This window comes from Neofelis nebulosa, assembly GCF_028018385.1.
Source record: "Neofelis nebulosa isolate mNeoNeb1 chromosome Y unlocalized genomic scaffold, mNeoNeb1.pri SUPER_Y_unloc_1, whole genome shotgun sequence".
In the NCBI taxonomy this organism is placed as follows: domain Eukaryota; kingdom Metazoa; phylum Chordata; class Mammalia; order Carnivora; family Felidae; genus Neofelis; species Neofelis nebulosa.
The window spans coordinates 1,086,464-1,158,289 of record NW_026691917.1 but is presented as its reverse complement, the minus strand read 5'-3'; the positions used below and the strand labels follow the sequence as shown (position 1 = coordinate 1,158,289).

At 47.1% G+C, this 71,826-nt stretch overlaps 1 protein-coding gene and 1 long non-coding RNA gene across 2 annotated transcripts; one reads left to right on the top strand and one right to left on the bottom strand.

Moving 5' to 3' along the window:
* Positions 1-12,183: 12,183 nt before the first annotated feature.
* Positions 12,184-36,326, bottom strand: LOC131503560 (uncharacterized). The gene is made up of 3 exons (XR_009257461.1): positions 36,179-36,326; positions 17,106-17,229; positions 12,184-12,294 (listed from the first exon to the last, which is right to left on the bottom strand). It is a non-coding gene; the product is annotated as an uncharacterized LOC131503560 (long non-coding RNA).
* A 4,030-nt stretch (positions 36,327-40,356) lies between these two features.
* LOC131503579 (testis-specific Y-encoded protein 3-like) lies at positions 40,357-43,302 on the top strand. The gene is made up of 7 exons (XM_058715035.1): positions 40,357-40,426; positions 40,736-41,211; positions 41,904-41,981; positions 42,126-42,237; positions 42,330-42,475; positions 42,569-42,653; positions 43,176-43,302. The coding sequence occupies exons 1-7, from the start codon at positions 40,357-40,359 to the stop codon at positions 43,202-43,204; spliced, it is 996 nt and encodes a 331-aa protein (XP_058571018.1). The 3' UTR covers positions 43,205-43,302.
* The last annotated feature ends 28,524 nt before the right edge of the window (positions 43,303-71,826 follow it).

Genomic DNA, 71,826 nt, shown 5'->3' with positions numbered 1-71,826 from the left:
CACTGACTGAGCCAGCCAGGTTCCCCCAGACATTTTATTTTTTTATATTTTATATTTTATATTATTATTTTATTTTATTTTATTTTATTTTATTTTATTTTATTTTATTTTATTTTATTATTTTTTTTGAACCCTATTACTACTTTTTCATTAGGCCTTTGTTCAAAGTTGCTCCCCACTGACAACTGAGAACTACAGGATGATACTAAGGCAGGCACTTCCCCAGGAGATGTGGGAATCCTCTGAAGGGTCATTTATTTATTTATATATTTTTTTCAGTATATGAAATTTATTGTCAAATTGGTTTCCATACAACACCCAGTGCTCATCCCAAAAGGTGCCCTCCTCAATACCCATCACCCACCCTCTCCTCCCTCCCACCCCCATCAACCCTCAGTTTGTTCTCAGTTTTTAAGAGTCTCTTATGCTTTGGCTCTCTCCCACTCTAACCTCTTTTTTTTTCCTTCCCCTCCCCCATGGGTTTCTGTTACCCACAGACTTATTTTAAATTAACTTATTTTTTGTGGAATCCCAGTGTTCACAGATTTTTAAAAATTGAGATAAAGTCCACATATCATACAATTCACCCCATGGAAGTATACAACTCAGTATTTTTTAGTATATTCACAGAGTTGTACAACTATCTATGCATCTAATTCCAGAACATCCTCACCACCCCCAGAAGAAACTCCATACCTACCACAGCAGCCATTCTCGTTGCCCCCCGATCCCAAATTCCTGGCAACACGAATGTACTTTGTGTCTCTGTAGATTCTGCCGACGTATGCGATCTCACAAACGGCTTTGATTTTTTACTGTACTGTGAAACATGTCTAAATATAAAACATTTCACTTTCTTTGTTTTCATAGCTCCTAGGCTATAAAACACAAAACAAATTTGCACGTTTGATGAGAGCAAGACTACAAAGCAAATGTTTAATCTGATGCTGGGGGGAGTTTTCTGGGAACAAACTGTTTCTCCCGTGGCCCCACCTGATACTCAGCACTACTTCTTTTCAGTTCAGCTACCAGTTTTCCGGATGTCACAGAGGCCTCGTTTCACCCGTCGCTTTTCTTTTGACTGACAGGACAAAGAGCTCTGGGGGCCAGGCACCTTGATGTCTTTTGCCGATCTAGAAGGATAGCTTAATGGATGAATGTGGACAGGTTTTTTCCTCCCAGCCAGGGTCAGTTATGTGAGTGCCACTGACAATGAGACACTCCCTCATGTACAGGGTGCGGTTACGCACATCACCCGAATTATCCTTTTATGAATTGAAGAATTAGTATGGAAACAATGACAGAAAAGTAAACGCACACAGAGAACATGCTGATTCCCAAGAACATGCTCCAAATGCTGTTTGAGAAAACCTGAAGTAGATCTATTTTTTTCAATAACTTTTTTGGTTTGTTTTTCAATGTTTATTTATTTTTGAGAGAGAGAGAGAGAGAGAGAGAGAGCGAGCACAAGTAGGGGGCAGGGGGGAGGGGGGAGGGAGGCAGAGAGAAAGGGAGACACAGAACCCAAAGCTCTGAGCTGTCGGCACAGAGCCTGATGCGGGGCTGGAACCCACGAACTACGAGATCATGACCTGAGCCAAAGTCGGACGCTCAACCCACTGAGCCACCCAGGCGCCCCTGAAGGAGATCTATTTTTCAGGCAACCATTCTGTTACTACCCGTGCTTGTCTTCCTCCCTCGCCTTCCTTTCCTCTGAATTCTGGTGCGGGTGGCAAGGATTTCCGTATTGGGAGTGGGAGGAAAAAGGGCTACTGTGGTGGGGCTGGGGGCACAGACGTCAAACACGCCCCCGGCTCTGTGTGCTCTTCCGTGAAGTCCTGGGCAATGTGTAGTTTTAACACATACTTAGAAATATTGGGACGCAATCTCAATCGCTTAAGAGAAATAGGTGACTTTCCTTTAATTTCAGGTGTGTGGGCCTTCAGCAAATTCAGGGGTTAAGCCAATTGGAGACTGGGTGCGAGAACCTGACAACTGAGCCTGTGGGAAGTGAGTGCCCAGAGCCGAGTCCCCATCTCACCCGCATCTGGCGACAACTGCGTATTGGTAAGACATACCCTTGCCCCACGTGGTGGATCACGTCAAGTTATCTCATAAGTTAAAGAAAGTAAGCCTATGTCAGGAGTGACTGCTTAGTGGGTAGGTGGTTTTCTTTCGGGGTGACAAAAATATTCTGGGATTAGATAATGGTGATGGTTGCATAACATCAATGTAGTAAATGTCACTGAATGGCACACATTCAAATGGGAAATTTTATGTTGTCTGGATCTTACCACAAATAAATCTTTACAACCTCATTGAAGGGCGGGGGGTGGGGGGCAAGTAATTTGGAGTAACCTCAGAGACAAAGAACGGCCATGAGGCCCTCTGGATAGAGACCTACAAGCCTGTGAGTCCTAAGGGGAGGAGGTGGAACTGAGAGCCAGACAGCGGGCCAGTCCTCACAGTCATCTTGTGGGGAGCTCAGCGTTGGTGGGCCTGGCATTCCCCAACGGTTTTCTGCACACACAATGATTTCAAAGTTCTAATATCAAAATGCCAACAAAGGAAAAGGAGCAAAGGAGAAACTGCCATTAGGCTGCCTTATCCTGGCCCCAACCAACGTGCCTGTATTTGGCACGTCTACTGTCCAAAGTTTCTAAAAATGAATGACGCTGAATGGGTGGTGGACTCGAGGTAGGCAGGTATAGAAGGAATGCATCAACTCAGCCAGGACCCTACTGGGTCATCAGGGAGGACTCTGCCAGCCCTACACCTTGCTCCTCTCTGTGAGGCAAGTTTTCAGTCTGCCTTCATTTTAGAATGTCCACTTTTGCAATGATGCTTAATCATGTGACCACCCTACAAGAACGCTACCATGCCCCCTCACAGGCTGTACTTTCTGCAGGGCAGGGAACTAAAAGACAATGTTTATTGGTCATGGATGAGAGGTGTATATATTATTTTTTATTTCTTAATTAAAAAAAATTCTATTTTAGAGACAGAGAAAGAGAGAGAGAATAAGCGTGCACATGAGCAGGGGAGGCGGCAGAGTAAGAGAGAGAGAGAGAGAGAGAGAGAGAGAGAGAGAGAGAGAGAGAGAGAGAGAGAGAATCCTAAGCAGGCTCTACATTTAGCACAGGGCTTGATCCTGTGACCCTGGGATCATGACTTGAGCCAAGATCAAGAGTGGGACGCTCAACCCCAACTGAGCTACCCAGGAGTCCCAGGGATGTGCATATATTTCTAACCTGAGTTAATCACTCAGGTTTGATTAAGACATTTGGCTTCACCCACTAATGGTAGGAAAGCCAACTTAATATGGATCAAATAGAGTGCCACGCTAGGTCCCATTAGAAGAAATTGGAACTGGGGCACCTGGGTGGCTCAGTCGGTTGGGCAACGGACTTTGGCTCAGGTCATAATCTCACAGTTTGTGGGTTCGAGCCCTGCATCTGGCTCTGTGCTGATAGCTTAGAGCCTGGAGCCTACTTAGGATTCTGTGTCTCCCTCTCTTTATGCCCCTCCCCAACTTGTGCTCTCTCTCTCTAAAATAAATAAACATTAAGAATAAATAAATAAATAAATAAATAAATAAATAAATAAATAAATAAATAAAATAAGAAATAGGAACTTGGTTCTTGAGTCAAGATGGAAGGCACCTTAACTAGACAACCAACCAGAAGAGTCTACAAAAATTAACAGGAAGAAAAGATGATCTCCAAAGGAGGAAAAGCAGACTTTGCCAATGCCTTTGTCAAAATGAACAGTGTTAACGTAAGGAGTATTTAAATGTGTATGGCTGTGAGTGGGTGCTTTCCCAAACCATCTCAGCCCTCAAAAGAGAGGATTTTGACCTCCACCCATTCAAAGGCACTACCAGCCATCCAGGCAAGGAGACCAGCAGGCAGCAAGGGGGTGACTCCATGAGAACTGGGAAGGGTGGGGTGCAAACACACCCACCAAGTGAGCATCAGTCCGCACCTCAGCGGGGAATGCCTCTGTGCTGCCGTTCACTTGGAAGGACAACTCTTCAAAGTGGGATCAGTGCACCAGAAGGTGCCTGCAGTGGTTACGGGCCACCAAAAGGCCCTCCAGAGAGGTTCTGCCAAATTCCTCTCTCTTCACCAGCCACACTCAAGGATGGCAGCCTCCCTCTTTCTTTTATTTTAAATCCTCCCGCAACGGGGCGCCCGAGTGGCTCAGTCCGTCGAACACCGGACTTTTGATTTCAGCCCTGGTCATGATCTCATGGATAGTGAGTTTGAGCTCCACATCGGGCTCAGCACTGATGGCTCGGAGCCTGCTTGGGATTCTCTCTCTTTTTCTCCCTCTGCCCCTCCCTTGCTCTTGCTCTCCCCCACTTCAAAATAAAGAAAGAAAGAAAGAAGCAGGTAAATAAACAAAAATTAAAAAAATTTTAAATGCTCCCCTATCAGGTGTGGCCTCAGCCACTCAGTGATGGGGTGACACTTCCTGAGAGGGCCGATGTAGCAGACAGCACTGGTTTAAGGTATAAGGCAGAAACGACATTCCTCCCAGTGTTACGGACTCACTGTATCCCCCTAAAATTTATACGCTTGTGTCCTCACCCCCAGGACCTCAGAATGTGACTATTTGGATGGAGGGTTATTGAAGAGGTAAGTAAGGTAAAATGAAGTCATCAGAGGGGACCCTGATCCAGCCTGATGCCTTATAAGAGATCACGACACAGACACGTGGAGGGAAGACCACGTGAGGATGCGGGGAGGAGGTGGCTGTCTGCAAGTCATGAAAAAAGCCTTGGGGGAAATGAGGCTGACATCTCGAACTTGGACTTCTGGCCTCCAGAAGAGTGAGAAGACAAATTTTTTTTTTTTTTGTGGATGCTACCCAGTCTCTGGTATTTTGTTACGATAGCCGGAATAAGCTACTGCATCCGACTTACGAGGGACCCCAAGTCAGCGGGGGAGCAGCTTTGCAGGAAGCAGACTTGTGCTGGCCAGAATGACGGGGCTTGGAGAGCTGGTACAAAACCTCAGAGAGCAGAAGCCAGGAGACTGAGGGTCGGGTGTGGGCAGGGGACGCTGCCCACCATAGGGAAAGCTGGTACTAAGTGCACGCGATTGGATTTGCTCTCATGGGAGTGGGCTGATTTCAGCTCAAACCCCCCGTCTTCCCCAGGACTCATCCAGAAGTCACCCCCATCCTCTTTCCTCCAAGATTCTGAAGCACCACGTAACTTTTCACCAAAATTATACTTTATGTGTCACCTCTTCAGTGGTTAAGTATGGGTGTCTGTCCTTCCCTCCTACACTGTGAGGTCCTTCGGGAGCAGAACCTTTGTCCTATTTATCTTTATATAGAACAGAACCTTGACCCTCACAAAAATGTTCTCTATGTGGTTTGCGTAAACAAGTAACTCTTATCTTGATGCCCTACTGTTGTCTCAACAGAATACAATGAAAACCATTCATTATCCTGCCCCATTATCAGATCAGTAATTTTTTTTTAAGATTTTATTTCTAAGCAATCTACGCCCAGTGTGGGGCTCAAACTCACAACCCCGAGATCAAAAGTCCCATGCTATACTGACTGAGCCAGCCAGGCACCCCAGTAATTCATATTTTTTATAGACACACTTATATTGTTTTAAATTCATGCAGGGCACCTGGTGGCTCAGTTGGTTGAGTGTCTGACTTCGGTTCAGGTCATGATGTCACAGTTTGTGAACCCGAGCCCCATGTTGGGCTCTGTGCTGACAGCTCAGAGCCTGGACCCTGCTTCGGATTCTGTGTCTCCCTCTCTCCCTCTGCCCCTTCCCCACTTGTGCTGTTTCTCTGTCTCTCAAAAATAAATAAAACATTTAAAAAATTTATGCAAAACATTAGGTATCTTAAAATCTTTGTATTATAGGATTTTATTTTTGGTGAGCAAAAGACAGTCCTTAAGCTGAGTTTTCATTTCTTTTATTCCCAGATTTAATGTTTTAAGTACATTATTTCTTACTGATATTTCGAAAAACAAACATTCTCTGAAAAAAACTGGGAATGGCTTTTCAATGCTCCTATTCTAGAATTTCATTGAGTCCTGCCACTCTTTGAAAGTGCACACAATTCTGAAAATTGCTGGGTCTGTAGCTCAAAAGCAGAAAGCTTCTGGAACTAATTTCTTCAGGGTGGTTACACAGTCCGCTAGAAGACACAGCCATGATAAATGAAGCATATGGTCCCTCCCCCTGTTCCTCTTGACCCTTTCACTATTGATAGTGCCATTTACCACACACACACACACACACACACACTGTACATTAGAGCTATTCATTAGGACTCTGTTCACCGCAGGGGCGCTAACTCTAACCACCACACAAACCCTCTGCAGGATCAGTGAAATACATACATGGCAGGAGCACAGGGGTGAAACCAGAGCTCGCACATGCAGGGTGCACCGAGCGCTCTCACAACTGCAACACAGCCTAGAAGTGGGCTTGGAAGAAAGAGTACAGCTGGTGCTGGGCACGCGACTTACCCAGAATGTATAGTAATAAAGCTGTGATTGTGTTTCTCAGAAACTGCTCGATTCCGTAGGTGTATTATTCAGCGGCCATTCCTTCTTACCCAGGGATTCTTGGTTTTAGCCATGCAGATAGTTACACAGACTTCCTACACAAAATACCACTCATGTCCCCTCAGAGCCACGTAAAGATTGGATACTCTTCTGTAAGGCTAACAGCACTCGAGTTTAAAGCCAAATGAAATAAAACCCCAGTATAGAAGGCTCTCAAAAGCAAACATTTAAATTGGTTATTTCTGCAACAGAACCCTGAATTTTGAGGTTAAGTGTTTAAATTTGAATATCACACCAATCACCAGAGATTCTCAAAGCATTAGAAAGATCTGTATTCAGTGACCCAATTGTGTAGTTTTAATTCCACTGTTCTATCAACCCTCTTTTTTTTTAAATGTTTTATTTTTGAGAGAGTGTGCATGGGGGAGGGGCAGAGAGAGAGGGACAGAGGATCTGAAGCGAGCTCTGAGCTGACAGCAGCGAGCCTGATGTGGGGGTTGAACTCACGAACCGTGAGATCCTGACCTGAGCTAAAGGTGGACGCTCAACCGACTGAGCCACCCAGGTGCCCCTATCAGCCCTCTCAAAATAAGCTGATACCACAGGTCCTACAGTATTCTACGCTTCCATCTCCCTCCCTCCTCGTGCATATCAAGGGCGAGATGACACTATTGATTCATTTACTTAATCAGTCTAAATTCTATCCTCACTACAGTTAAACAGCTACACTGGCCACATTTGAGAACTACGGCACACAACGTGCTAATAACACTGCTACCATCCACCAGTCCTTCAGATCCTCTTGAGGAGCCAACGGACTTGATTTCTATTTTCGAGCTCGAAATAAGCCCGATTTAGAAAGGCTGGCTCCAGGGGCGCCTGGATGGCGCAGTTGGTTAAGCATCCGACTTCAGCCAGGTCACGATCTCGCGGTCCGTGAGTTCGAGCCCCGCGTCAGGCTCTGGGCTGATGGCTCGGAGCCTGGAGCCTGTTTCCGATTCTGTGTCTCCCTCTCTCTCTGACCCTCCCCCGTTCATGCTCTGTCTCTCTCTGTCCCAAAATAAATAAAAAACGTTGAAAAAAAAAAAAAAAAAAAAAAAAAAAGAAAGAAAGGCTGGCTCCATTCCTTTCTGACAATCTTCGCAGGCAACTCCAATTTGGAGACCACGCCCCGGCAGCCCAGCTGTGTACTAGATCATTAAGGCATCCTTTCAACGAGCATTCTGGATAAAGCATTTCATTCAAGCACATTATACTGGATTTCTCATTCTGTGAACATAAAGAACCGTACTGTACAGAAAACACAGCAGCCATTTTAAGAACCAAAAAAAAAAAAAAAAAAGAAGCCATGATGGCATCAGAAGACATCTTCGCCCTTGAGACGCTTCTGCTGGAGGCGGCGCAGGGCTACAGGCTCTGCTCAAACGGCACCACGTCTGCAGCGGGGACGCTGAGGTGCTGGAAACTGCATCCAGTTAGCAGCCATGCTGGGTTTGGCAAAAAAACCACCAGAGGCCCAATCACGTGAACCAAGCATTCACCCACCATCGAGAAGGCCACCTCCAAGATGTCTTCTTAGCAACCCCAAATCCAGAATTCACCCACCTCAGATTAGGGCGTCCCTCCTCGGCCCGGACGGTGGCAGAAAGTTGCCTGTGCTCACCAGCGTCCCCCACTTGCTGTTGTGGTTCGATGGCAGCTTCCTGCCAAGAGCAGCACAGTGAGACACCGAATCATCAAGCTGCCTTCCTCAAGACATCTATTATTATGAACCCCCTCATTGTGGGTTTGCCCCGCAAGCCTGTGCCGCGGAGGCGAGGACACAGCCTGCCGCCTTGTAATGACACTCAGCCACAGGGCTCACAAGCTCCGCTCTCCAAACTGTTGTTTTTTAGTGTTTATTTATTTTTGAGAGAGAGAGAGAGAGACAGAGACAGAGACAGAGAGAGAGAGAGCTGGGGAGGGGCTGAGAGAGAGGGACACAGGATCCGAAGTAGGCTCTGCACGGACAGCACACGGCCTGACACAGGGCTTGAACCCATGGACTGTGAGATGGTGACCTGAGCCAAAATCAAGAGACAGACGCTTGGGGCACCTGGGTGGCTCAGTCAGTTAAGCGTCTGACATTGCCTCAGGTCATGGTCTTACCGTCCTTGAGTTTGAGCCCCGTGTCAGACTGTGCTGACAGCTTGGACCGGCTTCAGATTCTGTCTGTCTGTCTCTCTCTCTCTCTCCCCTCCCCCGCTTGCACTCTGTCTCTCAAAAATGAATAAACATTAAAAAAAAAAAGGCGCTCAACCGACTAAGGCAACTAGGCACCCCCTGAATATTATGTATTGAACCTACTACTGGTTCTTTTTTAAAAAAAAAATTTTTTTTAATGTTTATTTATATTTTGAGAGAGAGAGAGAGAGAGAGAGAGAGAGAGAGAGAGAGAGAGAGAAAGAGGCGAGATGACACTGTAATGTTTTCTTTAAGTTTCCTAGAAAGCTTAAAGTCAACTTTCAGCATTAGGACCCTTACCTTATAGAAGTGCCTGGATGGCTCAGTCAGTTAAAGCGTCTGACACTTGGTTTCGGCTCGGGTCACGAACTCACAATTTGTGAGTCTGCGCCCCGCACTGGGCTCTGTGCTGACAGCATGGAGTCTGCTTGGGATTCTCCCCCCGCCCCTCCCCTGCTCATTCACTCGCTCTCTCTCTCAAAATAAACTTAAAAAAATTCTTTTTAATAAAAAAAATAAAAAGAATTCTCACCTTATAAAAAGTGCAACAGTTTAATGCATTGCATGTTTAATTCCATTTGTTCTGGAGGAATCTAAACATATTTGAAAAACAAATACTACAAGGAACAAATATTAAAAATTTTAAAGGCCTCAGCATTTGAAGAGTGGCTATCGTGTATCATACACTGTCTTCACCACTTTTCATTTCAGAGAACTGACCATTTTCTAGGATTCCCCCCAAATTCTTTACATGGTGTTAAGGTTGGGGCAAGCTAATTATGAGGAAAGACAGCCGAAGCAAGTGACGATGGGGAGTCCGGGGACTCAGGACAGGCACACGGATATGGAGTTAAATTGTCATGGATGTACCTGTGTAGTCCCCAGGTACCTTTCACACAAGTTGACACGAGAAGAGCCGGTGCACACAAACGATGCCCAAACGGCGGGACACAAGCGACACTGACATTGGGCCATCGTATTTTCAGGGCATCCTATATGTGCCTTAAGACAGCAGCCCGGGGCAGCTCTTCCTTGGTTGGGGCACAAACCTTACCTGTTTGTAGGGGTCTGTGGATGGTGAGGAACGGGACCTTCCATGAACGTACTGTGGCCTCTCGTGTTGATCCAGACCTGCGCCCAAGATGTCATCCGCTGAGTGATACCGCCCAGAACTCCTGGCTTCTAGAGCGTTTCTCTGTTCCCTCCAAGAGGCTTGATACTCAGCAAAGGTTCCAAGGCTCTGAGGCGGTTCTGGTTTTCCCATGTTCGCCGTTTTTCTGTGACTGCTGGGGTTCTCTCCAAAGGAGGTCATGTGGGCCCTGTTCTGGAACGAAGGCTCTGCACCCTCGTACCCGTGGCCCGCTGTCCGCGGCCTCTCCAGCTTCTCCTTCGGGAATCCACAGAGTGCTTGCCTCTGCCCAGGTCTCTGGTGAATGGGTCTGCTGCTTTCCTCAAAAAACTTGCACCTGTCGGCGAAAGTGCCCACGGTGTCCTCGGACGCACCCGGGTGCCGGTGGGGGCGATCGGGCCCTGCGAGCCCCACCTCGTTCATTTTCTCGGGTTCGGAGTATGATTTCAGCTTCTGTTGCACCGTGAACCGTTTCCGGCCCCTAATGCGGGGAACGTGCGGCAGGCCCCCTCCAGACGGGGACGGCTTGGGCAGGCCCCCCTCCCAGAAGAGGGGGGCGGCATCCAGATGTGTGCTGTGCTCCTCAGTCCGTGGCTCTGCTGACCCCGCGGGACGATCGGCCAGGCTGGGCTCCAAGTCGCGGCGCTTAAAGGACGTGGCCCTCAGGACCCGGGCTTGGGCCTCCTTCAGGTGGTCTTTATAGGTGCCCCGGAAGGAACCTTCTGGGGAGGTGCCGGGGACATCTCCTGGCTCCACCTGCCAGCCGCCGGCCTCCCGAGCCGCCTCGTCGGCCCCAGCCAGCGCCACCGTGCTTCTGCTCTTCTGCAGGTTGGCTCAGCGCATCTGGACCTCGTTCCTCAGGGTGGTGGCGAAGCGGTCGATTCTCCGGGTGGCTCTGCCCACCTGGCCATCGAATGGGGGCGGCCTTTCGGCACCAGCTCCCGGGACGTCGTCGGGCAGGCACGCCCCCTCCCGGGCCAGCGAGTGCAGCATAGGTGTCTTCTGAGGGGAGATCTTGCTGCTTTCTCCCGCGGCGCACAGGAAGCCGTCGGCGGCTTCCTTCCCCGCGGCTCCTGCCCGGTGGGCGGCTGTCTGTGGCTCCTCGCTTCCCATGGGGTGGCCCTTGGCTGCCTGGTCGCTCTCACGGGTGTCCGGGGCCTCCTCCTCGTGCTGGCGGATGTGACCCCAGGGCCGGTGGCACATCGGGTGCTCAGTGGGGAGTTCGTGGGCTTCTGTGGCCCTGTCAGACTGCCAATATTCCTCGTGGGGCTGTCCCGCCTGGGCGCTTGCCTGCGGGCACTGTCTGCTGGTCACACAGTAGTAGCGGCTCTGCCCACCGCTGTCGCCCTTCTGCTCAGTGGCACCGGGCCACCTGAGCCGAGCGAGGCCGTCGTCCTGGACACAGTGGGCAGAAGGCTCCTGGCGGCCGCTAGGGACGGCCACACAGTGCTGCTCCCTCAGCGACGAGGCGGCCCTGGGGCCATCGTGACAGAAGGGACTCTCGTCACTGTACTGGCGCGGGTGCTGGCAGCCACAGGAGGCCTGGGGGAAACGCACGTCCGTGCTGGACAGGGAGGCCTGAAGCCGGCCAGGGGCCCCCGGGAGGCCGCCCGGCCTGTGGTCAGGGGTCGGCACCCCACCGTCCAGGGGGACGTGGGGCGCAGGGCCCGAGCTCCCGACTCTCTTCCCATTGCCGGGCCGTGCCGGCCTCCACTGCTGACTGGCGGGCTCTGGTCTCCAGTCACTGCGGGGCTGGTCCCGGGGTGGGCCTGGAAAGTGCTGCACACTGGCGGTGTCTGAGAGTGGAGGGCCCTGGGCCTTCTCGTGGCTCTTGGTGGCAGCAAAGCTGTCACTGCGAAGAGGGGGAGGTGGTGGAGGAGGGGAGGAAGGTGCTTTTCTCTTATCGGGGACATACCAAACCGGTCCCAAATTTGATTTCCCAGGGGTGGCCAGCTTGGTCTCAGGACTGTCCTCTGGCCTGGGGCTTCTGCTGCCGTCACGGGGGGCCCAGGGTGGCAAGTACCCGAGCCTGTCCTCCAGGCCCTGGGGGTCACTGGCAGCCTGGCCCTGCCGGCCGCCCGGCCTGGAGGCCTCCCCCAGGCCCACGTTGTAGAGGATGTTCTCTGCAGAGGACACATCAGCCTTGGGCAAGGTGTGGTCAGGTGTGCTGGAGCTGGAGGAGAATGAGCCGTAAGCTGAGTCCCACTTGCTCGGGCCGCCCAGGTGGTCGATGCTGTCATTGGACCTGGCAGCGGAGAGGTGTCTGGAGGGGTAGGGCTGGGAAGGGCTTGCTCGGGCCGCCCAGGCTGTCGACGCTCCCCAGGAAACTAAAGTGGTCAGAGGTACGCTGCAGATTCGTGTGCTCCCACGTGCCAGACAGGTCATGGGAGGAAGAACTAGGAGGAAAGAACCAGAGAGAAGAGTTTGCTTTTGAAGCGAGCAATAGTAAAGGGGACAAATGAGGAGAGCAGGACCAAGAACACAGCTGGCCCCACATAGAAACGTCCAGATGCCGGGGTGCCCGGGTGGCTCAGTGGGTTAAGCGTTCAACTCATGGCTCGTGAGTTTGAGCTGCGCGTCGGGCTCTGTGCTGACAGCTCAGAGCCTGGATGAAGCCTGCTTCAGGTTCTATGTCTCCCTCTCTCTCTTTCCCTCCTCTGCTCGCATTCTCTCTCTCTCTGTCTCTCTCTCTCTCTCTCTCTCTCTCTCTCTCTCTCAAAAATAAATTAACATTAAAGACATTTTTTAAAAAAGATTATTCTGTGACCTGTGAAAATGACAGGAAATTCACATCGCAGCACTCACAGATAAGCTGTGATTGGAACACAATTATGGCCATTTGTTTACACACTGTTTGTGAATACTTCTGAGCTATAACGGCAGAGCTGGGTACCTGCAACCAACAGAGACCCATGAAGCTTAAAATATTTCCTACCTGCCCCCTCAAAGAACAAGACTGTGGACCCCGGGGTTTAGCGTATAAAAGGATTCTTCTTATGGATTACTAAAACCGAAGAAGCAATCAAATGACAGTAATTTTCTCTTCTCTTTTTAAAATTTTTTTACGTTTATTTATTTATTTTGAGAGAGAGAGAGAGAGAGAGCAGGGGAGGGGCAGAGAGAGAGGGAGAGAGGGAGAATCCCAAACAGGCTCTGAGCTGTCAGCGCACAGCCCGATGTGGGGCTCGAACTCACGAACAGTGAGACCAGGACAAGTTGGATGCTTAACCGAGTGAGCCGCCCCAGTGCCCCAAATAACGATAATTTTCAAATTAAAAGGGGAAATCCAGAGATAGCGTTACTTTTCCACACCCAAATATTAAAGTACCAAGAGCTCCTCTTAACTCTCAGTTAATGGAATATTTGATAAAGGACCCAAGCCACAGGCTTTCTTAGCAAAACAAACACTGCCGTGCTCAGGGGACTCATTAACTTGACAGAGTTCACTGGAGCTGTACCCGAATGCCAAAAATACTGGTTCTGAAGCAGGATGGGGCCTAAGACAGGGAAATACAAAATCAGGTTAGTTGCTACAAGCTGGGAGATATGTTTGTTAAGGAATCAGTTATCCTATGAGGTAGTGACCGTGTATGTAGGAGGCTACTGGCTCTCGATGGTAAAACTACTTATCCAAGCATGTTAAAAATGCTTCCGTGGGGAGCCTGGGTGACTCAGTCAGTTGAGCATCCCACTCTTGATTTTGGCTCAGATTATGATCTTACAGTTTCTGGTTTCGAGCCCCGTGTGGGGCTCTGAGCTGGCAGCGTGGAGCCTGCTTGCGATTCTCTGTCTCCCTAGCTCTCTACCTATTCCCCTACTCTCTCTCTCTCTCTCTCTCTCTCTCTCTCTCTCTCTCTCAAAAATAAACATTTAAAAAGAGAAAAACTGTTTTCATTAAAGTTCAACAAAGCTGGAACATTCAGGCTTCAAGGTAAGAAACAAAAAACAAGAAAAACTGCCACAACCCTGGCGACTTCAGGTTTGGGGAGAACCAGATTGAATGGGAAAAATGTGTGATTAAGGCAAGGACACAGGAAACCGAACTGGCGAAATCACTCTTAAAACAAACACAAGGGTTGGGATGAGCACTGGGTGTTGTATGGAAACCAATTTGACAATAAACTTCATATATTGAAAAAAAATAAATAAATAAAAATAAAATTGCAACCCACTCCCCCAAAAAAACAAAAACAAAAACAAAACACAAGGGGCGCCTGGGTGGCTCAGTGGGTTAAGCGTCCGACTCTTGATGTTGGCTCAGGTCACGGTCTCAGGGTTTGTGAGTTGGAGCCACAAGTCGGGCTCTGGGCTGACAGCACAGAGCCTCCCTGGGATTCTGTCTCTCCCTCTCTCTCTGCCCCTCCCCTGTTCTTGTGTGCTCTCTCTCTCTCTCTCTCTCTCTCTTTCTCTCTCTCAAAAAAAAAAAAAAAACAAACATTCAGAAAAGCACGTCACTGACCATTTATAAAACAAACAAATGAACAACAGAACCAACGAAAACACACAACAAGGGCTCCATCTACAAGTTCTGAGGATACGGCAGCTACCGGGGACAGTGACATTGTCCTGAAGGCAGGGGACCGTTGGCTTGTATACCCTTTCCTAAAAGGACAGAGCAGTGCCCCTCTCAGACAGAACAGGAGGCGGTTCTCCTGCACCCTCCCCTCAGTGCCCTGGAGGTGATTTCTCTGTAACATCTGAGGTCTGGGCAGCTATAAATAGTGCCCAGCACTGTTCCCACACGCATGTGGGCAGCAAACGTGATTCTGTCATCAACAAACCACCAAATGGGCTTAATGGAAATCATATTACTTTACGTCACTTTGATAATGAAAATAAAAGGCCCACTTTTCACTTAACTTTTACTACTCAGTTGAGAATCTGTGGTTTTTCAAAAATACCCTGGACTCCAAATACCATCATCTCTTGTCACTTTCAACAGGTCAGTGCACTGAGATGTATTGCCTTCACAGAAGTACTTCAGAAGTTTGTAGCAGACCGGTGTTTACTAACGATCAAAAACTGATTTTGAGATGGTTACGTTAGCTCTACACACACAGGCACAAATGCCCTTCCATAACAGATACTCACGCACGCACACTCACATACACAAACACATACATTCAAGCACACACGTGCAAGCATGCACTTACATACATGTGCACACGCCACACTTACAGATACACCTGTACATACACATACATATACACGCTCATACATGGGCTCGCACACACCCAAAGCCACCCTGCTTAAAAAATATTAAGTTTACTTATTTATTTTGGGGGAGGGGGAGAGAGGGTGAGAGGGAGACAAGAGACAATCCCAAGCAGGCTCTGCACTGTCAGCGAGAAGCCCGAAGCTGGGCTTGAAGCATGAGATCGTGACCTGAGCCCAAGTCAGACGCTTAACCCACTGAGGCAGCCAGGTGCCTCCCCCCTCTCTAAAAATTTTTTTAAGTTTATTTATTTATTTTGAGAGAGGGAGACAGAGCCATCATCCTTTAAATATGAGACTTGTGAGGACGCTGGCCACTCACCCAAGGTCGCCAGGAGAGGCCTCCTCCAGCCAACACCCCTGTGGTGCGGCCACACACCTGCCTGACACATTACCCCTTCTGACCCTGAAATGTGGACTCTAAGTAGCCCAGAACTTCCCCCTCCATCCACTGACCTACAACTCCCAGCATCTGGGTCTCCGCTCAGTGGGAAAGCACCCCTGGGCCCCCGAAGCTGGATGGCACCTTGGCATGTGGGCTGTGAAGCCCTGATTTCCTCTATAAGGAGAGCCCTGGGGACTGGGGAGAGGGTGTTGATGCTTAAGAGAATGGCCTGGGAGCCTCGCTGGAATACACTTGCCGAACCCTTAGGCAGAGCCTGTCTTCTTTTTCTTAAGATTTTTTAATGTTTATTTATTTTGGAGAGAGAAAGACAGAGTGTGAGGGGGGAGGGGCAGCGAGAGACGGGGGGACAGAATCTCAAGCAGGCTCCAGGCTCCGAGCTGTCAGCACAGAGCCCAACGTGGGGCTCGAGCTCACGGACCATGAGGTTATGACCTGAGCCCAAGTCAGAGGCTCAACCAACTGAGCCACCCAGGCACCCCGCTTCTGCCTTCTAATGTGCACGTAAAAGTCTCAGAAGAAGGGTGGTTGCTGTAGGCACATGGGTGGACGGACAGCCCTCCCACTCAGCTCAGGACCACCGACCTGGCTGGCCCAAAGGGATTCAGCCCAAAAAGGTAAGTCCCCAAGCTCCTGATTTATTAAACAACATAAATGAGAAAGCACATTTGTTCATCCTTGGTGTTTTAGTTTTTTTCTTTTTTTTAATGTTAATTTTTTTTTGAGAGAGAGAGACACACAGAGAGAGAGAGAGAGAGAGACAGAGACACAAAGTGTGGGCAGGGGCAGGGGAAGAGAGAGAGAGAGACACAGAATCCAAAGCAGGTTCCAGGCTCTGAGCTGTCAGCATAGAGCCTGACATGGGGTTTGCGAACCACGAGATCATGACCTGAGCCGAAGTCAGATGCTTAACCAACTGGGCCACCCAGGTGCCCCTAGTTTTTATTTTCAAGGCTTGGACACCTACCTACCCACTGAAGAATTTAGACATTTCTACTGGAAATGGTGTGTCAGCAGCTTTTCCTCATCAGAAAAAAAGCCTCTGACTGTTGATTTCGGCTCAGGTCATGATTGTACCGTTTGTGAGTTAGAGACCTGCATGGGGCTCTGCGCTGACAGTGCAGAACCTGCTTGGGATTCTCTCTCTCTTCCTCTCTCTCTGCTCCTCCACCACTGGCACGATGTCTCTCTCTCTCTCTCAAAATAAATAAATTTAAAAAAAAGAGGGGTGCCTGGGTGGCTCAGTTGATTAAGCATAGGACTTTGACTCAGGTCATGATCTCGCTGTTCATGAGTTCAAGCCCCAAATCGGGCTCTATGATGACTGCTCAGAGTCTGGAGCCTCCTTCAGATTCTGTGTCTCACTATCTCTGCCCCTCCTCTGCTTGCTCTTTGTCTCTCTGTCTCAAAGATAGATAAATATTAGAAGAGGGAAGGGAATGGGGAAGGGGGAAGGGGGAAGGGGGAAGGGAAGAAAAGAAAAGAAAATCACGCTGAAGTCAAGAGAGGTGCTGTTGTGGCAGGGCTGGGAAGTCATGGACGTTGGTGGAATGTCGAACACCGTCCATCCCAGTGGGAAACAGTGCCTACCTGGGGTGGTGACGGCCGTGCCAGGAAGGACAGGAGCTGGCAGAGGGGAATGGAGATGCTGGTGTGTCGGGGTGGCTATCAGAGAACTTGCCAGGAGTGAGGCCTCCAGCTCAGCTCATTCTTCCTGAAAAAAACAAAAACAAAACAAAACAAAACAAACCGCAGACAACTCAGGAATTGCAAATAAAGGACAACCCTGTGCCAAGACGGGAGTGAGGCACGGAAATATGTTACAGCTACTCCCGCATGACTGATAGCATTGCTTCCGGAGCTTTCCACGGTATCTGGATATGAAAAATTGTTAACTTTTATTAATGCAGAACCCATCCTAAGGCAGAGTGAGAGTCATGAGCTCCAAAATGTGAACTAAGCCTTATTCTTCAATTTTTGCTCTAAACAGGTAAATAAATCTTGTCCTCGCCTCAGCCATCAGTAGGACTCTGGAAGGACTCTTCTGTCTTTCCTGTTTCAGCATAGCTAGGCACACAGCCGTCAGCCTCCTTGAGGAGGAGAGATGCACTAGAGAGAAGTGCAGGGGGTCCCAGCTCAGCCGGGTCACACACAGTTTAGACCATTTCCTTTTTTTAAAAGTTTATTTATTTATTTTGAGAGAGAGACAGAGAGCAGGGGAGGGGCAGAGAGAGAGAGAGAGAGAGAGAGAGAGAGAGAGAGAATCCTGAGCAGGTTCTGCACTGTGAGCACAAAGCCCATTGCAGGGCTCCAACTCCTGCACCGTGAAATCACGACCTCAGCCAAAATCAAGAGTCAGATGCTTAACCGACTGACCCCTAGGCGTCCCTGGATGACTTCTATTTACTCACTTCACTAAGTAAACGCAGACATCTTGACATTAACTGAGACCAGCAGAGGCGCATTCATTCCTCTGAGCCTCTCAAGTGCCTGTGAAGTCAGCTAAGGGTCCCCATCGTGTGAATTCATGATGCCCTAGAACGACGGCTCTAGTCCGTTCAGCGAGGACTTGTGAACACAGTATGCCGCGTCTTCCTGGGCTCCTGCGCCCCTGTCCGCACCCTCCCATCGGTGGCTTATTCTTTTTTTGGCTACACTGCCTGGGAATGATAAGGGAGGTTCAGTCACAAATCCCTACAGCTGCCATGTAAATGTTCACAGAGCATCCAAGACAACGGTGGTGTGTGAGGAGAGCCACGCACCTGCTTCTCCCAGTCTCCATGTCTCCACGTCTCCAATTTGGGACAGAACTCGCTCACTGTGGCCAGTCTGCAGCTCAAGAGGCTCAAACTGAGCCTCTCTAGGTGCTTGACAGAGAGCAGACATTCTTCCAGGCAGGCAAAGACATTAAAGGATATTAATGTTAAAAGCATATTAAAGAAACCCGGGGTGCTTGGGTGGCTCAGTCAGTTGAGGGTCTGATTCTTGACTTTGGCTCAGGTCGTGATCCCAGCGTCATGAGATTGAGACCCACAATGGGCTCTGGCTGGGTGTGGAGCCTGCTTGGGACTCTCTCTCCTCCTCTGCCCTTGCCCTGCTCGTGTGTTCTAACACACACACTCTCTCTCAAAACAGTAGGGAAGAGGATTAAAGAAATCTGAAAAGTATGTATAACTTAAACCTTCTGACAACTCACGGGGCGCCTGAATGGCCGAGTCACTTAAGTGTCTGACTCTTGATTTCGGCACAGGTCGTGACCTCACGGTTCCTGTGTTCCAGCCACGCTGACAGTGTGGAGCCTGCTTGGGATTCTCTCTCTATCCCTCTCTCTCTCTGCGCCTCCCTCAAAAACAAATACATAAACGTTAAAAACATTCTGACAACTCATAATTAAGGAGGAAAAGTAGATGGGTGGCAAAATGTGGAATGTGTTGACTTTAGGAGTTTCCCCATGAACAAGAGCAAAAAAACGGACAACTTCATCACACCACAGAAGTAAGGAGATTGCAATCCCAAAGTGTACCTCATCGAGTTTCTCCAAATCCTCGTGAGGAAGGTTCTGGCTACGTGAGTCTCGTGTTCAGGTGGCATTTTCTGTGCTATCGCATCAAGGATGTGTTTCATCTTCCTTTATACTTAATTAATGAAGGAAATAAACTAGACTGAGAGTGGAGGCAAAGAAAACAAATAAAAAAAGGAAGCCTGAAAAAGAAAATGCCTTATAATCTGTGGCAACATGTTCCAACCCAGCACATGGCAAGACTGGGGTATGTGCTGGCTGACTTGGAGGGAGGGGGGGCAGCAGGGCTCCAAGAGTGCACGCACTCCCTCCTTTTTAAAAAGACAATACAGGGGCGCCTGGGTGGCTCAGTCGGTTAAGCGGCTGACTTCGGCTCAGGTCATGATCTCACGGTCCGTGAGTTCGACCCCCGCGTCGGGCTCTGTGCTGACAGCTCAGAGCCTGGAGCCTGCTTCGGATTCTGTGTCTCCCTCTCTCTCTCTCTCTCTCTCTCTCTCTCTCTCTCTCTCTCTCTCTCTCTCTCTCTCTCTCTGCCCCTCCCCTGCTCATGTTCTGTCTCTCGCTCTCTCAAAACCAGCTAAACATTAAAAAATAAAATAAAAAGATAACACATATAGATGCATGTCTATTCCAAGAAGACATAGTTGACAACCACAGTAGAAATTAAGAGCTTTAAAAAAAAAAAATCACCCAGTGAAAAGGTTGTACGTATAAGCTACACATAAGGATATTCCGGCTATTGGGGATAGTGACTTTTCCTAAAACATAATGGGCTTTTCATCAGGTCCTTCGAATTTCCTAGTGCATAATGAATGTATTTGGGAAGGTTCCAGCTACCTTCTGTTTCTCAGCCCCTCTGACTACCTAAAACGGCTGGATTCATGCCGATAAGAGAGAGGACGACGTTCTGGACCCAAAAGCGTTCATTCCATCACAATGCTGTGAGGATGCTGGTCCGGCAGGTTGTGGGGAAAGAGCTCTCTGGCGCCACCTAGTGGTCTCACACAGCCACTGTCCCTCTGGCTGCGTTTCAGACAGACCCAGATGAACAGAAGCAAGAACAGATTTAAGGTCTTCATTTTCACAAGATCGTGGGCTTTCTTCTCGCACAAGATACACACTCAGGTGGCTTTCAGCCATTCAGCCGCCAGAAATGTGGGGACCCTGAGGAGTGCACAGGCCACAGGATGTGCCAGGACAGGAGAGCACAAGTCCCCAGTTTGAGGGCCTGGGTGAAACCACTATGCCATACTTGGTTCTTAGTGGTATCCACCCTGGCCACCCGCAGAGCCATGAGCATTAGAAGTGAGTAAATGCGGGGTGCCGGGGTGGCTCGGTTGGTTAAGCATGCGACTCTTGTCTTCCGCTCAGGTCATGATATCTCACGGCTCGTGAGTTCAAGCCCCACATTGGGCTCTGTGCTGATGGTGCAGAGCCCGCTTGGGATTCTCTCTCTCTTCCTCTCTCTCTGCCCCTCCCCTGCTCCCTCTGTCTCTCTCGCAGACAAAGTAAATAAATAAACTTAAAAAAAATTTTTTTTAAATAATAAAATACAGAGGTTCCTGGGTGGCTCAGTCGGTTAAGCGTCTGACTTCAGTTCAAGTCATGATCTCACCATTTGTGAGTTCAAGCCCCGCATCGGGATCCATGCTGACAGCTCAGAGCCTGGAGCCTGCTTCAGATTCTGTGTCTCCCTCTCTCTGCCCCTCCCCTGCTCATGCTCTGTCTCTCTGTCTCAAAAATAAACATTAAATTTTTTTAAAGTAATAATAAAATACAATGAAATCTCAACAAAATTGTACCAACATTCTTCTCAAAGCTAGAACAAACAATCCTAAAATTTGTATGGAACCACAAAAGCCCCGAATAGCCAAAGTAATATTGAAAAAGAAAACCAAAGCAGGAAGCATCATAATCCCAGACTTTAGCCTCTATTACAAAGCTGTAATCATCAAGACGGTATGGTATTGGCACAAAAACAGACACATAGACCAATGGAACAGAATAAAGAACCCAGAATTGGACCCACAAATGTATGGCCAATTAATCTTTGACAAAGCAGGAAAGAGTATCCAATGGAAAAAAGACAGTCTCTTTAGCAAATGGTGCTGGGAGAACTGGACAGCAACATGCAGAAGAATGAAACTAGACCATTTCTTACACCATACACAAAGTAAACTCAACATGGATGAAAGACCTAAACATGAGACAGGAAGCCATCAAAACCCTAGAGGAGGAAGCAGGCAACTACCTCTTTGACCTCAGCCCCAGCAATTTCTTGCTCAACACATCACCAAAGACAAGGAATTATAAGCAAAAATGAACTATTGGGACCTCATCAAGATAAAAAGCTTCTGCACAGTGAAGGAAACAATCAACAAAACAAAAAGGCAACCGACGGAATGAGAGAAGATATCTGCAAAGGACATATCGGATAAAGGGCTAGTACCCAAAATCTATACAGAACTTATCAAACTCAGAACCTGAAAAACAAATAATCCTGAAGAAATGGGTGGAAGACATGAACAGACACTTCTCCAAAGAAGACCTCTAGATGGCCAACTGACACATGAAAAGATGCTCAACGTCACTCACCATCAGGGAAATACAAATCAAAGCCACACTGATATACCACCTCACACTGGTCAGGGTGGCTAAAATGAACAAATCAGGAGACTATATAGATGCCGGAGAGGATGTGGAGAAACGGGAACCCTCTTGCGCTGTTGGTGGGAATGCAAACTGGTGCAGCCGCTCTGGAAAACAGTGTGGAGGCTCCTCAAAAAATTAAAAATAGAACTACTCTATGACCCATCAATAGCACTACTAGGAATTTATCCAAAGGATACAGGAGTGTTGATTCATGGGGGCACATGTACCGCAATGTTTACAGCAGCGCTTTCAACAACAGCCAAATTATGGAAAGAGCCTAAATGTCCATCAACTGACGAATGGATAAAGAAGATGTGGTTTATATATACAATGGAGTACTACTTGGCAATGAGAAAGAATGGAACCCAGTCATCTGCAGCAACGTGGAAGGAACTGGAAGGTATTATGCTGAGTGAAATAAATGAGTCAGAAAATGACCGATACCCTATGTTTTTGCTCGTATGTGGATCCTGAGAAACTTAACAGAAGAGCATGGGGGAAGAGAAGGAACAAAACAGTTACAGAGAGGGAGGGAGGCAAACCATAAGAGACTCTTAAATACAGAGAACAAACTGAGGGTTGATGGAGGCGGGGAGAGGGGAAAATGGGTGATGGGCATTGAGGAGGGCGTTTGTTGGGATGAGCAATGGGTGTTGTATGTAAGTGATGAACCATGGGAATCTACCCCAAAAACCAAGAGCACGCTTTACACACCGTATATTACACAATTTGACAGTAAATTATATTACAAAGATTAAAAAAAGAAAAAAAGCATTCCCTCTGGAAAAAAAATAATAAATAAAATAAAAACAAAGAAGGGAGTAAATGCAAAATGGCATACAGCAAACCAGTCCCGAATCACTCCTTCCTGTGGGATGTCTGCTACGGTCGAGACAGCCCCAAGACAAATATCGAACAGGAATGAATAGGGACGCTACCGAAAGAATGCTCCCTCCTTGGCCGCAGTCAGATGTAAGCCAACTGGAGAGACCGGTAAGGAAGCCCATTCTGGGAGGGAGAAACACAGAGGGTGATTTCTGGCCTCGCAAACAGCCATGAGGGGCGAATGGGAGCGCTAGAGCCACAAAGGCCTGTGCAGCCCAACCCAGAGATGCCGAAGGTCCTGCTTCCGAGCAGGTGCTGCGGGCAGGGATGTGACAGACGGACCAGCAACGCCCCACGTTGAGCCTGGGGCTGCGCAATCCCAGAATCACTGGATAGGCAGTGGGGCTTCGTCCGTGCTCACACTGGGCCAGGGTCAGCCCAGTGTATGTAGGAAAGGAATCCTGTTTGTTCAAACGGCTGTTGATGTTTGGAATCCTTAAAACACATGCTTATTGTAGAAAATATGGAATATTTAAAAATTAAAAGGCCAAAAAGACGCCCAAGGAAAAGAAGCCATGATCTAAAGACAGCCCTCTGCACGACCTCCTCTCTGTCTCTAGACAATTTGGAGAAGCCTGCAGACTCCGTGTCTCCATTTCACTCTGCGGCCCGCCTGGTTTTGGGAGTATTCTCTCATGCCACTGTCACTCTTCCCAAATGGCACCTCTAATCAGCGTTTACTATTCCTTTCATATAAATACAGAAAAGCCAGAGTACTGGCTACGAACATTTTCTGCTCCTACAGATGAAATTATTCATCCTAATGAGGGTTGTTCCCCCGAAGCCTTTCCCACAAATTACATACCAAGATTAATAAAAATTTACTTCAATTTTTAGAAATAATTTTATAAGCGAGGTAGTCTTTGGGGGATTTTTGGAAGGACAGGGTTTACACCACAAATATGAAAAATGCTAGCATATCATTTAAAATTAAGAATGAATCCAGGGGCGCCTGCGTGGCTCAGTCGGTTAAGCGTCTGGCTTCAGCCCAGGTCATGATCTCATGGTTCGTGAGTTCGAGCCCTGCATCGGGCTCCATGATGACAGCTCAGAGCCTGGAGCCTGCTTTAGATTCTGTGTCCCCCTCTCTCTCTGCCCCCCTCCCCTGCTCGTGTGCACTCTCTCTCTTAAAAAAGGAATTATTAAAATAAATGCTTCAGTGAAATGTTTGTCATTCTCATAAAGAACAGAATCCCTTCCTTGCCTAAAAAAAAATTTCATGACTGCTGGGTTATTTTCATAGCCTTTTAGAATGAAGCCAACAGGCACCACCTCACAAAACAAACAGTCTGAGCTTGGTCACCACAAGCTGCGTCAGCCTGACTGTACCAGACCCGCTGGCTGGGAGGCCGGGAGTCCAGAGGGGGAGGCAAGGTGCCTTGACTTTGGGTGTGCATTGTGCCGGGGGTTATGATGGGATCTGGGGCTTTTAGGCAACCCTGGGGTTGGGGAAGGCTCCTTGGCGGGAGGAAATCAATAGTGATCCGTTGGGGGCATCTTAGAGAAAAGAATCAGGGGCCCGAGGGGGGAAGAGGCCTGGATTTCAGAGAAGGGGTGGTCTGGGCAGGACTGCAAAGGTGCCTCGGTGACCCGTGGGTGAGGGGAACAGCCCTGTGTGAAGACTTTAGAATTCAAGGAAAGGAGGGGGTACAGGCCAGCAGGGGAGGTGGAAGGTGGTGGGGGGGTGTGTGCACTGGAGAGGGTGACTGCAAGCACCCTTTTTAGTCCTTCAAAAGGAAACACATAAAAACCAGCACTCTACAAACACAAAATGAACCTTGTTCTGACCCAGCCAAGCCTGTGGATGACGACGTCCTGACCAGCCTCTCCCTCTGCTGGTCTGTCTACCTCCCGCCAGATCAATCTCCTAGCCACGCTGCTCTAGACAACTCTTGCTCTCACTCCAGAACCTTCAACTGCTCACAGCTGCCACAGGAGCCCAAGCTCCCACATTCTCAGGCATCTAGCCAAGCTGTGGTCTGGAGGGTGTCCCTGGGCCAGCAGCTTGGGCATTAGCTGGAGACACATGTGGGCAGGCTGGTGGCCTTGCACTAGCCCTCCCGGCAGCTCAGAGGTAAGCTCAGGGCCAGCACCGTTCTGCCCCCAGCCACCTAGTCACCCGTCCCCCTGCAGTCCGTTTGCCAGCACCCGCTCTGCCCTTCCCTGATATTGCCGATGTAGGACCAGATTTGCGGCTCAAACCTGGCTCAGCCTTCCAAGGGCAGGTCAGTGGCCCAGCCTCAGGTAAGACTCTGCTGCAGTCTGCTTCCCGGCCTCCTCACATCTGTTGGCTCACCACCTGTCACAGCTTTCCCAATCCAGGCCTATGAGAGCACCCTCAGCAGGCAGCTCCTGGACGGCAGGACCTAATGGTATGATTGCACGGAGCGCTTCTAACACATTACACGAATGTATGACGACACAGGGCCGAGCACTCGAGAAACGGCAAAGGGCTCCCTTCCCCGGCGGTGGTCAGACAACATACTGCTGTGGACGGTGATGTCATGCTGGATTGAATCCATATAGTCCTATGGGATGCGAGCCACAGAGTTCCTGCCTTTATACATGAGAAGAATTAAGATAAAAATTCCCAAATGGCCTAAAGAGCTGAGACTGATACAGGACATCAAAGCTACATTTGGAACAAACATCAGGCTGAGAGGCAGCATTCCCACAGGATGAAAGAGGCAGGGCGCCTCTCCATGGGCCCGGGGCACCCCTGGTCCTTCCCCTTCCCCCAGTAAGGGCGGGTGCGTGGTTCGTCTTTCAGCCTTCGGCGCTCTTCCCGGGTGCTTCCGCAGAGAAGCCTGGGCAGAAATGTCACATAACGGGGGCGTCTGGGTGGATCAGTCGGTGAAGCGTCTGACTCTTGATTTCGGGCCCCGTGCTGACAGCACAGAGCTTGCTTGGGATTCTGTGTCTCCCCCTCTCACTGTCTCAAATAAACATTAAAAAGATACATGTATTTTTTAATGTCACATAATGAACGCAGGCAGAACTGGAGCAGACCAAAACGATTTGGTTTTTCTACTAACTTTTAAAATCGTCAGGTCAATACATCTATTCATGTAAGAAAAAAGGGGAAAAAAGACTATCTCACCCACCTGTGTTCACAGTACAGCTCCTCGAGGGACTAATGCCCGAGCAAGTTCAACTGAGTGTTTCAGAAGGGTGCCAGCCCAACCTACTGGCTACATTTCAAGAGAACGGATTTTCTGGCAAAGAAACTCAGGATATTCAAATGTGCAACCATTAGTAAAACTAATTATAAATAGCTCTAAGCGTTAGCAACAGTGCTGATGAGTCATATCTGAAAGAAGTAAAAAAAAAAAAACAACCTTTCTCTGCATGTCTTAACATATCAGAAACCATCGATGTTTGCACGATAAACTTTATAAACATCACTTACACGCTTTGCAATGAAAAACAAAATCTTAACTTTGTTCCACTTTCTATTTGACTTAGAATATGAAATAACCTCACTTAATTGGAAATTCACCTGGTTAAATTGCTCAAGCCATACAATTGGAATAGAAGCCTAAATTGGAATAGAAGCAACTTTTCCCAAAATAAAACAACTCTGATCTGCATGGTTTTCTTTTTTCTCCTGATTCCATTTAATAACAAAGAATGGAAAACAGCCCCAAGACAGGGTGTCTGTCCAGCGTAAGTCTCTGGGTTTCCTCTATGTAATAAGAAAATGAGCATTTGCAAACGGCTGTAACCCCCAACATGCTCGAAATAGAAACTTTTCCCCTGAGACTCGAACAAATGATGGCAGACCCTTCAAAAGCACAGGTTTTTGCCGACACCCCCACCAAGGCACACACCCTCCAGCAAAACACATATATGGTTTCTGGCCCAGGAAGAGCTCCAGGGAAGAGCTCTGGCCCAGGAAGAGCTTCCAGGGAAGCGGGGAGGAACGAAGCCTGCCGACGCCCTAGCCCTGCCTGTAACCCTGCCGCATCGCCACGCATAGCTGCTTCCAAGAACATCGGTGCCAACCAATGTCAGGGCTGCGTGCAGACCCACCTGCTGCAGGATAGCTCCAAGGAGCCAGGAGCAGAGGGGCTCCCAGCACAACACAGGGGCGGTGCGGAGTTCACTGCAGCTTAGTGACATCCAGGAAACAAAGCAGGCTGCAAGAAATGTGCTCCTAGCGAGCACAGCTGTTGTCACTAGATTTGAAAGCCGCTTTCTTGAAATCTCTAACTCGGCCCGAAGTCTGGCTAACCCTTTCAGCCTCCAGCGAAGAACCTCTACCCTTGGGTAGAGTGTTACCCTTGGGTGTTAATCTGCTCCTGAACGCAAGCTTAGGGGCTGTAATTAGAGACACAAAAGGATTTAAGGCCGCCGGCAAAGAGGCAGAAAATCACATGAACCAACCCTATCGATAATCCGGACCCAGCAAAACTACCTGCAACACCGGATGATGGTTTGAGAGTACCATAAATGATGAGGTGGGCAGGCGTGCTTCGTTGTAGCCAAAACTATCTGTTCCCATATGAAGTTGAAAAAAAAAAAAAAAAGCCAGAGCAGTTGCAAGCTTTCCAAAGTAATGGATAGCGTGGTATTCAAAAGAAATTTTCCCGAGGATATTTGAAATTATATGTACATTTTAGAAGCTGAGGCTATGGTAATTTTGTCTCCAAAGAGAGAGAGGAGGACTGTGTCCCAGCACTCTTCATGCCATTTCAGTGCACATTCGATAGGATCAGAGCGCAGCAGCCTTAACCCCAGGTCTGAGCAAGACACCCCTTTCCCAACACGCTGTGCGCATCAGGCAGACCCTGAGCACATCTCCCACAACCGAGGCTGATCTACTCGGCTAGTAGGACCGGGAAAATGCCACAAGTGACCCGGTTTCTGGTGTTCACCTGTTCCGAGCCCATGTTAGGCCATGGTGTACCCTCTGTGCCTGCCCAGGACAACAGCCGTGGCTGTCTGTGAAAACAGGGGCACAGGAGCCACTCCAGACCCGCCAGGCAGCCCTCCCAGAGAGGTGGCCTGGACACACAGGACAAAGGTGCAGATGACGACTGTCAGCGACACAGAAGAAAAGGTTACCGCATCCGCCCCGAACTTTCCAGTGAGTAGCACTTCCTTCCTCCGCCAAGCAAAGTCGGAACAACAGAGTAGCCCGGAGGGAAGATCTAGGAAGGAGCTTTCGGCTCAGCCTCTCTTCATGGCCTAACAGTTCACCTGACTCCCGGGCAGACACCCCAGCCCCCTCCCTGACCACCTGAGCATCGCGCAGGAGAACAGATGTGCACTTGGTGGGGATCACGGTTACAGGTCTCTGTTTCCAGCTGACCCCACATGGGGAGAAAGGAAGTGCTCTCTCTCTTGAGTCTGGGAAAGAAACTTCACCGGGAGAGATAAAGAGCCTGTCGCACCTTCTGACTCACCTTCCCTTCCCGGCTCCTAAGCGATGACAAGATAGCACTGCCCACGGCCCAGGAAACCAGATGCCATGGCTTTGTCCAAGCGGCCCCCCTCGATCCCATCCTGCCTGCTCGCTCCCCTGATCACCACACACAACGAAACAAAACAAGCCTACGGGTAAGAGATACAGTAGCAGGAAGGAGTTAGCATGTGAACCGCTGTTTCTACTCATGAAACTCTGGGTACGTAGTTTGCACGGAGGTACATTTCCCCAGAACCTGCGAGAACCACCATACCTGCACTGGCCACTCTCAGTCTTTGTCTTAAATGTCAGCCCTTCTCTGGGCCTCTGAGGACGAGCTGGGAGTACAATCAAGTTAAATAAGAGTTGAGCAAGCTAATTCATCATTTGGCCATACTCTCGGGCAGGGCAACACAGGATATTTATGTGTTTGTGGTTCAGTCTATGAATAATTTACAGAGTGCCTTTTTTTTTTTTTGAGAGAGACAGAGAGAGAGAGAAAGAGAAAGGGGGCACAAGTGAGTGAGGGGCAGAGAGAAACAGAAGCAGGGCTCACCCGAAGCAGGGCTTGAGCTCACTCGATGTGGGACTCGAACTCACAAACTGACATCATGACCTAGGCTGAAGTCAGATGCTTAACCGACTGAACCAACCAGGCGCCCCCAGAGTGCTTTTCTATAAACTGGTCGGGTTTTGTCTGTTTGTTCGTATTTTTAAGAGTACATGATCTACTTTGGAGCTGTACATAAAGTTCTAGAAAATGCTAACTGATCTGTGAGACAGAAGTCCGATAAGTGGTTGCCTGGGGATGGAGAAAGAGGAGAATGGCAGGCTTTAAACACAGATTTAAATTTCGGCAGAGAAGAGTACACGTTACCAGTTCCAGAGAAATTGTTTTAAAAGTACCTACTGGTGCCTCTGTAATAAGGACAATGTAAAACTCAGTTTGAAGTTTTAGTGGTCCTTCCTCTGAGCATCTTCAGGATTTTATAGCAGTGAGTTGCCATGTGCTGGGTGACAGCAACAGACCCTAATACTAACTAATTAACCAGGTTACAGAATTTCATTCATGTTTCTGAACAAAGCACCATTTCAGACTTTTTAATTTTTTTTTTTTTGAGAGAGATAGAGAGAGCAAGCAGGGGAGAGGGGCAAAGAGACTGACAGAATCTCAGCACAGAGCCAGATGTGGCTCCACCCCATGACCCTGGGATCATGACCTGAGTTGAAATCAAGAGTTGGGTTCTTAACTGAGCCACCCAGGCACCCCTTAGACTTTTTTCTATTAGGCAAAAAATAATATCGACATATCGTATTAAAAATTAATACAAAGTTATTTTAAAAATTGTTGTAATACCTAAGTGTTATTAAAAGTATTTCAAATTGCACAATGGTATATGTCAAATATATATTTTTAAAAATGATCAAAATAAAGTATGTTTTCATAAAAACAGAAGTGAACAATCATTATCTTGTTATACGTATTGCTTAAAACATTAATTCCCATCTAAACCAGAAAATTATCCTGTGCACCCCTCATTTAAAGAAAACTGGACATACAGAATGCAAAAGTGGAGTTCTACACAGTGGCTCCCATCAATCCTTTGGGGCAAAAGTCTCTTCCTTCTCCCTGAGTCTTTTAGATAACTTGTCACTGGGGCGCCTGGGTGGCCAGTCAGTTAAGCATCCGACTTCAGCTCAGGTCGTGATCTCGCGGTCCGTGAGTTCGAGCCCCGCGTCAGGATCTGTGCTGACAGCTCAGAGCCTGGAGCCTGTTTCAGATTCTGTGTCTCCCTCTCTCTGACCCTCCCCCGTTCATGCTCTGTCTCTCTCTGTCTCAAAAATAAATGTTAAAACAAATTTAGATAACTTGTCACCTCCGTCAGCTGGCAGGCGCCCTGCATCTCCTCCCTGTCCCTCCACTGACCAGTTCTCTGTGGCATAGATGCTTTGCTTGGAATAGAATTCAGATCATTCTGATATCCTTAAAGATGTTCCTCTACTTAAAAAAAAAAAAAGCTTCTAAAGATATGGGAAGACGCCCAAATTCATTCATAATGAAAAGTGCCCATTTAAATTGTTTTGAATATTTAAAAATGTTTATTTTACTTTTGAGATAGAGTGTGCATAAGAGAGAGAAGGGGAGGGGCGGAGAGAGGGAGAGAGAATCCCAAGCAGGCTCCACGCTAACAGCGCAGATGCGAGGCTCAACCTCACAAACCGTGAGATCATGACCTGAGCCGAAATCGAGTCAGATTTAACTGACTGAGCCACCAGGTGCCCTGAAAAATGCGCATTTAACCAATGAAGCCATTTTTCACCCATCACATTTGAAAAGAGTACAGAACTAAACTGAAAATAACCTCTGCTAGAGTGGACATGAGCCTGAAAAGTGGTCCGAGAAATTTGGAGGTGGCTATCACAGTTCGTGCTCCCCAAACTTCTGATTCAAGAACCCCAGGGGAAATGGACTGCAAAGACCTGTACGTACAGGTACACAGACTTGGCTACAGTTACAGGCTTTCACCAGAAGCACCAGAAATATCCGTCTACAGAGGTTCTGTAGAACAGCGGAGGATCCAGACTGTGGAGCAGCGTGGGGTCGTTAAGAGAAATCGCGACTCAGACCTCAGCGCAGTCAACCCAGAACGATCTCTGTGGATACAGGCGTTAAGTGCACAAGAACGTGTATGATACAAAGAGGCCCAAGATCAGCAGTGAGTACCAGTGCTGCTCTCCGGAGACGCACAACAGAGGTGCAAGCCCCCTGGTCCACCCAATGCCCTTCTGAGCCCAGGGAGTCGCTGCGCCCTGGTGTTACTTTAAGAACTGAATAAATGCAGAATACATGTTAGCCTTAGAATATATCATAGCCAGCACTCCAACACCCACCTTCTTAGGGTCCTTCTTCTTGTCCCGATCACAGAGCAATAAACAGACCTTCTCTGGGGCACTGCCTAGAACAGAACAGGGTGCACAGCTGACGGTTTCCTGGGGACCAACCCTCCTGCTGACTCCTACGAGCACAGGCACACTGAACCCCCAAAGCTCTTCCTCTTTAAAAATGCAACGAGCTGGGGTGCCTGGGGGGCTCAGCTGGTTAAAGTGTCCACTCTTGGTTTCAGGCTTAGATCATGAGGTCATGGTCTCACGAGTTCAAGCCCTGTGCTGGGCTCTGTGCTGTCAGCGCGGAGCCTGCTTGGGATTCTCTCTCTCCCTCTCTCTCTGCCCTACCCCTCTCACACTGTCTCTCTCAAAATAAACTTAATTTAAAAATTTTTTAAGTTAAGAAAAAAAAAATTAATATAAAAAATTAAAATAAAAATAAAAATACAGTGAGCTTTTTTTAATGCTAGTGTTTATTGTTATAAACATGACTTGTGAGTATAATAATATAATTTATAAAGTAATATAAAAGTAATAAGTAATACGTTACTTAAATGTACATTTAAAAATGTTTAAGATGGTAAATTTTCTTTTTTTTTTTTTTTCAACGTTTTTTATTTATTTTTGGGACAGAGAGAGACAGAGCATGAATGGGGGAGGGGCAGAGAGAGAGGGAGACACAGGATCGGAAACAGGCTCCAGGCTCCGAGCCATCAGCCCAGAGCCTGACGCGGGGCTCGAACTCACGGACCGCGAGATCGTGACCTGGCTGAAGTCGGACGCTTAACCGACTGCGCCACCCAGGCGCCCCAAATTTTCTTTTTTTTTATTGCTCACAATGATAAATATACTTTTATTTATTTATTTTATTTTTTATTTTTTTAAATTTTTATCCAAATTAGTTAGCATATAGTCAACAACAACTTCAGGAGTAGATTCCTTAGTGCCCCTTCCCCATTTAGCCCATCCTCCCTCCCACACCCCCTCCAGTTACCCTTAGTTTGTTCTCCATATTTAGGAGTCTCTTCTGTTTTGTCCCCCTGCCTGTTTTTAGATTCTTTTTGTTTCCCTTCCCTTATGTTCATCTGTTTTGTCTCTTAAAGTCCTCATGTGAGTGAAGTCATAGGATATTTGTCTTTCTGTGACTGGCTCATTTCACTTAGCATAATACCCTCCAGTTCCATCCACATAGTTGCAAATGGCAAGACTTCATTCTGTTTGATTGCCGAGTAATACCCCATTGTATATATGTACCACATCTTCTTTATCCATTCATCCATCGATGGACATTTGGGCTCTTTCCATACTTTGGCTATTGTCGATAGTGCTGCTATAAATATAGGGGTGCACGTGTCCCTTTGAAACAGCACACCTGTATCCTGTGGATACATGCCTAGTAGTGCAATTGCTGGGTCATAGGGTAGTTCTATTTTTAGTTTTTTGAGGAACCTCCATACTGTTTTCCAGAGTGGCTGCACCAGCCTGCATTCCCAAGATGGTAAATTTCCTGTTATATGTATTGTACCACAATATCTTTAAAAATTAAAACTAAGAACAGGGGGCATCTGTGTGGCTCTGTGGGTTAAATGTCTGACTCTTTTTAAAAAAATTTTTTTTCATGTTTATTTATTTTTGAGAGAGAGAGAGAGAGAGAGAGAGAGCACAAGCAGGGGAGGGGCAGAGAGAGAGGGAGACAGAATCCAAAGCAGGCTCCAGGCTCTGAGCTGTCAGCATAGAGCCTGACACGGGGCTCAAACCCACAAGTTGTGAGATCATGACTTGAGCAAAATTCGGATGCTTAACCAACTGAACCACCCAGGTGTCCCCTCTTTTTTTTAATGTTTATTTTTAAAAGAGAGAGAGAGAGACAGAGTGACAGAGAGATACAGACAGAGACAGTATGAGTGGGAGAGGGGCAGAGAGAGAGGGAGACACAGAACCTGAGGCAGGCTCTAGGCTCCAGGCTGTCAGCACAGAACCTACGTGGGGCTCGAACTCACGAACCATGAGATCATGACCTGAGCTAAGGCAGATGCTTCCGATTGAGCCACCCAGAAACCCCCTTAATCATCTGACCTTTGATCTCAGTTCAGGTCTTGGGCTCATGCCCTATGCTGGGCTGCATGCTGGCGTGAAGCATACCTAACAAACCAACCGACCAACCTTGTAAGAATGGGACATACACAGTTCTCTGACTGCCCTTATGTGTTCCACTCACCTGGACTTTGTGGGGCACCTTCCCATGTCAGGAAACACTGACATCATTTGTAACAGCAGCACTTTACAGTTTGGGTGGTCTCTAATTCATTTCAGTAATTTCCCTTTGCTGAGTATCTAGGATCCCAGAAACGAAAACTGTGGGTCCAAGACCTGCCTTTTGAAACATGTCGCCAAACTACTCGCCAGAAAGTCTGTCTAACCTGTAGTCCAATCAGCATTGTATCAAATACATGCTGGTTCCCCACAATCTCACCGATGGGTCTTGCTAACTGTTAGATCTCTGCCAACAAGACAGCCAGAGCCTACCATCTCAGGGGGCGCCTCCGGGGGCGGGGGAGGGGGGCTGGCTCAGTTGGTCAGGCATCTGACTCTTGGTTTTGGCTCAGGTCATGATCTCACAGTCCGTGAATTCAAGCCCCGTGTCGGGCTCTGCGTTGGCACAGCAGAGCCTGCTTGGGATTCTCTCTCCCTCCCTCTCTCTGCCCCTCCTCCCTCCTTCCCAAAACAAATAATAAATAAACATTAAAAAATACTACTGTCTCATTTTCAAGTAAACCCGCAGATTCCTATGAGAGATGATAGAGGGCAACCTCAATCAGCTGGGGAGCTGGTAAGGACTCCCCGAGGCAGTTGATAACACCCAGCTCACCTCTGTGGAGCATGCTTCCCTTCGCATCATCATTACTGCACTAAGCGCCACTAAATCCTAGAACACGTATCCTGCCTTAGAAAGGTCGTTAACGTGACCACAAAGGAATAATTATACAATATGACAGTGTCTCTCCTATCTCATCCTCTCCAAAGGGCTCCCAAACTGCCCATCTAAGAGTTTATTTTTCTGATTTACAGAGAGGGTAGTCTGTACCACTTGGAAATGAAGTTGTTAATCCAGTGTGGCGATGAAATAGAGTTTTTTCTTCCTTGTTTCTGAGCCTCCTCCTTGGATATGGTTTCAGTCAAAAAAAAAAATTGAGGGGTGCCTGGGTGGCTTAGTCAGTTGAGCATCCGACTTCAGCTCAGGTCATGATCTCGCAGTCTGTGGGTTCGAGCCCCGCATCGGGCTCTGTGCTGACGGCTCGGGACCTGGAGCCTGCTTCGGATTCTGTGTCTCCCTCTCTCTCTCTGCCCCTTCCCCGCTCATGCTCTGTCTCTCTCTCTGTCAAAAATAAATAAACATTAAAAAAAATAAAAAGTGAATTCCTTTGGGAATAGGCTTTCAAGTCTACTTGTACTAAAAATGGAAGTAAATGCTTCAGTACATTTATTTTTTTAACACACTTTAAAAAAATGTTTATTTACTTATTTCTGAGAGAGAGACAGAGAGAGAGCGAGCAAGGGAGAGAGAGAGAGGGCGACACAGAATCCGAAGCAGGCTCCAGGCTCCCAGCTGTCGGCACAGAGCCTGACGCAGGGCTCGAATCCACAAATCCATGAGATCATGACCTGAGCCGAAGTCGGACGCTTAACTGAGCCACTCAGGCTCCTGAGTCCATTTATTTTTTAAAATTTACACTTAAACTTGAAAGAATACACTAATTCCACTTAAAAAAAAGAGGAGGGGCATGCAAACACTTTAGTGTGAATTAGCCAACTACAAAATGCAAGGTAGAGAATTACTTCTATTTGAAGACGAGAAATCACAAGTACCTTTATGGGGGTTCAGGGTCGCTCCTGTGCATAAAAACATCACGCCCCTCATTCCACTTTTCTAACCACTTCAAGTCCTCCAAAGATCTGCAGTCTGATTTGCAGAAACAGGCAGCGTGCTCCCCCAGACCTCAGCACAGCGCTAGAAACTCCCGGTAGCTGACAAGTGTACAGGCAGCCCTGCACCATTTTCACTCAAAGGCGAAAACGCAGTAGCCTGCCACCTTGTGGAAACAAGAGGTAACAACACTTCATCTGAAGCGTCAGTGCAGCTCTCTAGCAGAATGACCTACATATGGCTGAAGAAAAGAGAAAAGCATTCTAACAGGCACATGAAAAGATGCTCAACGTCACTCATCATCAGGGAAATACAAATCAAAACCGCAATGAGATACCACCTCACACCGGTCAGAGTGGCTAAGATTAACCACTCAGGAAACAACAGATGCTGGCGAGGATGTGGAGAATGGGGAACCCTCCTGCACCGTCGGTGGGAACGCAAACTGGTGCAGCCGCTCTTGAAAATAGAACTACCCTCTGATTCAGCAACTGCACTACTAGGTATTTATCCAAAGGCTACAAAAATGCTGATTTGAAGGGGCATATGCACCCCAGTATTTACAGCAGTAATATCAACAATAGCCAAAGTATGGAAACAGCCTAAATGTCCATCAACTGACAAATGGATAAAGGAGATGTGGTTTATGTATACAATGGAATATGTTCCATCGTGATGAAAAAGAATAAAATCTTGCCATTGGAGCAGTGTGGCTGGAACTAGAATGTATGACGCTAAGCGAAATAAGTCAGAGAAAGACAAATATTATGTGATTTCACTCATAAGTGGAATTTAAAAAACACAACAGACGAACCCAGGAGAGGGAAGGCAAAATAAGATAAAAACAGAAAGGGAGGCAAACCGTAAGAGACTCTTACATCCAGAGAACAAACTGAGGGTTGACTGGGGTGGTGAAAATGGGTGATGGGCATTAAGAGGGCCCATCTTGATGGGCATTAAGAGGGCCCAACAAGAGGGCTTGTTGGGATGAGCACTGGGTGTCATATGTAAGCGATGAATCCCTGGGTTCTACTCCTGAAACCAAGACCACAGTGTACATTAACTAACTTGATTTTAAATCAAAAAAAGAAAAGAAAAAAGCATTCAAATTCACTTAATGTATCAAATAAACAATGCATAGTACTAGAAGACGGCATCTTTTAAGTTTTGGATGCTGGATTCACCCTTGGCCAAGGAGTAGAATTTTATGGTCATGTGCGCGCGCGCGCGCGCACACACACACACACACACACACACACACACACACACACACCCCTTAAGTCCAAACCGGGATTTGCTTGCAGTGATACAGATCAGCAGACCTGGCTTCACCTTTTGCTATTTTACTCACTTCTGTTTGTGAAAATGGCACGAGGCATGGGTCTTACCTTTTCACTACCAGCTTCAGGGTTTTATGAGAGCCCTTCACTAGGCAAATCGCCTCCTGTCTAAATGCTGAGAGACCAATGTCGTTGATGCCGACAATCTCATCCCTGGCCAGTAACTTGTCCACTGCCGCAGCTTTACTTCCTTCTTCAATCTGCAACAAAGAGGCACGTGCCATGAGCCTCCAAACAAGCAAAGCAAGTCTCCAGAAGTCAGCCAGGAGCAATGTGCCTGTGATGTGTGCCGCCCACAGCTCTATGACTGGCTCTGGGATTGGCCAGGACCCCATCTAGGCCCTGAGGCTGCACGGATTCCTATTTGACAAATGAGAGACACATCCCTCACCCAGCGCTTGCCTCTGCGGGGACCTGGGGTACCTTCACCGAGGGAACAGGAAAGAGCGCATGCGCTCTGGAACATGCAAAACCCAAAATGGTGGATCTAAAGATACAGGAAATATCCTATTTCAAAGGCCACAAATCACACGTGCAACTTATCAGTTCTACCTCAAGAATGGTCCAGACAACAGGACCTGCATGACAAAGCAATGCCTTTTGTTAGACAGGGCAATCCCTGATGTCACCGCTTCAGGCTGCTTAATTTCAGTATTTTACTCATTCTCCCAGAACCAAAAAGCTTCGGAAAGGAAACCTGACTCATCCAGGGGAAGTATCAAGTAGTGAAATAACCTGAATGTGTATCTCTGGTAACAGACAAGCCCATTGAAAACTGGAAACTTCCACCTAAATGTGTTGGAGACTCGAACAAGTAATAATTGTGACGAGAGAAGCCACACAAGCCAGGCAGCCCAGCTTCTAGAAGGCTCTTTGGCATCTCGGGACTGACCGGCACCCTCTCCACAGCCAAGATGCTCAAGAGAAAGGTCAACTCGGGTGCAGGGGCAGTGAGGGAGCCCCAGAGGAGACACACAAGTTGCCAGCTAAAACCTGCACCAGCAAAAGTGGAAATGGAGCAAAACTTCTTCAAACAAACAAAAAAAAAGGGCAAAATAATGGGAAAACAGGCTGAAGGGACTGGCCAAGAAACTACAGATCTACCTGAGGAAACAGAGGAACAAAAGCTTCAGGAGATCCCAGCCTCTGGAGAAGCAGAGGTGAAGGAAGCCCAGCCTAAGATCACACGCCACGTCTTACTGGTGGGCCCTGTCTCCTTACAGAATCCAGAGGGGAGTTTCATCACTATTTTGGAAATGTAAGCTTTTTACTAAGTCTGGGAATATTTTTAAGGAGGGAATCTCACCTCATCCAAGTTAAGTGTAACTTTTTTTTTTAAGAGGCAAAATCGTTCACTGGTTATGTATTTTTTAGTACAACCAGGAAAGAGCAAGATATGGAATACCAGGAGGCTCTGGCTGTCTGGGTCAGCTTAACATTCCACGGGTCAGGGGAGCAGTTTTTACAGCCGACAGTACAAAGCATGCTACGTGGCAATCTGGAGGCACGGTCGTGTATTTCGTGTGTCTCGAACACTGAAAGTTACCTCTCTCCCCACAATTCCTAAAGAAAACCATTCCCTGATCTTGGAGCACTCAGTTCCTGAGCATGCTAGCCCAGTTTCCCTAAACACTTTGGTTGTGTGCCATGAAAAACCTGGAAGTTTGAACAAGTCGTGTTTAGGATGTTAAGTTGTGAATTGTGAATGAGGTGGGGAGCGCTGTGGTTGAACAGATTATCAACACACAAGATACTGATACTTATCTCTTCCTAAGGAAAATCTGCCTCCACATTTCAAGCTGTAAAGTCACCAGAATAATGGTTTACATAAGAGTGACAGACTACATCTTTTTAGGTCTTTGGAATCTGTGTTAAAAACTGTACAAAATGAGGGGCACCTGGGTGGCTCAGTCGGTTAAGCGTCCGACTCTTGATTTCAGCTCAGGTTATGATCTCACTATTTGTGATTTCAAGCCCCATGTCAGGTTCTGTGCTGACACTGTGGAGCCTAGTTGGGATGCTCTCTCTTTCTCAAAATAAATAAATAAACTTCAAAACAATCTAGACAAAATGAAATGTCTGTGTACGGATCATCAAACCACCAACCAAATCTCAACTGTGGAAAGAAAACAACCCACCTCTTTTTTTTCCTCATGGTTGACAAACAAAATCAAAAAGTAAGAGAAAAGACAAAATGATGCCCCTCTAAAACTAACAAAAGAAACCACAACCCACCTCCTGGGCTTTGGTCTCCCGGTGAGCGAGTTGGTGTTTACTCCGAGGCATTTAAGAATGCGACGGCTCGCTCTGACTATTCTAACACGTTCCTTTCAGCCTCCCTAAGAGGAAAGCTGGTCACGTGAGACCCCGTAAAAAGAAAGGCAAATGTGGCCTGCACAATGGGACCGAGGCAGTTTAACTAACGGCCAGACCCCGGCCGACGACGAGATACATAAAAGGAAGACACGCCTGGGTGACAAGCTTGTGCGTGGAGGGGGAATGTGGCCAACAAAAGTGTCAAGGCAGAAGTCCCACGGAAGAGGAGGACAAGATCTGGAGGCTGCACTGGACAGCCAGAGACGGAAACCGAAATCTGGAGGACGGCTCAAGCACAATCGGCAGAGGAGGGGCTCCGCATCTGGAGGTCGGGAGTACAGCGCAGAAGCCAGGCCAGCCACGCCAGGAGCCAAAGGAGAAGCGTTCCTCCCGAGCCCGGGCCCGGCTGCCCGCCTGCGGCCGGATGAGGCCCGAGCGGGGCCTCCTCTCTACGGGGCAAAGGTCCGGGACAGGAGGACTCTGCAAAGTCCTCAACACCACATTGTCCCTGCATCCGAGGAACAGAGGCCTACGCACGTAAGGGACGGCTTCCGGAAAGCCACATCCCAGAAGCATCTTCCAAACACCCTCGTGTGTCAGAGAGGGTTCAGGCCAGAAGCGACACGAAGACTTCCGGCTCTCACGTTGCCGGTCAGCAACGTGCCGCCTCGGCTCTAGCTTTGCCCTCTGCGGCCTCCCCTGAAGATCACGCAGAGGGGCCCTGTGACCGCTTCTCCTTGCCGCAGGCACCAGTAAGGACCGTCAGCAGAGGGCACGGGAGGGACACCAGAAGGGGACTCTGTCACCGTTTCCACTTGTGGCCTGCCTTCATCTGTACCTCCTGCCCTGAGGCGGCCACCAAGTGAACAAGGCAGTTTCGAGGGCATGGCGACTATGTGGGCATGGAGTCAGGCAAATGCGGCTATTACATGAGTGTGGCCATAACTGTAGCATAGCCACACGTGGAACCAGCTGTTAGGTGGGGGCAGCTGTCAACTGGCCGTGGCCATGAGTGCGCATGGCAGTTACATTCATGCAGCCTTACAGGGTGTGACAGTCAAGTGGGCACAGCGCGAAGGAATGTGTCAGTCAATGGGCAGTGCAGACACCAGGGCTTGGTCGTTAGGTGTTTGTTGCAGTCATGTGGGCTCGGACATTGAATGAGTCCAGCCCGGCAGCCACCTTGGGATGTGGTCAGGCAGAAGCATCAGGGACGTGGGCATGGCATTCAGACACAGGCAGCCATTATGGAGCATGGCAGTCACAGGGCTCTGGCAGTTGGTGGACACAACAATCATACAGATGCAGCACTCCTGTGGGCGTGGCATTCATCTGGGTGTGGCATTTACCTCAGCATGGGATTCACGGGGCAAGACAGAAAAGAGCCAACCTGCGCAAGCATCAATTGAGTGTGCGGGCCTGAGGGTGCAGATTCAAGTGTGTGCCACGGTGACATGAGCACAGCACTTGCGGGTGTGCCAGGAATGAGGCAGTCACATAAGCACGGAAGTCAGATGGGTGTGGCAATCACGTGAGCATATCATGACACTGGCAGTAAATAGGCAGCCATGAAAGGGCATGGTGTCAAATGAGCATGAAGGTTTTGGGCCTGCAGTAAAAAGTTATGAATGTGAATAGAGGGGCCTGTCATGGAGGTGCCAATATTACGGGATATGACAGAAAAGTGACAGTGGCAGTAAATGGGCCTCCTTTCTGGGCAGGCAGCGTCTGGAAGTGGGTGGTCAAGAGACAGGAGCCCGCGGGACACTGAGTCTCCGGCAGGGCCAGAGGTGCCGCAGGCCGAAGGCTTGCAGGCCACAAACGAACAGCCTGTGCAGGAAGGCCAGGCCCGACCCGAGAGGCAGGTGGGCGGCCCCAGCGAGATATCGGTGCCGCTGGTGCATGACATAATGGCGGTGGAGGCGCTGTGGGGCCTGGTGGAGGAGGAGGTTGAGGTGCCGGCCGCGGAAGAGGACACGCGTGGGGAAGAGGGGCATGACCAGAGGAAGAAGGGGGAGGAGGACGAGGAGCAGGAGCAGGGGAAGGACAAGGTCCAAGTTCACGAGGAGAAGGACCTGAAGGACAAGGGGGAGCAGCAGGAACAGAAGAGCAGAAGGAGGAGGAGGAGGAAGAGGGGGAGAGGCAGCAGGAGTCAAAGATTAGAAGGAGGACGAGCAGCAGAAGCCCAAGCAGAAGGAGGAAGAGCGGAAGGAGGAGGAGTTGGCGGAAATGAAAGGGGAGGAGCAGGAGCACCAGGGTGTACAAGCGGGCGCGGCCCTGGCGGTGGAGGCATCGGCGGCGGCAGTGGCAGGGGAAGGGGACCAGGAGGAGGAGCAGGAGGAGGAAGGGAAGGCGTGGGAGCCATCCAAGGGAGAGCAGAATTGCAAACGGAGGAGGAAGAGGAGCAGGAGAAGGGAGCGCTGGAGGAGCAGCAGCAGGGCGAGGAGGAGGTGGAGGGAAAGGAGGACAAGGAGGAGCGGGAGGAGGAGGAACAGAAGCCGAGTGAGCAGGAAGGCCGATGGGTGGAAGAAGCCCAGGAGCTGCAGGTGAAGCAGCAGAAGAAGGAGCGGGTAGAGTCAGGCCTCCGTCCTTGCCCTTCCCCACTGGAGGCTCTGGAGGCCCTTCAGATAGAGCTACAGCCGGTGAATAAACAAGCCAGCCGGGAGCACGCTCCACTCCAACTCAGGATGTGGCAGAGGCGGCAGCGTCATCTGGAACAGAGAAGTGCCCTTATCCAGGGCATCCGTGGTTTCTGGGCCAAGGCTGTATCCTTCCTGCTGCTGGTGGAGGGTCCAGAGGGGGCTGGGCTTGCGCAAGAGGAAGGAAAGGGAGGTGACATTTAGAGGAACCCAGGACAGGGACTGGAGCTAAGCCGCGCTCCAGTGGCCGGGAACGTGCAAACGTGATCCCATCTGGCGGTCCTGGCTCTGCAATGAGTGTGGGAGGAGGGCAGTGCCGGGGTGGGGGAGGCATGTGTGCTTTACGTCGCACCTGGCACGGAAACAGCGCTGGGAGAGTGGGGAGTGGCGGTGGAGGTCCAGGCCAGGACGGGGAAATGACCGAGGGCTTCTTCCCACACAAAGCCACGTGGGGGCACGTTTCTGGGTCCCGCTAAGCATCTTGCTGCGGGGAAGGCGATGTGAATGCCCACTGGTCGGCGCGAGACCGGGTGTGTGCTGTCTGGCTGTGTGGAAGTAAGCGTCCTCAGTGTCCTCATGAGCACACAAGGCTAGGCGTGGTTGCGGGCGTCTGGGCATGCACAGCCTCCTGTGCGTGTCTAGCAGAGCCCTGCGCGATGCTGAGACCCCGTGGGCCTGGACGCAGCCTGTGGGGAGGGCTTGAGACCCTGGGGGAGGACGTCAGTCCCGGGGGGAGGACGCCTGGATGCTGTCCACACGTGTTCTCTGCTTCGAGCTCTCTCATGCCCAGCACCTGAAGGCTCTTTGACCTGCAGCAGTTTGTGAACCACCCTCAGATGTCAGCCCTGATTAGTAAGCCCGATGCAAGCATGCTTCGCCACATGACCAATTTGAAGGTCGGCCTGGGAGTGGGAGGTGGTGTGGGGGGCTGGCCGTGTGGGGAGGGGAGGTGGTGGGGAGAAGTGACGTGTTCCTTCCTCAGGGGAGGGAGGGTGTCCTGGAAGAAGATTTCACATTTCTGCCCCACTGTACCACGGCAGGTGGAGGAACACAAGTTTCCCAGGGAATGCCGGAAGATCCTGCTGTTTTTTGGCAAGAACTCCTACTTCCAGAATGAAGTCGTTACGAAGGAGTATGTCCTAGGCCTTGCTGGTAAGTGTCCACTGACTGCGTGGGCGGCAGTGGGTGGAGGGTTGAATGTGACTGGTTCTCTGGCGCCGTCTCACATACTCGTCTTCCTGCAGGGTATAGGGCGTCTCATTCCAGTCCCAACCAGTGGTACCCAAGGTACAGACAGGAGGCCTACAGACGCAGGCATGACAACAGCAGCCTCAACTTCTTCAACTGGTTCTCTGACCACAGCTTTGTCGACTCTAGCAGGATTGCTGAGGTGGGGCCCTGTAACAAGGAAGGGAGGTGATTTTCATGGGTTCCCCCACTGCGTGGGATAGCTACCTGAGGCCTGGCCTGTCTCCCCTACCAGATAATCATAGAGGATCTTTGGCCCAATCCCCTGCCGTATTTCAAGATGAAGGAGGCCCCAGGAGAGAGAACTGAGAGGGAAAGAGGTGAGCAGCCAAGGGTGTGGGCACTGAAATGTGTGCCGTGGGGTCCGTGGCACAATTCTCTTCTGCATGGAGGCACCGAGACTCACAGTGGCACAGGAGGTGACACCAGGTCAAAAGGGCATCGGCCTGAGACGGGGAGTCTTAAGAAGTAACGTGTCAAAGAGGCTTTTCCCTTTGGGGAGCCTGAAGGTGGGAAGGGGGCTAGACAAAAAGAATGAGCAAAGCGGGACAACCAAAGCTGGCTCATCAGATAGCACGGTGACAACTGTCATTCCCGGACCATGAACCCCACCGTCAGGCCTCCTACCACCATCCCACATGTTGTCTGGCTTCGGGAGCCCCTTGTCAGCTTTGGCACAGCTTATCACACCCTCCCATTCTACTTTCCGTTTGGAAACATTCAAGCAACCTTAATCAGGGCCAAGATCAGACTCTCACCTGTCCTGTGTGTGTGTGTGTCTGTGTGTGTGTGTGTGTGTGTGTGTGTGTGTGTGTGTGTCTGTGTGTACCCATATATCCCAGGGATATGCACGATCTTGAGAAGAGTATGAAGGAGCATCGCACTTCATCGACCCCAGTGGAAACCCTTCCGATGCTCACCGATGGTCCACAAGATTCTCCTGTCCACGAAATGAGGACAAGGGTGGTGGTGACATGTGGCGCAGGGCGGGGGTCCAATACATTTGAAGAAATATAGAATGGGAGATAAACAGCATGAAGTGTTTGTGTGTGCCTTCCTCTCAGGTACGCTCTGGGGCGTGTCCATGTATACATGCCGCTGTCCAGGGGTGTAAGTGTTCTGTGCCTGCACATTGGAGTTCCAAGGAAGGGCGGGACGTAGGACATTGTCCGTAGGGATGGGTCACTCATTGCGATTGCATGTGAGGTCAGTAAGATTGAAGCAATGGGGACTTGAGTGAGGAAGGCCAGGGCACAAACCTGAGAGAAAGGCCAGTGACCAGGTTCATATCTTTCCTGTGAAAATGAGTAAATTCAAGGAAATGGAGACGCCATCACAGGCCAGGAAGGTCCAATATTCAGGGTTTGGGCATGTCCATGAGGGTGTCCCCAGAATCCCGCACGGGGACACCCTCAGTCATGTTGACTGAACCGCCACACAGGGAGGAATTCCCAGGGTTGATTACCCTCTGGTTTTCAGACGTCTACCAATGCAGACTGTCTTGTGGACAAGTTCAGGATCTCAGGACCAGCCACACATATTTGAGGGATTGTGAGCGGGTTGTAGGATTGGTGTCCAGGGGAGGGAACTGAGGGACCAGAGGGAGAGTGGGTGGGTTTGACCGATGAAGTTCTGCTTCAGGCACAGTTGACAGGGACAACGTACACACTGCAGAGAAAACAGCCCACTACAGTCTCACGCAACTCCAAAATCACAGCCAACTTTTCTGGTTCCACTTCCTGAAGCTGAGCCTCCCAAACACCGCTTCACTTATTCTCACACACAAACACACACACACACACACACACACACACACACACACACACACACACACACACAAGACTCCTGAAGGAGTCCTAGTACTGATGCCCTTGTGTGAACTTCGCTGTTTCTGAAAAGACCTCTGGTTACGAATGGGTGGCCCAGATTGCAAGCCAACAGAGGGGAGGGTCGCGGGGAGGTGGGGCTCTTACAGGGCACGAACACGCCATGCTCTCCCGTGTGCCCTCTGCCCTCTCATCATCAGCCGTGATGAGTCGGGTGATGCTCTTCCTCTGTGTCCACAGGCTTAAGCCCTGTGTCCAACACGCCATGTGAGACTTGTGAGAAGACTCCCAAGTGCAAACACCAGCAGGCGCTCAGGGAGGTCGCCTCGTCCCAGGCACCTGTGTTCCTTTGCCTGAGTGCCAGGACAAAGGCTGCCGCAGCCACATAGGGAACGATGGACTTGTGAGGCCTTAGCATTCTGTGCATAGGTGCCAGGCAGGCCTGGAACTTAGAAAGGACTGGGACGAGCCTCACCTGCAAAGACGTGAGTGCTGGGGTACTCCTTACACAGCAGATGGCTGCTTGCCAGAGATGTCTGTGCTAGGGATGGGGCAAAAGCTCCACCGTGCTAGCAGTGCAGTAGACAGAGTTCAGCCTTGTCCATCTCAGGCTCTTCTGTATCCCCAAGTAACACGGCCCCCAGCCCTGTCAGTCTCAGCGTGCCTGAGACTGACATCCCGACACTAATATTCCTGTCTCCCAAGCCGCCCAAGCCCCCCAGGATCCCCACTGCACAGCTCTGCAGTACAAGAGCCTTCTCTGCAGTGGCTCTATTCCAGAGAAGGCGAGGGCAGTCCCAATGCATGGAGGCCTCTTGTCCCTCTCAGTATGCAGACAACATGGTCAGCAGCGTGTCAGCAGGCTGTGGAGTTGAGGATCTGTGCAACCAAGCCTTACCTCTTCCAGGGAGGAAGCTGTCGCACTCTCTAGAAGGGAAGGCAGGTCTTTCTCTCGCTGCTGTCTGCACACTGCCTGGAGAAGCACGTCTTCTCAGCTGCTTGATGTGTAAATGTCGGGGTACCCTGGAAAAGCTCCCTGTGCTGACCCGAGTCTTTGGGTGTGAACATCCAAAGAAAGTATGGCCCAGGATTCTGCAGTGGGAATACGGCCTCAGTGGTCATGAGGCTGGACCCTTTGGGGCATCTTCCTGCACAAGCAGGCCGTTCCTTGATAGGTCTTGCCGAGCAGGAACACTTTATGGGACAGGTGAACACAGGGTCCCCCACATGTTAATATCTCCAGCCAATACCTCCTCAGGGGCCAGGGTGATGTTTCCGCCCGGCCTGTCCCAAAGACAAGGTACGGACAAGGTGTGGGTGTGGAATGCACTCACGGCCCCCAGAGCCAAACCCTCAAGTGTGGACACTTGAGGTCCGTGGTCAGAGGCCTGGGTGCTCTGTGTCCGAAGGATTACAGCCCTCATGCTGCACACCTGGCCGCCCCGGGTGTCCTCCCGTATCCGCAGCACTCCCCGGGGAGCCCTAGGGTCCAGGAGCTGCTAAACCCCTGCACAACTGTGTCTGCTGCCCAGCGGCCTCTTCCACCCCAACATCAGCGTGTGTGGGCTCCAGAGTGCTGTCCCTCGAGAGAGGATACCCTCAGCAATTCAGGAGCCTTCTGACTTCCATGTCTCTGAACCACACGTGTCTCTCATTGGTCTGTTGGGATCGTCTTGTTGTCCTCTGTGCACAGGAAATGTCTTGCTTTCCCTGTGCTCCTCTGTCTCCCTGAGTGAGCCCTGGCGTGTTTGTGTCTTTTCCTGGCTTTGCCTGTGCCGACACCTCTCTGGTGATGCCTCCTTGCCTGGCCTAAGTGGGCACAGCTGTACCCGTGTAACCGCCTTCGTCTCTGCACACCTGTGTCTTGTGTCAGCTGTGGCTCTGGTGGCCTGTCTTGACTTTGATGTATGCTTCTGCGCTTGAGTGTGTTTCCCTCTGAATTCAAACCCTTTCTTCCACTGACAGATCTAATTGCTGTCCTGCTGTCAGGTGGAGGGGCTTCTGCGCGTTCTGTTATGTGTTCCAGGAGCCAGAAATCCTTCCGTGCCTGAAGGACCTTCGTCAGAGGATTGGCCATGCACTCACTGCCAGCCAGTTAATGTCCCCAAATGCAGCTGCCTTGCTGTGAGCATGCAGTCACACCTCTATTTTCTCTCCCTCTGTTTTCAAACCCTTTGCACCTGAGGGGCTCAAACGTCACTGGCCTGCACCTTGCACATGCAGGCGTAAATTGTGTAAAGCGGTCCAGCAACGTTTTCCCACTTACTCTTTTGCCATGTGGCATGTTCCTGTCTGGGAGAGACTTTCCCCTGCCAGTGTGTGTCTCGTTTCCGTGTGCCTCCTGTGTGTTCTGGTTCCTAATTTGTCCATTACGTCCTACCTGGGAGTCTGATTCATGTTTGCGGGAACGAGGCTGACCCCTGTGACTGCTGGGTTCTGAGCTCAGCTTAGTCCCCCAGGACTAGTGCGTGAGTGAGGGACACAACGGGCAGTGACGGATGTGCCCGTATCCTTCACGTGCAAGCGCTCCGTCCAGCCACCTTCACTGGGACATTTCTCAGCGACCCCTCTTTGTTTGTGGTGAGAGCCCTTGCCTCTGAGAAATCTGACGAGGCGGTGAAGCATTGCTTACGGCTGCCCTGTGCAAGTTAGATCTCCAGAACTCATGCACACGGCAGGACTGCATCTTCACACCCGAGGCCCGACACCTCCTCATCGCACCCTTCCCTGATTAACACCACTCTGCTCTCTGTTGGACTGCATGCCTTTAACTCCTTTAGTCTCCTCAGGAATCCATCAGGCAGGGCTCACCACCACTGTGCTTCTGTCAGGGGCTGGCCTCTTTCAGTGAGCCCCGTGCTTTCTGCACCGATGCTCAATGCACCCGCCCAAGGGTGAGCCACACTAAGCCCGGCGGCGAGCCCTTTGGCCCTACGTTTCCCACCTATGTGCTTGGTGGCAGAGGTGCACAAGGAGCCCTCCTGCATGCGTGTCCCAGGTCCTCCACAGGGTACAAAGTACCGCCTCAGGAGGCTGATCCGCATCACACGGGCATAGCTCTGCTTGCACGTGTTAGCCTTTCGTATCATACAGGCAGCGCAGACTTAGAAATCCCGCCACCTGCTTACAACTATCCAGCCCTCGTGCTTCTGCAGACGCTCTGTGTCTGTACAGACATTTGAGTCACGGTCTCATGACCTTCCAATACAGCTTGATGGTCTGTCCTTAGCCTACAGCCTGGGATGCAGTTCTCACTCATTGTCCTCCCCTCGGGTGCCAGTTTCCTCCATCACTGTGGTGGAAGGTAAGCTTTATAACCATCCATTGGCTTGACAGTACTGGACGGATCACCTGTCTGCGTCCGGGGATCCGAAGGAGACCTTGGCTCTTTTGCTCACGGTGCACCCTTTCTCCGTGATGAGTCGCTTTGGATGAGAAGCTTGCCAGAGGCGAGGGTTCTCAGAGTTGAGCACATTTCCTGGGCATCTGTGAGAACCTCGTTGGTTCCACTCAGACAGCATTGACATTCATGGATGTGCCAAAGGCAAGACAGGCCACCAGAGCCACAGCTGACACAAGACACAGGTGTGAAGAGACGAAGGCGGTTACACGGGTACAGCTGTGCCCACTTAGGCCAGACAAGGAGGCATCACCAGAGAGGTGTCGGCACAGGCAAAGCCAGGAAAAGACACAAACACGCCAGGGCTCACTCAGGGAGACAGAAGAGCACAGGCAATGCAAAACATTTCCTGTGCACAGAGAACAACATGACGATCCCGACAGACCAATGAGAGACATGTGTGGTTCAGAGACATGGAAGTCAGAAGGCTCCTGATTTGCTGAGGGTGTCCTCTCTCGAGGGACAGCACTCCGGAGGCCAAACACGCTGGTGTTGTGGTAGAAGAGGCCGCTGGGCAGCAGATACAGTTGTGCAGGGGGGTAGCAGCTCCTGGACCAAGGGCTCCCCATGGAGTGCTGCGGATACGGGACGACACTCAGGGCTGCCGGGTGTGCAGCATGAGGGCTGTAATCCCTTGGACACAGAGCACCAAGGCCCCTGACCACGGACCTCGAGTATCCACACTTGAGGGTTTGGCTCTGGGGGCTGTGAGTGCATTCCACACCCACACCTTGTCCGTACCTTGTCTTTGGGACAGGCCGGGTGGAAACGTCACCCTGGCCCCTAAGGAGGTATTGGCTGGAGATATTAACATGTGGGGGACCCTGTGTTCACCTGTCTCGTAAAGTGTTCCTGCTCGGCAAGACCTATCAAGGAACGGCCTGCTTGTGCAGGAAGATGCCCCAAAGGGTCCAGCCTCATGACCACTGAGGCCGTATTCCCACCGCAGAATCATGGGTCATACTTCCTTTGGATGTTCACACCCAAAGACTCGGGTCAGCACAGGGAGCTTTTCCTGGGTACCCCGACATTTACACATCAAGCAGCTGAGAAGACATGCTTCTCCAGGCAGTGTGCAGACAGCAGCGAGAGAAAGACCTGCCTTCCCTTCTAGAGAGTGCGACAGCCTCCGCCCTGGAAGAGGTAAGGCTTGGTTGCACAGATCCTCACTCCACAGCGTGCTGACACGCTGCTGACCATGTTGTCTGCATACTGAGAAGGACAAGAGGCCTCCATGCATTGGGACTGTCCACGCCTTCTCTGGAATAGAGCCCCTGCGGATGTCAGTCTCAGGCATGCTGTGCTGGGGGCCGTGTTACTTGGGGATACAGAAGAGCCTGCGATGGACAAGGCTGGACTCTGTCTACTGCACTGCTAGCACGGTGGAGCTTTTGCCCCATCCCTAGCACAGACATCTCTGGCAAGCAGCCATCTGCTGTGTAAGGAGCACCCCAGCACTCATGTCTTCACAGGTGAGGCTATCCCAGTCCTTTCTAAGCTCCAGGCCTGCCCGAAACCTCTGCACAGAATGCTAAGGCCTCACAAGTCCATCGTTCCCTATGTGGCTGCGGCAGCCTTTGTCTTGGCACTCAGGCAAAGGAACACAGGCTGCCTGGGACGAGGCGACCTCCCTGAGCGCCTGCTGGTGTTTGCACTTGGGAGTCTTCTCACAAGTCTCACATGGCGTGTTGGACACACGGTTTAAGCCTGTGGACACAGATGAAGAGCAGCACCCGACTCATCATGGCTGATGATGAGAGGGCAGAGGGCACAGGGGAGGATGGCATGTTCATGTCCTCTAAGAGCCCCACCTCCCCACGACCCTCCCCTCTGTTGGCTTGCAATCTGGGCCACCCATTCATAACCTGAGGTCATTTCAGAAACAAGTAAGTTCACACAAGGGCATCAGTACTAGGACTCCTTCAGGAGTCTTGTGGGTGTGAGTGTGTGATGAAATTGTTTAATCAAAAATTAGGTATTTTGTTTCGTTTACAATTTTATTTTCAACATTCATTCTCAACATTGTTATGCTTCTACGTATGATTGAAAAAAAACTTCTTCAATGTATGATTTGAAATTCGATCTGGCAAAAAAACCTGTTAAATTTTTATTTATTGAAAATTCAATGACAAGTGTGATGTCAATATTTAAGTTTCTCAAATTCATTCCATCTGACAATATTGCCATAATTGCTGATATTGTATTTGATTTTAAAATGTCTCAACTTATCTTTTTAAAAGTGATTAATTTTGAAAGAGAGAGAGATAGAGACAGCAAGAGAGAGAGAGGGAGAATACAGAGGAGAGGCACAGATATGGTGAGATAGAATCTCAAACATAAATTAGTAATCCAAAAGCTCTGAAGAAACAAAAGTCCAGGACCAGATTAATTCTACTATAAACTTAAAGAAATGTTACTCCCTGTTCTTCTCAAAGGAATTCCAACTTCATTCTATGAGACCAGCATTAACTTTATATCAAAATCAGAATACTACTCCACTAAGGAAAAGAACTACAAGCCCATCTGTTTAATGAACATAGATGCAAATATCCTCAAGAAAATACTTGCATACTGACTGTAATAATACATTCTAAAAAAAGTATTCACCACAATTGAGGTAGATTTATTCCTAGTTTGCAGGTATAGTCCAATATTCACCAATCAATTAACATGTTACAGTACACCAATAAGATAAAGGAGAAGAACCACATTATCATTTCAATAGCTGCAGGAAAAGCATTTGAAGAAGTACAACATCTATTCATGATAAACACCCTCCACAAAATAGGCTTAGAGGAAATATACCTCAACATAATAAAGGCCATCTATGAAACACTCATAGCTAAAATCTTTTTTAATGGGGAAAACCTGAAAGCTTTTCCCATAAGCTTAGGAAGAAGACAAGGATATCCACTCCCACCACTTTTTTATTCAGCACAGTACTAGAACTCCTAGCCACAGCAATTAGACACTAAAAAGAAGTAAAAGGCAATGGAATCAATAAAGAAGAAGAAAAATGTTCTCGATTTGTAGAGGACATGATACTCTACTGTAGAAAACCTGAAAGATTCCACGGACAAAACTGTGAGAACAGAAGAACGAATTCAGTAAGTCATATGATACAATCAATGTAAAGAAATCTGTTGCATTTGTATACACTAATAATGAAGCCGCCGAAAGACAAATTAAGAAAACAATCCCATTTATAACTGGACCAAAAAAAATAATAAGATATCTAGGGGTAAACTTATACAAAGAGGTGAATAATCCATACTCTGAAACCTATTAAATAAGGTTGAAAGAAACTGAAGTCAACACAAAGAAATGGATAATTCCATGCTCATGGATTGAAAGGGCAAATAATGTTAAAATGTCTATGTTACCAAAGCGATCGACATATTTAATGTAACCCCAATGAAAACACCAACGGCATTTCTCACAGAACTAGAATAAACAGTCCTGAACTTTATATGAACTTTATACCAAAGAACCTGAAGAGCAAAGCAATCTTAAACAAACAAACAGACAGCCAGAGAGACAGACAGACAAACACTGGAGGCATCACAAACTCCAGATATCAAGTTATACTACAAAGCTGTAGTTATCAAAACTGCATGGTACTGGCACAAATTGGAATGTAGACCAATGGAACAGAATAGAATACCTAGAAATAAACCCACAACGATCTGGTCTATTAATCTTTGACAGAGCAAGAAAGCATACAAATTGGGAAAAAAGTATTCTCTTCAGCAAATGGTGTTGGAAACCTGGACAGAAATATGGAAAAGAATGAAACTGGACCACTTTCTTACAAAACACATGAAAATAATTCCAAAATGGATTAGAGATATAAATGCTGAACCTGATACCATAAAAATCCTAGAAGAGAACACAGGCAGTAATGTTTTGACATTAGCCAAAGAAACGTTTTCTAAGGTATATCTCCTGAGACAAGGGAAACAAAAGCAAAAATACACTACTGGGATTGCATCCAAATAAAAAGCTTCTGCACAGCTAAGGAAAAAATCCACAAAAATGAACGGCAACCTACAGAACGGGACAAGATATTTGCAAATGACATATCCAGTAACGGATTAGTATCCACTATGTAAAGAACTTACAAAACTCAATACTGAAAAACGAAATTATCCAATTAAATAATGAGCAGAAGACCTTAACAGACACTCCTCCATGAAGACATCCAGATGGCCAACAGACACGTGCAAAGATGTTTATCATCACTTACCATCAGGAAATTGCAAGTCAAAAGAACAATGAGATACCACCTCACACTTGTTGGAATAGCTAAAATCAGCAACACAATGAACAACAGGTGTTGATGAGGATATGGAAAAAGAACTTTTGCACTGTTGATAGGAATGCAAACTGGTGCAGTCACTGTGGCAAACATAGTAGGTTCCTCAGAACGTGAAAAATACAACTGCAGCAATCACACTACCGTGTATTTACCCAAAGAATACAGAAGCGATAATTCAAAGAGATACAAGAACCCTGATAATTTTGGCAGCATTATCTAAAATAGCAAAGATAAGGAACAGCCACGTGTCCATCAAATGACGAATGGATAAAGATTTAGTGTGTATATATGATGTGGTATTATAATGTGGTATTATACACACGTAATTATATGATGTGGTATAGTATGTGTAATACCCACACACAGTGGAATAGCACTCAGCCATGTAAAATAATGAAATCTTGCCATCTGCAACAGCATGAATGGAGCTAGAGAATATAATGCTAGGCAAAAGAAGTCAGTCAGAGAAAGACAGATACCATATGATTTCATTCATATGTGAAATTTAAGAAACTAAACAAATGAGCAAATTTGGGCAAAAAGAGTAATAGACAAATCTAGAAACATACACTTAATTATAGATAACAAACTGATGGTTACCAGTGTTGCGGGGGGGGGGGGTGCAGATGTAGTGTGTGAAATATGTGATGGGGATTAAGGAGTGCACTTGTTGTCATGAGTACTGGGTATTGTAAGGGATTGATGAATCAGTATATTGTACATCTGAAACTAATATAACATTCTATGTGAAAAAAATAGGGGCATCTAGGTGGCTCAGTTGGTTGACCATCCAACTTTGGCTCAGGTCATGATCTCGCAGTTCGTGGGTTCAAGCCCTACATTGGGCTCACTGCTGTAGGCATCACGCCCACTTCAGATATGCTATTCCTCTCTCTCTGACCCTGCTTGCATTCCCTCAAAAAATAAATAAGATATTGTTTAAAAACCATAAAATATTTAAAAATAAATTCAATTTATAAGAAAAAGAAAAAAAAAACTTTAGAGCACCTAAATAAATTCCTGGATTTTCTGATATTTTAGGTATCAGGAAATTCATCTGTTTGCATATGTGTTATTATGTCTTTTTAGGTATTCTCTGTCCTGTCCTGTTTGAATAATAATAGAAGTTATAATAGGATTCTATATAAGGGGTGTTTGCTATCTTTCAGATATTGTTCTCAACTCTTTATATGATTATTATATTCGTCTCTTGGTCTTACATATATGAGAACTAAAGCACAAAAGCAGTAAAAAAAACTGTGCCGATGATCATACACCTAGTACTGGTGAGACAGGATGTAAACTTGGGTACGTTGGCACTAGAGGACACTATTTCATGCCACCTCTCAGTTCCATCACATGCCGCCTGTGTTGACCTTGGGAGCAGACAAGTTCCTTAACCTCTGCACTTCTTCAATTTGCTGCTGTGTAAAAGGAGGTTAATAGTAACCCCTCCCTCATAGGGCCCTTAGGAGAATGACATGAATTACTTGGGAAATGTTCAGAACCTCACCTGGTACGAGTAAGAACTGTCGGCAAGAAACATCTCAGCCAGGCTAGCTGGTCCCCAAGTCTTACTCATTTGCTCCAGTGTTAGAGTTATGGGGTTATGCTAGTTTTTCAAAGAAATGACTCGCATCGCTTTCATTCTCTTGCTGCTTTTTCTTAAACCAGTTGTAGTCATTTACATTGCCTCCAAAACATTCATTGTCTATTTTATTGGCATATGTACATAGGATTTTTTAATAGCAAAAAGCTCTATAATGTTACCATGTTTTACTTTCATAATTTGGTTTCCTTGAATTTCCTGTTTAAAAGAAAAAAATTTTTTAATTTTACTGATTTTATCTTGGGTAACTTTTTAATTTCTAAGGAAAACACCTAACACTTTAAAGTGGCGCTTGTACAGCTTTGATCATATCTGACAATTACTTATTGGTGCTATTCCTAATCAACCTGCTTTTTGGGGGTTATCCCAGTCACATTGTTCAGTGAGCTCCTCTCTGGGTCACATTTGTTCCCTCTCCAATTGCTCTCTCAGGCTACTCTCACCTCAGGGGCTTCTCTTCTAAGACTGAAATTCTCTTGACTCTGTTTATCTCCTTCCAACAAATGTCAATTATACATAACTGCGATGAAGGAAGGGAGATCAGATTTTCCATGAGACTTCCTGATGAAATTACATGATCCATGTTACTCACAAGGTAACAAGTTAGCATTCTCCCATACAAACAAGAAATAATTAGAAATATAGTCAGAGAATTGGCACCATTTGCCATAACAGAAGAAAAAGGAGAAGGAGGTGGAAGGGGGGAAAGAAGGAAGGAAGGAAGGAAGGAAGGAAGGAAGGAAGGAAGGAAGGAAGGAAGGAAGGAAGGAAGGAAGGAAGGAAGGAAGGAGGGAACTTAACAAGAAACATGAAAGAAATATATAAGTAAGCCTTTCAGAAAACTTTAAACTCTTCTGAGAGATATTTTAAAAAAAGCTTGGGGTGCCTGGGTGGCTCAGTCGGTTAAGCGTCCCACCCCTAAGGAAAAAAATGGATCTATGCAACAATCGGCAGTGGAGGTTAAAACCATTAGAGAAAGGTTGAGGGGGGAATGTTTATAATGGACCTACCACAGGGCGCCTGGGTGGCTCAGTCGGTTAAGCGTCCATCTTCAGCTCAGGTCACGATCTCGCGGTTCTTGAGTTCAAGCCCCGTGGAGGGCTCTGGGCTGATGGCTCAGAGCGTGGAGCCTGCTTCCGATTCTGTGTCTCCCTCTCTCTCTGCCCCTCCCCTGTTCATGCTCTGTCTCTCTCTGTCTCAAAAATAAATTAACGTTAAAAATTTTTTTTAAATAATAAAATAAAAAAAGCTTAAATATAAACATTCCTTGTGTTGGAACAGGAAAAGCTATTATTGTAAGAATGCCGACCATCTCTAAATTACTATGTAAATTTGTTGCAAGCCCAATAAAATATGGATTTTTTAAATCAGATCAGCTGGTTCTAAAATTTTTGTATAAATATCAAAATTCAAATTGATCCAGAAAACATTTCCTGAAAAGGAAGCATATGAATTAGCCGAGTTCTACCAGATGATAAATTATGTTATGAAGCAAATGTGGCTAAGCTCAATGAATGAATCGTCATAAAGAATCCAGAACTAGGTTCAAAGCATATGCAAATTTAGTATATAACTAAGTGAACCTTCCAAAGCAAATGCATCGTTTGAATAATAGTAACAATGATCCTATTCATGAAGTTTCAGTACTTTTCTTATAAATGTCTTAATTTGTATTATGTCATATTATTATATGTTATAATATTGTTACCAATGTTATATGTTTTCTTCTAAAAATGCATCTATAAAATCCTAGAGGAAAGAAGAAAGTTATTTTTCTATTCTCTATTGGGATAAGCCTTCTTAATATTTACTGAGCGTTTGTTGCTAACAAATTGTTAGCACTTACATATTTATTTATTTATTTAATTTCCACACTGTGATAATGCCCGTTTCACAAAAGAGAAAGCAAAGAACAAAAAAGGTAAGGGGCCTTTATTTGTTTCCCTATAGCTCAAGATGGAAGTACATAGTCAGATAGTTTTACTCTAGAGCGTGTGTTCTCAACCGTGATGATAACAACTGACAAACACCAGAGAGAGCAGAAACAATCACAGGAGAGGGTCGTATCGCCTCTCCTTAGCATAGGGAGAGGTCAAAAATTTTAATTTGAAGTACAATTTATCTTTTTTTTTTTTAATTTTTTTTTCAACTTTTTATTTATTTTTGGGACAGAGAGAGACAGAGCATGAACGGGGGAGGGGCAGAGAGAGAGGGAGACACAGAATCGGAAACAGGCTCCAGGCTCCGAGCCATCAGCCCAGAGCCCGACGCGGGGCTCGAACTCACGGACCGCGAGATCGTGACCTGGCTGAAGTCGGACGCTTAACCGACTGCGCCACCCAGGCGCCCCTACAATTTATCTTTTAAAACGTTTAGTGTTTACTCAAGTTTTGGAGACAAAGAGAGACAGAAAGAGTGGGAGCAGGGGAGGGGCAGAGAGACAGAGAGAGACACAGAATCTCAAGTCAGCCCCTGGATGCAAGTTGTCAGCATAGCCTGAGGCAGGCTTGAACTCATGAACCGTGAGATCTTGACATGAACTAAAGTCAGATGCTTACACCACTGAGCCAGCCAGGTGCTCTTCAAACAATGCTATCCTTTTCACACCATTGTGAAGTCCAATAACTATAAGTCAAACAGTATTAAGCCACGGACTGCTAATCCTCCATTCATCCTTGCAGATATACTTTTGATCATCCTATGCCTGCCAGTAAGCTGACCTCCATGGACTGCATCGTTTAGGCTTTCTTGTCCTCTGGCTTCATCCACAGTTGGCAGGTATACTAATAGGTAGCCAGAGAGCAAAAGAAAAGCAGTCATTATATGTACTCTGAACTCTGGAATTTTGGCAGTGGCTTATTCCTCAGTCTATGGCCACATCTCCTGTTAGGTGGCTTCTCTCCCAGCTGTGGGCTCATTGGCTTCTAGTAACACTTGTCCTTTCCTTGTCCCTTGGTGCCTGGGAGAGGTGAAGTCTTCTCTTGCTAGTCCCCAAGGACTCAACCACTTAGTTTTGAGCCCGTTTATCTCGCCAGCACCTGTGTTCACAGTTCCTCCATTAAACTCTTTCCAGGGAAGATTTTAGAGGCACCACCCACACTCTGCTGGACTCTGGCAGGCAAACATATGTACAAGGCCTTTCACTGCAGCATTGTTTTCTATAGTCGTAGACTAGAAACAACTTACATACACATAAACAGGGGTAAGATTAAATACCTCCAATGCAGCCAGGGTAGGAATACCATGAAGTATATTTAAATACAAGAATCGGAATGACTCAATTTCCTATTTTTACTTATACCCTCTCCCTATATTCAGTGTGATTTTTCTCTACTGTGTAATGCCGGAACCTCTTGTGTCCTTCCTACTCCAACCTTGCCTAATTAATACCTACTCACTCTTTAAGGATTAGTTCAAGATACCACGCCATCTGAAAAGTCCCTTACAACACCTCATCTCCTTCCCCTGAAGGCTGAGTTACATGGATTTTCCCTTCACACTCTCCTAATGCTCCACGCATCTTTGGATCATTACACCATAATATCTGTCTCCCCAGCTGATTGTAAGCTCCTTGTGAGTGTAAGCGCCTTGTGAGTAGGGTCTACCTCCTCATCTCTAATGTCCCAAGCATATAGCACAGTGCTTCGTAGGACTCAGTTGGCTCTCAGTGACTGCCGAATGAATTAATGAATCTCGAGTGGGAATAGGAACATTTTTGTCTCTCATACTGGGGTTGGGGTTGAAAGTTGTGTTGAAAGGTGTGATGATGAGGTCTGAGTGAGTGTTTGAAGGTGTCTACAATCTAAGTTCTATCTATGAAACAAGAGTCATTTCCCAGGGAAAGGTGAAAAAGATAGATTGAGGGAAATGATGGAGGTATGGAATAGCTGCTGTGGGGAGAAGACCGCTTAAGATTGGCAAGAAGCTCTGGGGGTAGGGTGACATCAGCAACCATAAAATTATAGTGAGTGACCCTAGTGACTGTGAGTCCCTGTAACAGTTCACTGGGCTGAGTGAGACAGAGGATGGGCTGACAGAGTGGAGGACTCCTCCAAGCTCCAAGGCCACCAAAGCCGATGCAGCAGAGGACTAGGAGGTTCCAACACAAAGGGACATACTGAGGGGTATACCCTGCATTAGGAAGGGAAGTGGAGCCACAAGGGATGATATACAGGGAAATGAGAGGGAGGAAGTAGGGACCGCAAGCCTCTCTCAGGCTGAAGAAGAGAAGTGGTGAAGTCAAGTAGTGAGACACCTGGTTAGGGGAGGTTATCTTGTGAGATACTGGCACGTTAAGTTTGACATTCTAGCAGGAGACATCTGGATGATCATAGAGCTCAGAGTACCATCACAGAAGTTAGCTACTGGAGGAAACTGGCCCTTAAGGTTGTGGGAGCCAGAAAATTTAAAGAACACTGAAGCTACATTGCTAGAGAAATTTTACCGGGATTCTGAAATTGCCCACAACAAAGGCAGGAGCAACATGAGAAGAAAGAAGAGTAGGAAGGGATTCCAGAAATGTCCACGAAAAAATGGTGGCGCTCTGGGATTGAATAGATGGACTAAGTAGGTGAAGGCAGGAATTTCAGGGGAGTAGAAAGATCATGGCCTGGAGGTGGTAACAAGGGGCCTGTAGATCACTATCCATCCTCTCCCTTAACCCTGAAGGAACTTTCTCTCTGCTGGAGCAATGTCTCCAACCTCTAGAACCTAGACAGCATTTATCTTTGTTCCTCATTCTGGCATCTTGATTCTGCTTGCTGAGACGACTCTTAAATGGAGTCCCCTGTCTGATTGTTTTTTTTTTTTCCCTCATGGGCATCACTACATGTCCCAGAATGTTATGACATCGAAACGAATATGGCCTGTTTTTCATTCCTTTCTATGACCAATAGGGCCAACTCTACTGGGCGTAGACTGAGTTTCACTCCAAATGATGACGGACTCAACATGCTGCTTTGCCCAAGAAATATACTTGTATCTCAGAAGATCCTCCCAGAAGTAACAGTGATACCCAACCCACCCAACAGAGCTGGCAATTAAGGCAGCCTGCTAAGAACACATCAAAATGCAAACATGTTTTCTAATGCTGCATCTTTTAGCATGTAGGCAGGTCGCCCAAAGCCAAAGCAGTAAAATATTTTAAGTTAGGGAATGAAAGGAAGGTAAACTGCCATAAAGGTATTTTAAACTGTTGGAAAAAAGGAGTAGAATATGACTGTCATAAACTCACAATCATTCATACAGGACATCATACATATATTCCAGGAATTTCAAGATAAGTAACATGTGGTTCATATAGTGGAGAAAGCTCCACTATTGCCACTCTCTTGATCATCTGCCAATACGTGGTCACCATGAAAGCTGCCTGACACCTACTAAAAAACCCAATGAATAACAGATGATAAAGGAGCGCCCATGAAATACCATGCTAGACATGTGTGGGCAGAGGTTATGAAGCCCAGAACATGATCGCTGCCCTTAAGAAGCCTGAAACTTAAGGGAAAGTGAAGTGAAACCAGTAAGAGTTAAAACCTGTGTTATAATAACTGGCTGACTTCTAGTCAGCATCAAGAATCAGACATGTTATTTCTGTGGAACTGTGAACATTGCCTCTGTGTTAGAAAGTTCTCTTGAGTTGTATAATGTGGCGAAAAACTGGCCTTTTCTGAGCCTGGGCAATTCCCACACTGGTGCATTGTGACACAAGCTTGTCAGATCAGTGGGCTCCTTATATGCTGCTTACTGCAGAATGAGCTGGCCGTTTTATCTGTCTTCCACACCACCTGGCTTAGCAAATTAGATCATATTAGGGCTATTGTCTCAGAGACAATAAGAGACATCTGTAACTGAAAGAGACCAGGATGCTATCTTCCAAAGAGACTTTGAAGAGTAGAAAGGTCAACAAAACGAGTATAACTATAATCATTTTTTTTAACCCATCCTTCTCTTCCTCTGTTATACATGCTATCCTTTAGTAAAATATATAAAATCAACACATTTCTTTAATCTTGGCACAGTGTTGTGAGAAAGAGTATCTTACATTATGCAGCACATTTTTATGTACAAAATCCTTCTGCATATATGAACTCTTTGGTCCTCAAAGCAAACACTATAGAAGTAATAATTGTTGACACAATTTACAGAAGTCCATTTGGGGTTTTGGCTCCATTCACTCCACCACTACAGGTGAGTAAACACTTACCTTTCCCACTGTCATGAGCAGGATTTCCCCTCCTTATAGATCAGACAAGTCTTGTTCTAAATGTCACCACTCTGTCTAGGCTCTGCCCTTCCTACCAGCCAATTCCTTCTACTAATTCTTTCCATGCAATTCATTTCAATTCAATTCAATTCAATTCAATTCAATTCAATTCAATACATTCGATTCAATTCAACTCAATTGCATTCAACTCAATTCAATTCAATTCAAATGGCAATTAACAAAGGCTAACCATAAGTCAAACTGTATACTAGGTAGTGCAATGACCAAATTGAAACCCTCAAGGAGTGACCAAATTATCTAGGGAGACAGGGATGCAAATTATTACAATATGGCAAAAATTACAGTACAGGGTACGGCACATGGTACCACAAGAGTTCCAAGAAGGGACTAATTCACTCTGTCTGGGGGATTAAGTAAGTAATGGTGGAGGCAAATTTGAAATATGAGTGATTAGGGTAGAGAGGGCTTCTCAGGCAGATGCAAACTTACCTATGCAAAGGTAAAGAAGTGGGGAACCGCAGGGAGTTCAATCTACTTCCTACACATAGCAACATCCAATGTAATTGGAGAAAAGCAGCACAAAAGTTACTTGATGGCCACTGACTAAAGTGAGGTCAGAAGGCTACTTACTCACACCCCTAGAACTCTATTTCACAACTTCCTTCTCTGCAAACTTCCAACTGTTCCCAACGCTTGTTCACTCTGGTCTTATAACTTTGCCTATTACCGCACTGAGAAAACCAGGTCAGTGAAAAGAGAATTTGCAAAATCACCTATCGCATCTACCATTCCATCTACATCTATTCCCTTGTGCTCTGCTCTCACCAACATTAATATGAAGGATCTGTTCATTCCTCTCTGGAATGCTCTCAATTATCTTTTGGACACTAGACTAAAGTCACTCTTGCCCTGTTAAGAACATTTCTGTCAGCAATTCTCCCCCACTCTGCCATATCATCATTTCCATCAGCAATATGTAAATTACAAAAATGCTTTTATTTCTCAAATTTTAGAAAGAAAAAGCAAAGCCCTCTCTTGACCCTGCTCCCTTCCCTTCCCACTGCTGCCTCATTTTCCTCCCACATTTGGTCACAATGCTCCTTGAAAGAATTGCCTTACTCCCTGTCTACAGTCATTCTCCTCCAATCCTCTGTTGAATCCACTCCAATTCGGCTTTTCCCCGGTGCTACTGAAACGGTTCTCATCACATGTCAATGGCATCCACTTTGCAAAACACAGTGATTATTTATATTTTCATAGTTTTTAAAGTGTATGTATTCATTTTGAAAGAAAGGGAGAGTGAGCAGGGGAGGATATGAGACAGATGGAGGCATAGAGAGAATCCTAAGCAGACTCCACACTGTCAGCATGGAGCCCCACCTGGGGCTTGGACCCACAAACCATGAGATCATGACCTGAGGTAAAACCAAGAGTCAGACACTTAACCAAGTGAACCCCCATGTGGCCCTGATGATCATTTATTTGACCTCATCCTATTTGACTTGCCATCACCACTTGACCAATTTGATACCTCCTTCCTTGAAACACATTCCTTACCAGGCTTCCTGGACTCGAGACCCTCCTCACGTCTTGCCTACTCCTTCAGTGGCCACTGTGTCTAGTTTCTTCGCTAGTTTTTCCACATCTTGCAATACTTTAAGAGTTAGAGACCCCAGAGCTCAGTTCTTGCATGTCTTCTCTCTCATCCATTCTCACTCCCTAGCTGATCTCATGCGATCTCATACTAAGTAATCGAGCCTAGAGTCCACACTAAACTTCTTAGTTTAAACTCCAGATGCCTATATCTAACTGCATTCACAAAAATGCAGCTTGGATGTCTGAGAAGCATCTCAAAATCACCATGTTAAAAAAGCAAGTCCTGGGGCGCCTGGGTGGCGCAGTCGGTTAAGCGTCCGACTTCAGCCAGGTCACGATCTCGCGGTCCGTGAGTTCGAGCCCCGCGTCAGGCTCTGGGCCGATGGCTCAGAGCCTGGAGCCTGCTTCCGATTCTGTGTCTCCCTCTCTCTCTGCCCCTCCACCGTTCATGGTCTGTCTCTCTCTGTCCCAAAAATAAATTAAAAACGTTGAAAAAAAAATTAAAAAAAAAAAAAGCAAGTCCTGATGTTTCCCCTAAAACCCATGATCTCTAACAGACAACTTAAAACTACCACCAACCTGTGGTCCAGCCCAAAAAAACAAACAAACAAAAAAAAACAAACAAAAACAAAACAAACTTAGTGTCATCTTTTATATCTGTTTTTTTAATACCTTATATTCAAACCACAAGCAATCCTATTATATCCACATATATTATATACACATGATCATAATTTTCTCACTATGTGCCCTTCTTCCATCCTTATTCAAGCTACAGTTATTTCAGGATTACTATAGTAACCTCATTGTGTTGTTGTTGTTGCTTGTATGCTTGGTTCCCACTCCATCCTGCTCCCCAGACAGTAGTCAGAGTGATTTGTTTAACATATAAATTAGGGTCACCTGGGTGGCTCAGGTGGTTAGCCATCTGACTCTTGATTTTGGCTCCGGTCATGATCCAGATATCATGAGCTCATGGGGTCAGAACGTGCATTAGGATCTGTGCTAGGCATGAATTAGGCATGGAGTCTGCTTGAGATTCTCTCTCTCTCTCTCTCTCTCTCACTCTGTCTCTTTCTCTCTGTCTCTCTAACCCTATGTGGGCACTCTCATTAAATAAATAAATAAATATATAAATAAATAAATAAATACATACATACATTCATACATACATACCTACATACATACATACATACGTAGATAGATTAAATAAATAAATAAATAAATAAATAAATAAATAAATAAATAAAACTAAGATATGAATTTGGTCCGACTGCTCAACTGACTTTCCATCTCATTGAAAATAAAAGTCAAAGTCCTTGTAATGACTTTCACATTCTTCGTGGTATGCACCCCACACATAACCTCTCTGACTGAATAAGTAAATGAGTAAATGAGTGAATGGTTGGTAGAGAAGAGGAACATAGGATGAGATTAACCTTATAGAATTAAACAGATGATGAGCAACCTTCTAACTAAGCCAAGAAGTGTCTTCAGATGTATTTGAATACAATGGGGAGTCATCAAAGTCATTCGGGCACAAAAACTATCTCCTGTAAACTGTTTCTAGGATCCAATTCATATGTCACCTTCTACACCAATCCTCACTCTTTACCAACCTCCCATTCCCACAAGAAATCCATCCAAAGGAAACTTTGCTACTCCTTTAATGTGTCACATTTTCAAACTTCCGTGTCTTGCTCTTTTTTTAATTTTTTTATTGTTCCTGCCTGCAATGCCCTTCCTTACTCTGTCGATTTGAAATATGCCTTCTCTAGAAGACTCACTTCAAGTGAGTCTCATTTTTGTAAATCACTCCCCGGGTGCCCCAGAGACTCATGTGTTTTCTTCTTTGCAATTCCAGGGTACATTTATCCACCTCTATTACAGATGTTATCAACTCAGTGTAGTTAATTTGTTTGCACAGTGGCAAATCCCTGGATAACAAGGTCCATTATTAGTTCTAGATATGACCTCTGTTCTTTGTATACAGTGCCTACAACCTAGTACGTGCTCAATGCATGCTTGATGAATGGAAATGAGGCAGGAAAATAGAATGAAAATTACTAGAGGGAATATATAAGAGAGACCAGGAGAGCCAAGTGTTATTAAAAACAAAAGAAGAGGTATTTTCAAGAAGTAAGGAGTGGTCCGTTCTTTAGAGTTTTGTGTTTTGCTTTACTTGAGTTTGAAATAAGCTACAGGTATCACTGCATTTAACTAGTAGGAGATATGTGGAAATACAATAGTCAAATTTCAGGGGCATATGGCAGAAATTACCTTATATCCAAGCAGTGACTTAATATGAGGAGTTGTGTGTTCAAAACATCAGGAGACGTGTTAGTTAAGTGGGGTGTACACTGCACTCCCAGAATCCAAAGACAGCACTGCAGAATTGTCTGCCAGAATAACCCCAGCAGACTCACTGGTCTGTCCAGGCAGACTCACTTGTGTTCTGGGCCTAGGGTATCACTAGGTAAGAGTCAAGTGTCAGTAGGTTGGGTTCTTATCTGGAGGAATCTACTTCTGAGATTATTTGGGTTTTGGACAATTAAATTCCTTGCAGTTATACAACTGAGGTCTTTATTTTCAGATTGTGGGATGGCCAGCCAGAGAAAACTCTCTGCTTTGCATGGGTGTATGATGCATGGGTTCATGATGATACTAGGTTGATCCAGAAAATCTCTCTCTATAATACAACATGACTATAGAAATGGTATCTCTTCATTTTCATGGGTTGTCAGCATTAAGGTACGGTATGTTGGGTGCTATTTTTTTCTTTTAGAATAATGTCTACCACATTCTGTTTGTAAAAAAAAAAGCTATAGAACCAATAGATAATAGTTCTCACCTTCTGATTTAGTAAGATTCAACAGAAAAATTCTCTTTCTCATATATATGTATAGTATATATTATAGTATATATTTATATATTTTTATTTATTTATATATTTGTACTTATATTTATGTATTCATATGAATTTATTAAATAAATATATATTTTTATGTATTTATGTATTTATGTATGTATGTATGTATGTATGTATGTATTTCTTATAAGAAATTGGCTCCCATAAATGTGGACGGTGACAAGTCCCAAGATCTGCAGGATGAGTTGGCTAGCTGGAAACACACGAGATCTGATGGCATAGTTCTTGTCCAATGGCTGGAAGGCTTGAATCTCAGGTAGAGCTGCTGTTTCAGTTTGAATCTGGGGAAGAGGCCAATGTCCCAGTTTAAAGACATTCAGGCAGGCAAGAGTAATTCCCTAGTATCCATGGGAGAATCATCCTTATTCTATTCAGCCCTTCAATTGATTAGATAAGACACACTCCCATTACGAAAATAATCTGTTTTACTCACTGTACAGACTCAAGTATTTCCCATCACAAAACACCAGAAAAATGTTTGACCAAGCATCTGGACCTCTGTGGCCCAGTCAAGTTGACACATAAAATTAGCCATCGTATCTTCCAAATTTCATGCAAGCACATGAAGCAGATGAACCTAAGCCCTATCAAGAACCCAAACTACAGAGGCACCAGGCAGCCTGATAAGGTGCATTAGCACAGCGTCTCTCAAATATTTTATCCCCAACCTACTGTAAGGAACACATATTTCACCACAACCCAGTATAAGCATACACATACATATAAATAAATGAAATAAACAACATTTCATGAATTATTGGTTACCCTTACTAAGTGTAAATGTACTTTTATATTTTCTTATTGGTTCTATTTAATTTTAATCCATTCTTACCTTGATCCACACCTTCATGACCTTCCAAAATACAAGGCATCATTAGTAAGGTGTACTGATTTTGAGGGTCAATCTTTGGGAAGTAATATTCCTTCAGTTATATGTTTCACAATGTCTGACATGTAATACCCTCTTTGTTAAGTTGAATTGAATATAGAAAACGGGCTTCCAATTCAGTCTTAAGACATACTAAGAAAATTCTGAATCCTTGTATAGGGGTATGTCCATAACTATCGAACAAAATGAAACAACAGGTACCAAGAGATACCCTTTTGATGTCTCCAACCCTATTCAGGAAGGCTAAGTTTACAAGCCCACGGAAACACAGGGGACCATTTCTGTCATGGGGAAAATGACCAACAACGGAATGTTCACGTGCAAAGAGCAGACAGGATTAATTTTTATCAAGAGGTGTTGAAGCATGTAGAAATTGTGCACTTCTATGCCACTTATAAATTAGTGCTTGTCTCCCTTGGATTATCATGTCAATGGCTAAGGCACAGTTAGAGAACATTGTTACCCAACAATGGCAGCTCTCAGATTTTATGTTTCTGTTATACACCCCCATAGGTTGAACTGTGTCTCTGCAATAGTTAAGGTCCTAGAGAAGAATTCACCCAAGGGACCAGTGTGCATACTGCAAAGGTAAGGGAAACTGTAAGAATGTCCGAATTGGATGGGGACTTCAAAACCCAGCCAATATCTGGAGGAACCTCGAGGTGAGAACCCTCTTGATCTGGCCAGGGTAGAATTGGACTGAGGGGGACCGGACTCTTTGTTTCTTGGCCCCCATGAACCCACGGTTGAAATGAGGTGGTGGGCTGAACAATAACTTTCATGGTTGACACTGGGGCTGAATACTCCTTTGTTACTTCCCTGGTAGCGCCCTTAGGCCAAAAGACAGCAACCATTCTTGGGGCTACTGGGACACAGGCAATGCAACGACCCTTCTGTCAAGCTCAACAAGGTGCACTTGGGGGTCACAAGGTCCGGCATGAGTTCCTCTACTTACGTGACTGCCCGATGCCTCTCTTGGGCCGGGATCTACTCTCCAAACTTGGGGCCCAGATACCTTTTGAACCCACTGGACACACTAGCCTCCAATGAAACCCAAGGCAGAAGGAAACCCTGGTCTTGGCGATACCCCTGCCAAGGGAAGAAGAATGGAGATTGTTCTGTGCCCAGACCTTACCTGGTAGCCCCTAAGAATTCAGGCTTCCATTCCCCTCGCTATGGGCTGATGATAACCCGCCTGAAATAGCTTGGAATTGGGTCCCAATCATTGTTGACCTGATCCCTGAAGCTCAACCTCAGACACCAAGGCAGTACCCCGTTCCACTAGAGGCTAGAATGGGCATACAAGAGCACCTGACCAAGCTCAGAGAAAGAGGTATCTAACTGAGTGCCAATCAGTTTGGAATACCTTACTCTTGCCAGGCAAGAAGCCAGGAGGACACCAACCAGTACAGGATTTGAGGGCCAGTAGCAAAGTGACGCTTTCCTTACACCCAGTCATTCCGAACCCTCAGTATACTCTCCTCAGCCAAATTCCGTGGTCAGCCAGAAGGGTTGCGTGCTTCGACCTAAAGGATGCTTTCTTCTGCCTCTGCCTGGCTCCACAAAGTCAATCATTGTTTGCCTTTGAATGGACTGAGCCTGTTACAGAGCGTCAGATGCAGCTGATCTGGACACTACTTTCCCAAGGTTACAACTCGCCCATTCTTCTGGGGGAAGCCCTAGGTTCAGATCTCGCTGACTTTCTGAAGGAAACCACAGGGTATGTCCTTCTCCAATATGTAGAAGACCTCCTCCTTTCCAGTGACACCCAGGAAGACTGTATGAAAGGTACACAGGCCCTCCTACAGCTCTGATCCTACTTGGGGTACCAGGCCTCATGGAAAAGGGCACAGATTTGTCCACAGCAGGTCCAATACTTAGGCTCCCTCCTCACAAAAGGAAAGAGAACGAGGACTGGAAAGGAAGAAAGTGTGGCACCACACTGCCACAGCCCCAAACAAAATGAGGCTTGTGTGAATGTTTAGGGGCCGGAGGGTTCTGTCGCATTGGGAATCCTCAGATGCTCAGCCATAGTGAGGTCCCTCTATGACCTGTTGGGAGAACCAAACTTGGAGTCCCCCACATGGACTGAGGATGCGAGGGCCACTTTCACAGAAATAAAGTTGGCTCTGGGACAAGCCCCAGCCCTTGGATTGCCTGACATAGAAAGGCCCTTTAACTTCTTCATACATGAAAAGGAGTGCTCACTCAGAGCATGGTGCCTTGGCAATGGCCAGTGTTCTAACGGTCAAAAAAAAAAAAAAAAAAACAACTTGATCCTGTGGCTGCAGGATGGTGCCTGTGCCTCAGAGATCAGAGCCACAGTGCTGCTCATCAAGGATGCAGACAAGCTCCCACTGGGCCAAACACTTGATGTTAAGGTCCCACACATGGTCGTGTGGCTCACAAGCACCCAAGGATATCGTTTCCTCTCCATTTCTCAGCTGACACAATCCCAAGGCCTTCTCTATGAGAACCTAAGTCTCACCCTCAAAACAGAATAAGAACACTAAACCTGGCCACCTTCCTTCCCACAGAGGAGGGAGAACCTGACCATGACTGTTCTCGAGTAGTGGATGAAGTCTATGCCAGCTTCCCAGACCTCTAAGACCAGGGTATAACAAACCCAGAGATCACCCTGTTCGGCGACGGGAGCAGCTATTTAGAGGAGTGCAGCCAAAGAGCAGGGTATGCGGTAATCACAACCACGGAAGTTCAGGAAGCCAAGGCCTTGTCGGAAGGATGGTCGGCACAATGGGCTGGACTCAGTACGCCTTAACCTGATCCATCATCCTTAGCGAAGGTAAATGAGTTGACATCTACATCGATTCCTGGTATGGCTTCGCTACTGTGCATGTACATGGGGCCATGTATAAAGAAAAAGGCCTCCTTACCGCTTCAGAGAAAACTATCAAAAATGAGGAAGAAACACTAAAGCTTCTTGAGACCATATGGCTACCAGACAAAGTAGCTATCCTACACTGTAAGGGACCTCAGAAATGAGATGCCCCCATAAATCAAGGAAATCACCTGGCTGACAAAACAGCCAGAGTGTCTTCCTGAGGTGAGCTAGGTGAAGCTCCTACCTACACTCTGACTCTTGCGCCCCAGAAGGAAGCCTCCCCACCCCTGTACACGAGTGAAGAAAGAAGTTGGGCCTCGACAGAAGTGGGCACACTAAGCCAAGATGGATGGTGAGTCTTGTCCCGTCATCTTTGTGAAAGCACCTAGTGTAGGAATATAACTAACTCACCCTCTTAGGGAAAACTGCTCTACAGGTCCTCTTCAAAAAGAACTACGATATCAGCCAGCTGCTGGCATTATGCCAGGCTTCAGTGAATACTGTGTAACATGTGCCAAAAACAATGCTTGCTCTGCCCCACAGCCCCTGCCTGGCTCACAAAGGATGGACTTAGGGGTGAACTTTACCAACATACAACCAAATAAAGGGTTTAGGTACCTTCTTGGAACAATCTGCACCAATTTGGGATACCTCCAAGCATTCCAGACCAGAATGGAATGAAGTCACGAGGTGGCCAACGCTCTTCTACGGGAGATTGGGCTTAACCACACACAGTAATAATGGACCTGCATTTGGAGCGGACATTATACAAACCCTAACAAAGTCCCTTAACATTGCCTGGAAACTGCACACTACTTACCGCCCCCTGAGCTCAGGGAAAGGTAGAGCGGATGAATTGCACCCTCAAAGAAACCCTGGTCAATTTCCACCAAGACACTCACCCCCTATTGCCAGATGTACTTCGGCTGGCCCTCCTGTGTGCCCAATGCCCGCCTGGGGCACTGGGATTCTCCCCTTTTGAGTTATTATATGGGCGACCCTCCCCCTCCCCACACACGTTTAGGAAAGCTCCCAGGAGACCTACACCAGATTGCAGACAAGGAAATATGTTGCACCCTTGGGGTGTTCTACCTGTGTTCTAATTCAGCCTATCGATGCTTAGAGGCCAACTGGACTCAGAAACGTTATTCCATCTTCCGGACCCCAGGGATATTTGTATACACTGAGGATCAGTTCCTAACAACCTTTAGCCCCAAGTCTCAGGCTAAACGGGCAGTCCTGCTACCCATTCGGATAGGCTCAGAAATTGTGACAGGAAACGAACTGGATAAGGGGGCATAGGTTTATGCATAGGATTGTACCATAGACTATCTCAAGAGCTAAATGAAGACATGGAACAGGTGGCCGATTCTCTGGTAACCTTAGAAAACCAAATAAACTCTCTGGTGGCAGTAACCTCCAAAACAGAAAGTCCCTGACCTCCTCACTTCAGAAAATGGAGGGACTTGCATCTTTTCGGGAGAGGAATGTTGCTAGTTTTTTTTTTTAATTTTTTTCAACGTTTTTCATTTATTTTTGGGACAGAGAGAGACAGAGCATGAACGGGGGAGGGGCAGAGAGAGAGAGGGAGACAGAGAATCAGAAACACGCTCCAGGCTCCGAGCCATCAGCCCAGGGCCTGACGCAGGGCTCGAACTCACGGACCGCGAGATCGTGACCTGGCTGAAGTTGAACGCTTAACCGACTGCGCCACCCAGGCGCACCAAGGAATGTTGCTAGTTTTTAAACCAGTCAGAAATACTTACAACTAAGTTTAAGGAAATAATAATAATAATAATAATAATAATAATAATAATAATAATAATAATAATTCAACATTGACAACAGGAAAGTACCAATCAATGGAACAAATGAGATCTCACAGATTGGGATCCTGGCTTCCTGCCCCGGCAGGGCCCCTCTTCTCCCTAATTTTACTTGTATCCATTGGCCCCTGTATACTGAATACCATGGTACATTTTATTGAAAACACTGTTGCTCACCAAACTACTGCAGGCATCTTAGCCTTCTGAGGGCACCAACCTAAAAAACTGAAAGGTGATACCTACTAAAAAGGTGTTTTAAAAGGCAAAAAAGGGGATAATGTTGGAGAAGTGAATACAATACTGTGCCAAAGCTGGCCGGTGGGACTAAAACGAACTCTGGTCTCTATCTTGGAGACCCCTCCTCCTGGCTCTTCTCCCTTTGTTTTCTGTGTGCAGGAAAACCCCCACAGATATGACAGCTGATGACTGGAAATTTCCTGCCCCACTTTCATTCAGCGCTCAGAAGTTTGGAGAAACAGGGTCCTCTGAGCCCACCGTTCCACCAAGATCTGCAATCCAAAGAAGATCTCCGAGTGCCACTTTGTTTTCCGCCAGCGTTCCAGCCTGGTTTTGTAACATTATAAACACAGAAGTGAACAAGACAGACCAAGTCCCTTCTTTATACAGTATAAGGAGGCAGAGGACCGTTAACTGGTAAACAAGTAATTAACAAGTGTACAAGGTTAATGGGGTGCTGGGACTCAACCAGCTCCAAGTTGTCTAAAGGGAACATATGCCATATCACCCATCTCATGTATGGATCATAGTTCTAAGTGTTCTAAGTGTTGTGACGTTTATAATTGATACACGTGATAACTGCCAGGGTATTTCCCCTTTTCCCAAGTTACATTTATTTTGAAGAACTTATGTGAGTTAATGAAAGATACTGGGGATTCCGAGATCAGTAGATGCTGGTGGACCAGGTTTGAAATAGCAGCCCCAGAGGTCAAAAGACACAATATCTAATCATGTTTGTTTGTTTTTTTTAACAACTTCATTAATGTTTAACTGATATACACAAACTGTACATATTTAAAGTACGTAATTGGTGGAGCACCTGGATGGCTCAGTCACTTGAGCACCAGACTCTTGATTTTGGCTCAGGTCATGATCCCAGGTTCGATCAAGCCCTTTATTGGGCTCCATGATAAGCATGGAGTCTGCTTAAGATTCTCTCTTTCTCCCTTGCCTCTCTCCCCCAGTTATGAATGCCTCAGCTCTCTCTCTGAAAAAAAAGCCTTTGCGGCGCCTGGGTGGCTTGGTCGATTAAGCGTCCGACTTCGACTCAGGTCATGATCTCATGGTCCGTGGGTTCGAGCCCCGCGTTGGGCTCTGTGCTGACAGCTCAGAGCCTGGAGCCTGTTTCAGATTCTGTGTCTCCCTCTCTCTCTGCTCCTCACCTGTTCATGCTCTGTCTCTCTCTGTCTCAAAAATAAATAAACGTTAAAAAATTTTTTTAAAAAAAGCCCTAATAAATAAATTACTTAATAATTAATATTAATACTAATAAATAAAATTACATAATTTGGCAAATTTTGGTTACATACACACCAATGTATACATAACAACAAGGAAAAGAATATGTGTCACCACTAAAAATGTCCTTGTATCCTTTAGATATCCCTCCGTCCCCCACGTCTTCCTGATTCCCATTCCTAGGCAATCTCTGGTCTGTTTTCTGTCCCTACATATTATCTTGCATTTTCTAGAATAGTATACAAATAAAATTATATAAGACATACTCCTTATTTTTTAGGGGTGGGGAGTTGACTTCTTTCACTTGGTATTTTGAATATTATCCATAGTGTTGTGTGTTCCAATAGTCTGTTACTACTTGTTTATCCGTTCACATTTCAGTGGACATTTGTATTATTTCCACATTTGGCGTATTTATTTCTTTTTATTAGAGGGGGGGAGAAGGAGAGGGGAGGGTGGAAGGACAGGTGGGGAGGAGATAGGGAAAGGGAGATGGAGAGGGAGAGGGAGATAGAGAAGGAGAGGGAGAGGGGGAGGGAGAGAGAAAGAGAGAGAG

Bases quoted from the DNA above. Each gene is read 5' to 3' on its own strand.
- LOC131503579 (XM_058715035.1), top strand. From the start codon at position 40,357: ATGGCGGTGGAGGCGCTGTGGGGCCTGGTGGAGGAGGAGGTTGAGGTG. The intron at 41,982-42,125 runs GTCGGCCTGGGA...GTACCACGGCAG, and splicing joins GCCACATGACCAATTTGAAG to GTGGAGGAACACAAGTTTCC. The intron at 42,654-43,175 runs GTGAGCAGCCAA...CATATATCCCAG, and splicing joins GAGAACTGAGAGGGAAAGAG to GGATATGCACGATCTTGAGA.